The following is a 65,657-nucleotide window of genomic DNA, read 5'->3' as shown; positions in this document are numbered from 1 at the left end:
CTGGGACCCTGGAGCAAACTTTTTTTTTTTTTTTAATCCCAAAAAGTGTGTTCTTGAAAATGATGTAATACATGTTCGCCGAGCTTTCCATTTACCCAACCGTTTCCGAACAAATGATCCGGTTCTGCCAGCTTTGTAGCTTTTACTTTACAAAATATGTTGTAACTCACGAAATTCCGCCTGGTGGCACGTATAACTTTGGGATTCGTCTAGTTATAACATATCAAATGCAAGCACAATTGTCTCGTTCGGATCTCAGCGGAGCAACTTCATGACCCTCTCTTGTCAGAGAATCAATGCAACTGCGTATTGTCAGCTGTTGAACCATGTTCAAGAAAATCTCAGAACTTTGGAGCTAGCATTTCTGAATTGCAAAGGGGTCCTCCTGTTACAGGACAACACTAAATCCCATGTGGCTAGGATGATCCGGCACATCATTTTATGCCTTGAAAGGGAAACACTATTGCATCCGCCATAGTCCCCGGACATTGCACCTTCCGATTATTACCTGTTCCATTCCTTGGACAATCACCTTAGAGGACGCCAGTTCAAACGCCCGGTAGAGGTCCAAAATGCACTTGATACGTTCTTCGCTTCACGGCCCACCAAGTTCTACCGCGATGGAATCCATGGCCTTCCAGAACGTTGGCAGAAGGGCGTCGATGCTGCTGTTGACTATTTTTGATCTTCCAGAGGTCTTAGGTGACATATCGATGTTCGAAGATGGTGGGTGAAAAAGCGACATAACTTTCTTGGTTGCCTTTATAGTTCCCTCTAGCAGGCTAGTGAACAAATAAGTAGATCATTTGTTAGCTATTTCTATGTGAAACGGAGCTCTCAAATGAACTTAGGGCTATATCTCATTAACTATTCTTTGAGCTGTATCTCGTTAGCTATAGTTCGGGCTATATCTCATTAACTATACTTTGGGCTATATCTTATTGACTATTCTTTGGGCTATATCTCATTAACTATACTTTGGGCTCAGGCCCGAATCCACGGGGGGCCTTCCCCCCTAAAATTTTTACAGTAGACTTGCAAATGAACTATAATATGGTGAACTATAATACGGTAGACGTGCAAATGAACTATAATATAGTAAACTATGATATAGCCAGAAACTATAATATAGTGAACTATGATATAGCCACAAACTATAACATGGTTGGGTCAGCCCCCTAACTTCTACCGCCCCTCCCCTACATTCTTGGGCTGGCTACGGGCCTGTTTGGGCTATAATTTATTAACTATACTTTTGCTGTAACTCATCAACTATACTTTGAGCTATATCTCATTAACTATATTTTGGGCTATATCTTATTGACTATTCTTTGAGCTGTATCTCGTTAACTATAGTTTGGGCTATCTCATTAACTATACTTTGGACTGTATCTCAAACTATATTTTGGGCTATGATTCATTAACTATACTTTGGGCTATATCTCATAAATATACTTTGGACTATGTCTCATTATTAACTATACTTTGAGCTCTATCAAATTAACTATACTTTGGGCTATATCTTATTAACTATTCTTTGGGCTATATCTCATTAACTATACTTTGGGCTGTAACTCATTAACTATACTTTGGAGTATATCTTATTATTAACTATACTTTGAGCTATATCTCATTAGCTATACTTTGGGCTATATCTCATTAACTATACTTTGGACTATATCTCATTATTAACTATACTTTGAGCTATATCAAATTAACTATACTTTGGGCTATATCTTATTGACTATTCTTTGAGTTATATCTCATTAACTAAATTTTGGGCTATATCTTATTGACTATTCTTTGAGCTGTATCTCCTTAACTATAGTTTCGGCTGTATCTCAAACTATATTTTGGGCTATGATTCATTAACTATACTTTGGACTATGTCTCATTATTAACTATACTTTGAGCTCTATCAAATTAACTATACTTTGGGCTATATCTTATTAACTATTATTTGGGCTATATCTCATTAACTATGCTTTGGGCTGTAACTCAACTATACTTTAGAGTATATCTCATTATTTTCTATACTTTGAGCTATATCTCATTAGCTATACTTTGGGCTATATCTCATTAACTATACTTTGGACTATATCTCATTATTAACTATACTTTGAGCTATATCAAATTAACTATACTTTGGGCTATATCTAAACTATTCTTTGGGCTATATCTCAGTAACTATAGTTTGGGCTATATCTCATTAACTATACTTTGGGCTGTATCTCAAACTAAATTTGGGCTATGATTCATTAACTATACTTTGGGTTGTAACTCATTAACTATACCTTGAGCTATCTCATTAACTATACTTTGGACTATTTCTTATTGACTATTTTGAGCTATATCTCATTAACAATACTTTGGACTATAACTCATTATTAATTATACTTTGAGCTACATCTCATTAACTATACTTTGGGCTATATCTTATTAACTATTCTTTGGACATCTCATTAACTATACTTTGAGCTCTTATCAAATTAACTATACTTTGGGCTATATCTTATTAACTATTCTTTGGGCTATATCTCATTAACTATACTTTGGGCTATATCTTATTAACCATTCTTTGGGGTATATCTCATTAACTATACTTTGGGCTGTAACTCATTAACTATTCTTTGGGCTATATCTCATTAACTATACTTTGGGCTATAGGCCCACATTTACTATATTGTATACATTCATCTTGTTAGTGTCGTAATGAATAGTTTGAATAAAGTATATTTCAGTATTACTTTATCTTAATTTGTGGTGTACTTATTGTACATAATCAATTTTGATGTTTTTGCAAAAGAAATACCTTTTCTCAAAAACTACACATGAGGATTTGCATTTAGCTTGATGAGATTTATCGATTGGTACGTGTCTATTTTTTTGGACATTTCTTTTTAAAATTAAACGAACTTATTATTTATAGGTGATTAGTTAGCAATCTCGCTTCGTATTGAGAGAGATCCCAGGTTCGAATCCTGTCTTCACAAGTTTTTTTACCACATGCTTTCTTAAGTCCTTGAGGCTAATTTGGAATGATACCCTTTAGTACGTCTTGCTCCATATTTCGTTTCAAATTTCTGTTCCTTTGTTGCTGTTAACTATTTCCACTGTAAAAATTACTTCTCAACCATATTTGAAACTTTACCAAATATATATATATATATACGAGAGTCATTCGGAAAGTAAAGAACGTTTTGCGCTAGCGTGTGCGCGTGTTCCCCCACCCCCGCTGCCGCTGGGTTATTGACCTGGGCATGCTTTAGCCTCAGTCTGGCACCAGCTGCGATCCGCTACGGTCCGTTATTGCTTCGCTGTGCGACTGTAAAATGTGCGATACAATTACTGATCCCGCCAAGTGTGAGGTTCGTGGTGTGATAAGATTTTTGAATGCAAGAAAAGTGCGTCCGATAGAAATTTATAGACAAATCACTGAGGTGTATGGAAATGTAATGAATGAAGCATCAGTTCATAAGTGGTGCATTATGTTTAATGACGGACGGACGAATGTGCACGATGAGGAACGCTCGGGCCGGCCTTCTGTTGTGACTGACGAACTCAAAGGAAGAATTGAGCGGAAAATTCAAGAGGATAGGCGATTCACTATTGATGGGTTGCACGAATTCTTTCCTGAAATTTCAAGAACTGTGTTGTACGAAATTGTCAGTGGTGAACTTGGTTACAAAAAAATTAGTGCAAGGTGGGTGCCTCGACTATTATCGGAGGAACACAAAACCAAGCGAATGGGAGCCGCATTGACTTTTCTCAGCCTTTACCATAAGGATGGCGATGAACTTTTAAATCGTATTGTTACTGGAGATGAGACGTGGATTTCGCACATCACTCCAGAAACAAAGCGCCAATCGATGGAATGGCACCATTCAAATTCTCCGAAAAAGCCGAAAAAAGCCAAACAAATTTTGAGTACCAGAAAGGTTATGGCTACGGTCTTTTGGAATCGTAAGGGTGTTTTGCTCGTTGACTACATGCAGAGAGGTGAGACCATAAATGCAGCTGCCTACTGGCAGACGTTACGTCGACTTCGCCGTGCGATTCAAAACAAAAGGCGCGGATTGCTGACCAGCGGCGTCATCCTCCTCCACGACAATGCCCGTCCTCACTCCGCGGCATTGACGAGGGACTTGCTTCAGCAGTTTAAGTGGGAAGTTTGGGAGCATCCACCCTATAGATAGTCCAGACTTAGCCCCCAGTGACTTCCACCTATTCCCAAAGTTGAAAGACTTTTTGGGTGGAAGCCACCACGGCAGTGATGATGAACTTAAGGAAGCTGTTAGTGATTGGTTCAACAGTTTGGCGGCAACTGTGTATGCCGAAGGCATAGAAAAACTTGTACCACGGTATGCAAGTGTTTAAATCTACACGGCGACTATGTCGAAAAGTAACTTAAGTATCACATAGTATGTAACACAAATTTCGCCTTTGTATATCAGTTATTAAAGTGTTTATACAAAAACGTTCTTTACTTTCCGAATGACCCTCGTATATATATATATATTGACAACCCGGCTCAATTCGTGCCTAATTTGGGGATGCAAAATTGAATTGAGCTGAGCGCCTTCCACTCACCATCTAGAATGAGTGGGCAAGTTCTCAAATTCATATGCGAGAGGTTTATAAATTTAACACATACCAAATGGGGATTGAGTTCTAATAAAACATTAATTTCAATAATTAGGTAACAACTGTATTTCGTATTCAGTAAAATGTAATGAATGTGGATGTTGTGAATTTTAGTACGGATATTCGGAAACTTTGCCAGACGAGTATCGCTTATCGAGCATTGAGCAATTGAATCCTGAATAGGAGAAACACATACCTTTCAGTTCTCTTCCAAATGACGTTCGCTGATGACCTCGGTGTTGACGAGTTGAATCCAGTATCGCCAAGTTGATACTTCTATGGATAGGCGTTGCTGCTTAGCATTGAGTCTGGTCTCACTCCCAATGCTCTAGATGAATCGTAGAACTTCTTTAATAAAATACTGGAGCTTCTCTAAGAACTGAAGCTCTCATCCAAATCGCGATGACTTCTCTTTCAATCGAACTCACGGTTTTCTATCTCCATCGAACACACGGTTCTCTGTCTATCGAACCCCTCTGTCTCGAACTCCTGCTTCTCTATCTGACTGTCTGTCCCTCTCGAATCCCCGGTTCTCTGTCCAGAAGACCTCCTGTCTCTTGGTTTTGTTCAACTCCTTCCTTCTGGAATTCTCTGGCGTCGTCTGCTGCTAGGCACGTGTGACCTCCTTTCATTTGCAAGACTCAAAAACTGCAACACTCGACACACTCCGATTTCCCGATTCTAGGCAATTTCCTCATATCCGTGAATGTGTGAAATGTTCACAAACAGATTACAATTACTTTTCATGATTTACAGAATGTCGTTTATGTAGGAGTTAACGCATTACATACATTGTCTTCCTGCATTCGCAGACTCTCCATTGTGCATTTTTGTTTACTGAATCTTGCTGACAATTAAATAATACATTTGCATCAGCTTGCCTTAATCTCAATTCTTTAGTTTAGTTTTACGTCCCACAATCTCAATTCTTAATAGTTGTTTACCTTCACCTCATTATTTTATAAAACCCGATATCCATAAAATAAATAAAAATTGATCAATAAAATAAAATTATTATACATGAAATTCTGATTAAATTCAGGTACTGCCACAATATATATATATATATATATATATATATATATATATATATATATATATATATATATATATATATATATATATATATATATATATGATTTGTGAATTTATCTCTTCTGGAGTTATATAAATGACTTTTCAACATTGCCAATATTGTATCTGAATATGAAACTTTTTTCTCTTTTTATATATAGGAAAGAGTTCCTTTTTCTCTTTTTTCAAACTGCTCATTCAAGTTTTTCTCAAGTTCAAGTGACCTTTGAATGCAGGTTATCGAATCATCATTTTTGCAGTGTTGATTATCATCAATTTATCTTAATAGTGCTGCAAACTAACGACCTTTATATAATTATGTATGACCATCAGTTCTTAGTATTCTTGTGATAAATGTGTGTGGCAAAGTAAAATAACATTTCCAGTGTGGCTAAAAAGTATTAATGTAACAGCAGTGTGGTCAGCATTCGTTATTCTAAGAAAATATATATTATTATTTTTTCAAGAGATTTTTTATTTTCTCTCAGCCATTAATTGCGATCCATAAAACTGTTTCTCAAAACTTTGCTTCTTAATAACCGATTTGATTTTTTTTTAAATCGATGAATCAATAGATACAAAACAAAGTTATAGTGTCTTTTAGTTGTATTTGTTTAATATGTTAAGCCATGACTCAGTGGGAACAAAACGCGAATTTCCTACCAGAGTAAACCAACTGAAGTTCCCCTATTACATCTGAACTGAAACTTACAAGTACGTCTGTAAAGCTGTCCCGTCCCGTCAACTTCCCCTTCCCAGAATAGGTAGCAGGAGTATGCATATAGCTTGCAACAGCATAGTATTGAGTCATGTGAAAATGGTAAAGCAGTAGGTGCAGTTTGTGTGTTAAAAGTTTGAATACGAAACAAAATGCGGGGTCTTTTTGCAGAGAAGAGAAAATCTATCGTGGACAGATGGTGTACAACTAAATAACTAACCTACAGACAACTAGCCAAACTGGAAGGGCTAACTATTGGTGCAGTGCAAACGGCAATTTTATATATATATATATATATATATATATATATATATATATATATATATATATATGGTGAGGAGTATACCTTCAACGACAGATCCCTACATGGACGGAAACAAGGCCCAGTGAACCCGGAATTGGAAGGCGCTTGCCTCCAAAAGAAAGAACTCTCTGCCAGAGATGTTACCGAAAATTCGCGACATTAGTGGAATGGTGCAGCGTGTCAAACGGTGACATAACCTAAAAACTTACAAAAAGCAAAAAACACCTAAACGCAGTGCAGGACAGGAAGTAGCCGTAAAAACGCGCGTAAGAATGTTGTACGACTCTTAAGGCGGATTTTCATGCCCGCGTTAGAACGGAAGCATCACATGTAGCGTATTCACCGTAAATTATTTTCGTTTTCATACATCCGTGCGTGTATTGCGCCAAATTTCTACTCCCTAGCTAATGCGCATGCGTAAAATAGAAAGTTTGTGACTTCCGCCATGTTAGTCAGTGAATACAATAGTGTACGCGCGCTACTTCCGTCAGAATTGAACAAATTTCTACTCTGACGTGAGTGTAGCGCGCCATCTCCGATGCGTGATTTCATTGGCTGTTTAGCACAATCGCTCGCAACTCACGGAGGTAAAGGACACATGAAAATCCGCCTTTATTCTGTCCAATACAAATGTGTTATTATGGACGACGAAACGTACCTCAAATTGAACTATAAGTAAAATTGTCTGGTTCCCAATATTACACTGTTCGCAAAGATTCGGTTGTCAACAAAGCTGACAAACAATATGCGAATGTGGAATGAAATCACGTGCATTTTTTTAAAAACCGTTCAATGACAGGCGATGTATATGTCAACTAGTGCCTAAATAAGCGACTTCGACCAATACTAGTAAACACAGTCGTAAAACATTATTTTGCCTGAGTCGAGGACGTGTCATTATAGAACAGTAGCAATGCAATGGTATCGGAACCACGATGTCAATGTTGTGGGCAGAGAAATGAATCCACCAAATTGCCCAGACCTGCGTCCCGTAGAACAATTTTGGACTTCAATGAAAGCCAAACTGCAGAAAAGTGTTCGTCCTGCTACTTCGGAGGTGCAGTTTCGTTCCAACTGGAACAGAGTTGCCAGGACCTTTACTGACACCGCTGTCCGGTCCCTTATGAGAGGTTTCATAAAGAAGATACGCCAACTAGCCAGATCTGTTTAAGTTGTGTGTTCAGCATACGTGTATCGTTTGTGTAGATCACAAATTGTGTTTTGTTCTAGCTTTTATGTATCAATACCTTTAGGCAGTATATTACTTTTGCAGTATTTTGTATGTGTATTTATATTAAACAATAAAGCCTTTATTACTGTACTAAACTACTACCGTCCAAGTGTTGCAAACTATTAAGAAATAGCGTAAACAATGAATCCTTAATTTCCTCATGTTTGCAACCTAGCACTATAAACAACACTACGGTATGCAAATGGAGTATCTATCAAGTAAATGTTCCTGGGACATCACAAGATTACAAAACTCATACGAGAATTCATATTTCCTATAAGATTTCCACGACAATTTTATCATCATTTATTTAAACGTCTTAATATACTCTAAAATCACCTATCAGTTTCCTGAAGAGTATCATAATGCCCTCAGGAAGAGTACCATAAAATACCAGCCATCGCCTTACCGTGAACGATCTGAGTATTTTCGGAGTGTGAATGAAGTGTTTTTTCTACTGCTATGAGGCAGCCAGGTTCCGCGAAGAAAATGAAATGAAATTTTTGAGTTTTACGTCCCACGGTTATGCCGGTTAGGCTAAAGGAGACGGTGATGATGAGAGATGAATGAAATGGTGGAATGAAGAAAGTGGGAGGAAACGGGAGAACACCGAGAAAACCCACGCACACGCGAAGAAAATGAAATCTGGCCTGCACTGCCGTAAGCATGTTATACGCGAACATCTTTTTTTTTTTGGGGGGGGGTAAAATCGCCGATTTCGAGGCTCTGTAAAAACAATTCTATTAAGGTTAGAAACATGAGATTTAGAATTTACGGAGATATCGAAGATATGTGCTCATATACAGTGGCGAAGCGTAATCCCAGGAGTAGGGAAAGCTCAACAAACTAATGACAAATAGCATTTAATGTATCATAAAATGCTTAAAATTAGTCAGAATTCTATTTTCCTTATTGAGTTAAATAAACAAACAAACAAACAAACAAAACTACCAAGTCTATTTATTTTAAAGAACTTTCTTAGCTGTATTTCGAACACTGTTTAGAGTTGAGTTTATGTAGCCCTACATGTATTCATAGTAATTTTTTGTCATTTAATTTAACAAGAATGAATATACAAGAAAAGGCGGAAAGTTATTATTATTATTATTATTTGACAATAGCACATCAGGAAAACACGCAATATATATTAATGGAATATTCCCATTTAGCTCCACTACAAATATTTTGAAGCGCAGTTCAAGCTTTCTTGTTTGAGACTTGCAGTGGAGATGAGGGGAATTTTCTCCTCAGTTACTGTTTTCATTTCCTGCATACTTGAAAATGGAGGGAGAGAAAAATTACATTCTTACAGTTAGCTGTCGAATTTCTTGGATAAGTGTTTGTTATTTGCATCTCTCACTTTAAAGTAAGTACAGTACTGCATTTAGTTAATGCATCACGTGATAATGACTTCACTAGAAATGTTAATGCTCAGAAGGAACTTTATTTGAATCAATGCAAGATATTTAATATTGTATTCAATGGAGTGGCTTCCGGGCTTAAGCACTCACCGAAATTTTATCGCATACAAAATTTTCAATTTCCAGGAATGTCCCTCCCGAAACAAAATTGTAAACACCCCAATGATTCTATGAAATGGAAAACAACTAAAATTATACACAAATATTATTATTTTATCCTGTACTGTAGCGTTTGGTAAATTTATACATATGTTTAATACATATTTATAATCTACAAGCTGTTATGGACCAGGCCCATGTAGGGGAAAATACAGCTAGTCTGAATAAATCCTGAGAGTATAAACCTAAATTAAACAAGTTATCTTCAATACAAATACACTATTCTACATAGAATTTTCTTACTCTGTATCAAGGAAAGTATTTTTAACATATTAGCATAGAAGGATGTCTTCAACGCTAAAACTCCCAGAGGCGAGCCATCGCAGCTTCCCAACAATGCGTGCAGTCTCCAGTAATAATCCTTCGCTCCCTGAGCAGCATAGTCCGTAAACCTGTCTAGCGATCTGGTGAGGCTCGGACGGAAGGAACTCCACGTGTTTCCAACCTACTATTGTTACCGAAAAAACCGAAATGTTGAAGTATTGACTTCATTTTTTAAGAAACCAAAGATAAAGAAAATATACGGTAGAAAACAGGATAGACCTGGCCTCAACCTGAGTACGCTTCGCCACTGCTCATATACCAAATTTCACATTACTAGCATCAACCATATTCGAGTATTGGGCCCCAAAAATACGCAGTTTTCAGGCTCACTGATCAAATTGATCAGGTACTTTCCAATGAGATGGAGACGTGTAACTTTCCATAAAGGCATCATATGACTTGAGTATGGAAGAGGTCCGAAATGTGACGAATGTACTATGGAAATTTTTTATAGGCAAAAATACTCTTAGCCAAGCAGAAATCCGTTCATTCACTCATATCACATTGATTAGGTACTTCTCAATGAGATAAAGACGTGATATTCTGTATAAAGGTATTTTATATATAAAAAAAAGTCCGAAATGTGAGGAATGCATTATGGAAATTTTTTTGTGGGCGAAAAACTGTCCTTAGCCAAGCAGAAATCATTTCACTGACTCAGCACATTGATTACCTAGTTTCCAATGAGATAGAAACGTGACTCTTCATGAACTTACCTTATAATGATTTGATCATGGAAAATGTCCGAAATGTTAGGAATGTGCTATAGGAAATTTTTCACGGGCGAAAAACTGTCCTTAGCCAAGCAGAAATCGGTTCATTCACTTAGTCATTGCTTAGGTACTTCCTAATGAGATAGACGTGAAACTCTGCATAATGGTACCTACCTTATGTAATGACGAGTATGGAAAAAGTTTCGAATTTAAGGAAAATTTGGTACTTTTCAATAAGACGTAAAACTACATTATAAAGGTACCTTATAATGACCTGAGTATGGAAAAAGTCCGAAATTTAAGGAATGTGCTTTGGGAGATTTTTCACAGGCGAAAAATTGTCCGTAGCCATCAGGTACTTCCCAATGAGATAAAGATGTGAATGTCCACATAACGTTTGGACACGTCCCCAGCACCGATAATGCCGGAACCGGGGTTGCTTTGCTCATGCGGCCGACAAAACCCTGCAATGTCGGTGCCGAGTAGTAGTCCCGAGTTTGAACGTGATGGAGAGAACATGAGCAGCCTGTTGTGTTGATAATCATTAAATCAAATTATACTGCTATACAGGATACTCTTATGCTTTCCTTCCCCTCTTTCAACGAACACACCCACTTCCAAACTACGTACTATATGATCTTGCAGGAGCCAAGAAAGAATCCACGCAACAGGAAAATGCTTAGGAGAAACCTGATCGCTATCAATGACTGATAGAAGCAGCCTTGCAAACTTTTTTTATATATACTTTCCCCTCGGGAGAGGCAAAACAAGAGCGAAAAAACAAGATTATTTACTCTTTGTGTGCGCACGAGTTACAGTGGCTCAATAAGGAAGTCGGACATATACAGTACTGGACATAAGTATTCATACAGCACCTGTGCCAGAATTAACAATGCATTGACAGGCAAATGGTTAATGAGAGAGTTATGTCTCCAACACAGACATATCCCTGCAGTTGAAAGGGTAGACTCAACACGAATTCGTAGAAATATCCTTACTATGGAATGTACAAATAAAGGAAATGCGTGGGCAGAGCGATGTTTGCCTGGACATAAGTATTCGTACACCGCAGAATAATACTAGACAAGTACCATCAAATCACTAGTGCCAGCAGGCAGAGACTAGATAGTCATTACTGAGACGCTCGAAGTGTCAGGTGAAGTGTGAGGTGGTGTTCGCTGTAACCTAGAAAGAGATAATGGGGCGGAAAAGGAAAGAAACCACACCCGAGGAAAGGAAACTGATTCTATCACTATTTCAGAAGAACAAATCTTATTCACAAATCGCAGAAATAGTGGACAGAAGTCGTTCGACTGTGCAGTGTATAGTAGAACGATATAAAGGGAAAACAATATACATAAACAGTGAAAGGGTGGGTCGTCCACAAAAGCTCACTACGAGGGAAACACGGGTAGTGTTGAGAATTATGAAGAAAACGCCGAAAGTGTCATCGTCAGCGATAGCGGCATATGTACATGAACACTTCGGGAAACAAGTGTCCTCACGAACTATTCGGCGACTTTTCAATCGAGCTGGGTACAGAGCCCGGGTACCGAGACGAAAACCATTCATCAATAAGAAAAACAGGAAATGGCGCTTAACGTTTGCACAGGAGCATGTAAGTAAAAGTACAGGCTTTTGGGATAAGGTATTGTTTACAGATGAAAGTAAATTTAATATTTTCCACAATGATGGCAGAATTTTAGTGTGGAGAAGACCCAATACTGAGCTTGAGGTTCAGAATATACAAGAGACCGTTAAGCATGGTGGTGGAGGGGTGATGCTCTGGGGCTGTATGTCAACCGCGGGCGTTGGAGAGCTTGTATTTATTGACGGAACGATGGATAAATATGTCTATTTAGACATCCTAAAACGAAATTTGCAGAAGAGTGTGGATAAATTGGGTCTTGGACAAGATTATTACTTCCAACAGGACAACGACCCAAAACATACCGCCGAGCTTGTGCGTATGTGGTTACTATACCACACGCCTCATACCCTGAAAACCCCAGCGCAGTCCCCAGACCTGAACCCCATTGAACATTTGTGGAGTGAATTGGAAACGCGCATACGAAAACATGAAATAACTAATAAAACTAGACTGAAAGAGATACTTTTGGAAGAGTGGCAGAATATTACACGTGAAACCACTACGTCTCTTGTTCATTCAATGCCCAACAGATTGAGAGAGGTTATTCGAAAGCGAGGCATGCATACGAAGTATTAAGGCAAGATATTTATGGTTTGTCATTCATAACCAGAGAACTTTTCGTTTGCTGTACGAATACTTATGTCCAGCACACAGTGCATATTGTTTGTTTCTTTTCATTGTTGTAGCAAATCAATCTATGTTTTGTTTTCCGTTTATTTTGTGCATATTCTTTGCTGAATGAAGCATATATCTCGCACAACACATGCGTCTAATTATTTACCTAATGGCAGAAATATGTGTATTTTCTTCAACGTTTGCACTGTACGAATACTTATGACCATGACTGTACATATTCACACATTCAAGAGAGAAAATACATTCCAAGAGTACGCTTCAAAGAACAAAAAATATATTTTAAGTACTCTATATTCTTTACTTATGTAAAATAGAAACATCAATGACAAAGCTCAATTTCATGACTACAAAAAATACAAAAAATGAAAATACAGCTAAAATCCATGTCAAAAAAGAACTCGGACAGGTAGCACCACTCTCTATCTTTTTGGGCTTAATAGGGGAATTTCCAAGAGTTTATCTACTTAACAGTTTTAGGTGTCCAAATGAAGCGAGTTGAAGCCATACTGTGATTACGTGGATGAAACTGTGTTTAAAAGTTAAAATGGGAAGTCAACGTGGGCAAACATCTTTACCAGTAAGAGAACTTTTTCAAAAACATTATAAAGAGGAAAAATCAGTTTGTGATACTGTGGAAATAGTAGATAGGTCACTCCCTACAGTTCATGATATTATTAGACGTTTTAAATCAACAAAATCAGTGGAAAATATACCAAAAAGTGGTAGACTTAGACCGCCTTATGCAGAGTCGTTTGGACGTAAGATTAGCGTCATACTAAAGGCTTGACTACTGCAGGGAACTTATGTTAGTTGAATTCTTTAGTATGACCCTAATCACGCGTCAAAACGACTCTGCATAAGGCCCAGAGTGTTTTCAAAGTCAGACGAGCGATGGATTGTACTATTATGTTCATAAAAACCACAAAAGAAATGTCCTAAACTGACCAAAGAAGTATCAGAACATCTTAATAAAAGTTTGTATCCCGAAACGATAAGATTTGTTTTAAGAGAAGCAATTTACATGGAAGAGTAGCCAGTAAAAATACCGTTCGTGAGCAAGTGCAATAGACAAGAGACTTAGTTTTGCAAAAGCTTGTAAAAAAAAATTTTCGTTTAGGAGCACTGTGTTATTCGCGGACGAAAGCAGATTTAATTTGTTCCGCTCAGATGATCAATGTTACATCTGGCGAAAACCTAATGGAGAACTCAGAGCGAGTAATCTACGATCCATTGTGAAACATAGAGGTGTCTCGGTAATGGTTTGGGGCTGTATGTCCTCTGCTGGTTCAGGTAAACTTTGTGTAATCGATGGTATTATGGACCAAACAAAATATTTAAACATTCTGAAGCAAAATTTGATACAAAGTGCTTGAACATTGGGAATAATAGAGAATTTCCAGTACTACCAGGATAACGATTCCAAGCACAAAGCACTCAATATTGTGGCTCCTGTATAATTGTCCGCATGTGCTGAAAACACCTCCGCAATCTCCTGATATTAATGTTATTGAGCACTTATGGGCTTATTTGGAAAACCAGTTAAAATATCATACTATTAGAACAAATAGGACCTTATGCAGAGTCGTTTTGATGTATGATTAGCAAGATACTAAAGGACTGACTACTGCAGGAAACATATGTTAGTCGAAGTCTTTAGTATGGTACTAATCACCGTTCAGAACGACTCTGCATAAGGCACATAAAGACTTGGAATCAGCACTTCAGACTGAATGGACAAAAGGCGATTCTTTCTTCTGGAAAAAAAAATTGTAAAATTCATGCCAGAAAGATTGAAAGCGATTGTGAAAAATAAAGGATTGACTACAAAATATTAAAAATTTTGCCACAAATTAAGTGTTCGAGTTCTTTTTTGACATGGATTTACGCCATGTTTTCACTTTTTGTAATTTTTAGTCATGAAATTGAGTTTTGACATTGATGTTTCTATCTTTCATAAGTAAATAATAGAGTAATTAAAATATATTTTTTGTTCTCTGTAGAATACTCTTGGAATGAGTATGTATGTATATGTCCGATATCTTTATTGAGCCACTGTATATGGCCTTCTGTTGGCTTCTCTTTTGTTGCCAAAATTTTAACATTATAATTTCTCAAAATTGAAACAAGCTGAGATCACGTTATTTAAAATAATAATAATAGGTTCTGAAAAGGCAGCATTGCGGTTGCCTATTCACTCAGTCCACAATCGTTCTATGGAACAAATGCCAGACTAGACCCAGATTACATGAATATTTTCATGATCTATAGGGTAAAGCAGCATGCAATCACAAGACTGGAAATTTTCTTTGTGCTTTTTCAGCTCTTTCTGTAATGGTGTTTTAGTTTTTATTTACAACCTTTGTTATGCTTGGGAATGCCTACTTTTTCAATAATTTACAACCCTGTTTTATTATGAAGGTTCTTCATACCCTACATACAGAGTTGCATAATTAACAGGATAGACACTGGGCAACTATCCTATTCATGATTTCTTCATATCTCCATTTTGTTCACTTCCGCCATGTTGATTTTTTTTTTTTTATCACTTCATCCGGAATTACTGGCTGCGTGTGCATCCACGCATAAGAAAGCATTGCCGCCGACAAAACCGATGTCGGAGCCGACACCGACACTGTCAGCGGGTAGGCCGACTACATTAGCCGGTCCCGGGAGTTCCACCGGCTTTTTTGCCGGGTCGGAAGCGTGTGCAAGCTACCATTTGATTACATTGTCGTCGCAAACGCTGTAAAAGTACCTTATAATGGCTTGAATATGAAAAATATCCGAAATTTAAGGAACGTGCTATGAATTTTTCTTATGGGCGAAAAACTGTCCTTACCCAGAGACCGGTTTATTCGTAATGTCTCAAGAGGGCAAAGTGCTAAAATTGCTGCTTATGCCAGAAAGTAATTCTGTATGAATAAATTGTTGAAAATATATATATATATATATATATATATATATATATATATATATATATATATATATACATGGATCAACAATTTAGGACATGGCAATAATGCGAAGAAATGAAATTAAATCTTTTACGTCCCACGGTTATGCCGATTAGGCTAAAGGAGACTGATTATGAGAGATGAGTGAAATGGTGGAATGAAGAAAGTGGGAGGAAACTGGAGAACCCCGAGAAAACTCACGAGCACGGTGTCGTCCACCACAAAGTCCACACGGCGCGAGCTGGAATCGAACCAGGGACCCCAAGCACCGGAGGTGAACGCTCTACCACAGCCACCGCGCCTCCCTAATGCGAAGAAAGCACTTGCGTGACGATGGTCATAGCCCGGAAAAATTTAAATGTTTGGATCATGTTTCATGCTAGATCTCAAAAACTGCATGGTGCAGCAATTAGGCCCGCTTTTGTGTGTGTTCAGTTGTGTAAAAGCTTGCGAGTGGCGCTCATTTCGTTTTTGTAGTTACGTCTATATGGTAATGGGGTCAGCTCTCCCTTGCACCCACAACACACATCTAGCATAAAACATAATGCAAACATTTACTTTTCCGGGCTACGACCATCGTCACGCAAGTGCCTTCTTCGTATTTTTGCCATGTCCTAACTTTTTTAAATCCATGTAAATCAGTCTATTTCTTTTGCAATAGTTTATTCACATACAGAATTACTTTGTGGCATAAGCAGCTTTTTTTTTTTTAAAGCACTTCGCACTCCCGAGATATTACGCCCCAAAAATTGCATCAAAATCACAAAATTCAACTTTCGGACCCCCATAAATCTACGGTACCAGTAGCATCATAGCTGTGGATATTTCTGCCAACTCTTTACATGCAATAGTATTCAGCACAAAACATATACACCCCTCACTTTAAGCAATTTCAAAATACAGCCCCCTTAAAAGTGCAATTTTCTGTAGTTTTTCTGGTGATCTCATGCATTGGTTTGCGATTTACATATTTATTCAGACGCAAAAGTTTATATTCTCCGTGTACCTCACTCTCTCCTGTAAAAATTAGTTTTTATTTGGTGTTCGTCTGAATCGTACGTCCTGAGAAACTAATTTTTGTCAACACTTGCAAATGCAAAAATTGGCACTCCACCGACAACAATGATGGCCATCTTTTAGGAACACTTGCATATACGATAACGTAATTGATGGTATTAACCTTCTCATACACACGGTTCGTCACACTCAAATTTTTGTAATTTTCGGAGATGGTCGTGCAACCATTTTTACCATCTTTGGACCACTTCAGATGGATTGACCCCGTACGAAGATAATGAAAAACGAGATGCTAGCGATCGTGATTTTGTAGCTCGGGTAAGTGAATTAGAATCTCGTTTGGACATAACTGACATATTTAATAGAAGAAATCCTCCCCGCTGGTCTAGTGACTAGCATGTATAGTTTGTTGTAGAGTCCTGGGTTCGACTGCCGGTGGGAGAGCCCCTAAGAACTAATGTTTCATGTAACATTATTACTCCTTTAAAAACGTACAATTCTAAATTTAAATCTAACAAGATGCCACAATTAAGAATCCCAATATACGATATTGATATGGCGAACTACAAAAAGTGAAATCTGATCAAAAATACTACAGGTGCAAAAAACAAAGCCAAGTTCGTCAGCCTCAGAAAGTGTTGAAATGAGGATGGATGACCCAAGTTCCTAGGCCACTGTATCTGAAACAAACACGAATTTCGCGCCAGGTGTCAAGGAAAATGATGTAAAGGAGCCTTAGGGATAGTGGTGGTGGGTTTGGGGCCACCACCAACCTTAGGAATATAAACTTCGCTAAGGCGCATATACAGTATACTGGAGTAAGATTGTTTGGTTCGAAACCCAGACAAGGAATACTTATAACCCTCCACGAGGTGTAAAGGAAAATGATGTTGACGAGTCTTAGGGGTTGTGCTTGTGAGCGTGGAAGATTTGAGGGCCATCACCAGCTTGGAGCTGAGATGTCTCGGACGTGAAACTAGGAAGACATGTTGGTGTATTAGAATATGTTAGACACCTCGCGCCAAGATGCAACACCTTTTGAGGCTGACGTTTTGCACCTCTGGTGTTTTTGTTCAGATAATCTTTTCGTCCCAGGTTCAAATTAGTAGATGTAAGCCATATACTGATTAAATTTTTTACTAAAACTAGCTTTCATCCTGTTTTTAAAGGAAAATAATGCACTCAAAAGTTTGTCTGGGAAGAAATCAAAATGAGTTGGGACCACACCTGGACACACATTTTCGCTCCGGTGCAGGGTCATGTTTTCACTCCAGGTGGATGAAGTATACCTAGAAAGAACAACTCCCTCCACATTGTGTTCAACACTTCGTCAGTGTTGTAACTTCTTACACGAAATACCAATAGTTTGTTAAGTGATTCTGCAATACTATATGATGAAAGACTTCTGCGACAGACTTTCACATTGCGTTGTGTTGAAGGTGCACTAGGGCAAAATTTATCAATGAACGTATGGTACTTTTGGATTAATTTCTTATAGCCTTAAGTTTCAGTTTTACAATAAGCAACACAAGCCATCTGTTCACTAAAAGGAAAAGAAAAAAATTTCAGTTAACCCATGAAAGACTAAGGAGGGGGGGGGGGAAGCAAAATATTGCCCGCGAGTTTTCATTTAGTTTACATGCATTAATATGTATTCAGTATTTTTGGGGGGTCATTGTTCGTTTTGATAAAAGTTCATTTTCTTTTTTCAACTGGAATATATACTACATTGTTTGTGTGAAAAAAGTAATTAATGTTGCGCAGGCCGATTTGATCCCCCCTTGGTCATAAGTGCTACCCATCTTCTCTCCCCAAAGTACTTTTCATAAGAAATTTTGTATAATATGTAAGCCATTTTACGCACTGCAATTTTTTTTTTTTTTTTTTTTTTTAATAAGCACAATTCTTTGAAAAGTTTCTTTTTAAAATTTAGTTCAACACGTTAACTCGAACAAATATATTCTGAAAACTACTTAAAACCAGCGCGGGCAAATTCTACCCCCACCTCCGTTCTCTTTGGTCCTTCATGTAGCAAATGAAAGCACGGACTTTCTAGGGTTAATAGTATAGATAGGATTTGAAAATGCTGAAATATCAGTTAATAGTACTGATAGGATCTGAAAATTAAGTTTACACGTGTAACAAATTACTACATTCTCATTAGCACTATTACTGCTTTTATTATCACATTGTGTTAAGTATTTGCTATTGTTAACTGAAAAATTCAGGTGTGCAAATTATATTTCCTAAAGTGTACACAATGACACCTGTCCGTCATTGTACTTCATATTCCAGCCCTAAAGACTATGGGCCTTACGCAGAGTCGTTGACACGTGGTTAGTGCCATACAAAAGGTTCGACTAATGTCTGTTTGCTGTGTAAAAGGTGTTAAGTCCAAAATGTTCTAAATGTTTATACTTGCTAATCATACGTCAAAACTACTCTGCACATGGCCCTATTAGATTATGAAGTTTATAGGATCACAGAGTTTAAAAGAAATACAAACCCCAAAAAATCTGCGCACACCTATGTAAAAATTTTAGTCACTAGAATATTAATGCATTTCTTTTACGTCTTACTTATGGTCTATGATCTTCCAAGAACAATTAATGGCAATTATGAAAGTAATTGATGGAATAAATGTGGAAGAAAATGGGAGAACTCCGAGAAAAATCCATCGACACTGTCGACGACAAACTCTCATGCCCTGTGACAACCAGGAAGCTATTGTTCCAGAGGTGAACATTAGCACAGCCATCAAACGCCAATATAGTTCTATCAAAACCAATGCTAGACTTTCTCCTACATGCATACGTGCTACTTTCGACTTTTACTTTATTTTTAAGATCTGAATTGCCGAAGCTATTGCCACAATTAATGAATATGTGTAATAAGCTATCCCTATAATTCTGTTACCATTGTCCAGACCCAGTCATAACTACGCTGCAATGAGAAAGCAAAAATTCGCTGAAGCTGAAAGGAGTCTACTATTCCGAGATGAAAAAAAAAAAAAAAAAAAAAATTAAAAGAGAAAAAAAGCGAAACAAGATTTTCCAACGTCTCCAATTTTATTCTTCGGAGCTATACAACAACATTAAGCTTTTTCTTCCTCCTTGATACGATCCTTCTTGAGCGGACCCATGAAGGCAAACTTGTCGGCAGCAGTCTGGAAACGTCCATGGCCAAACTTGGAGGAAGTATCGATGAATTTCAGGTTTATTTTCTCCAAGGCTGCTCGCTTCGTGTGTACAAGCAATGACTGCAAAAAGAAAGAACCAAGAGTCATTTCATGAAAACTTCGCTGGGACAACCACAGTTGCATATTTGAACTAGCCTCAGTTCTATCATTTAGTATCACGAATTATTCAAACTTAAAAGGCTCTTTAGATTTTCATCATTGGCATACATTGTCAAATATCTTCAAAATTTATCAATGGCCGTTATCTTAACTCGGCAACAATTTTACCAGTAGTGTATATATCAATGTCAGATACAACCTGTTCCACTAAAATAAAATTTATTATTGGCAATTAATAACAAAATTATTTACAACTATGCAATAGAATTCACTTTCAGCATCATATTTTGATTGCTTTGTCTATTCATGTGAATCGCATCTATAGACAATGTTTTAGTTTTGAAAGTTAATTATAAAGAATGCAGCCAACAAAGCATTAGCCTGGAGCCCCAATTTCATCTCCCCAGGAATTTGTCCGAACCTGAGTACAAGCGATAGCTTCAGATGCGTAGAACACACCTGTAAAGGGACCAGAGTGGTCAGATGCACCGTTTCTGCGAGATCGCCTCTTCACGCCCCGAGGGGTACTGTATAAAGTGTGCTATAATGGTCACAGGCACTCCGTATCGTATTAAACTTGTTTCTATCTCTTCTCTCAACTGATTGTATTCGTGTTTGGTGCTTATAGTTGCTGCAAAACAAAACTGACACTGCAGTCATTTCATTGCTTTATTACACTTATTTCATAAGAACAATGCTGGTCGATTTTATTGGATGCAAAACGCGAGAACGGAAGGACTTATTCGGCGTCGATCTTAACCTCGACGTTGGCGTCATCTCATGGCACCCCACACCGTTGAAACGTGATCTCTCAGGAACAGTGCAACTGACCACTTTGGTTACTTCACAGGCGTGTTCTACGCATTGAAAACTATCGATTGCAATCGCGTTCGGGCAAATTCATAAGAAGATGAAGTTGGGGCTAAACTTGGTCGCACTCTTTGGGTTATATCTCAGCTATACTACGAGGCGCACCCAGAAACTTCAGAAAGCCTGAAAATGACGCGTGTGATCACAGCGGTACGCGTTACACAGGAGTGACGAAGGGACACGCAGCCATGATCTGGTGCGAGCGCAGTTATGTAGAATCTGTGGAGAGACTGGTGGTACGGTAAATATAGCTGTGTGCATACAATCTTCGCCGAATGCAAGGTACACACGGTAAATTAAGTTTTCCCATGCTAAGAAGCCGTCGGCGTCCAAGAGTCACTGGCCGCTGTGTGAAGTTATGATCAGACGTTTTGAGTGGAGAAGATGCCACAGACAATTCAAAGCACACCGCACCAATATACACAACCGCAGATCAAGGCTGCTACCTCTCTCCCACCATCTCCCTAGTCCTGACTTCTTACCCAGTGACTTCCACCCCACCCGCTTCTACACCTGAAGATATTTCTCGCATGAAGTTTCAACAGCGCAGCTGAGTGAGACTTCCTATCTTTGGCAACGGAATTCTTTGTCAGGCATGCAAAAACTTGTGCCGCGTTACGGCAAATGAATAAACAAGGATGGTGTATATTATACAGTAAGTACTAAAAATCTGTCAGATATAAGAGAACCCCTTGTATTCCTAAATTGGTAAGCAACTGCATCTAATCTCCAGCTCTTGGTCTATTGATTTAATTCTTCAAGGTTCTGAATTCTATTTTGACACTTTTTGTTGATTTATTAGAAATTCACAATTTTTATCAATCGCCTATTTTACTTAATTCTAAAACTATATAAAAAAAATTAAAAAATTAGACAATATCCTTAAAAATCAGAAATACCTTCGAGAGAACATCGAAAAGTCAAAATTAAATACATCACGATGCTAAAAAAAATGTGAAGATCGAGCATTACGTTAAAAAAAAAAAATCTCCACAATCAACTTTTTACTACTCATAGGCTGATTTACGTGTAACAATTCGTGAGTGATAAAATATGCTAGCACTAGGTATTTTAAGGGAACTACCTGAATATATTAGAACCATTCACAAGTTGCACAACATTTTTTAAATAAGACAAGAAAACACTACCAATCACGTTACTTTATACTAGGGATTTTGTTCTTACATTCTGCCAGATTGACTATCAATAGAAGAAATATTAAATTTGTAACATTGAATTAATCTTGGAATATTTGTTTTGATTTGCAAATTGCTTGCAACTACAGCCGCTGCATATAGAATCAGGGAACTTGTTTCCACCCGGTATATCTACAATAAATCGACTAATAATGCCAAATAATTACCTTTCTAAGAGTAATCACTCTCTTCTTGGAGCCCATGCAACAACCTTTAATCATTACAAAGTCATTATTCACTTCACCATAATGGGGGAAGCCTCCCATGGGAGTAATAGTCTTCTCCGTCAAATCATATTCCGTTGAGGCATTGTTCTTCACAATCTGCAATGAAGACAAGAAATTAACAAATGTAGAAAACAGTCTTACTGAAAATGGAAAATTACTCGAGCATTGTGTTAAGGACTGTACCTGGCATGGTTTTTCTTCCTGTCACGGCTCAATGAGCTACAGGAAGCTGATGGAATATGCCATGTTATCGCTCACACCCGTAGGGGGCAATATTAATCTTTGATGATGTGACTAAGAACACACTGCACGAGATCAAACAGCTCCTGGGTCACGCTTGGCCTTGGTTCTACTCATACAAGCAGATCCAGGCCAATCATCATACCTTCCGCTTAAAATATAGACAAAAGACAAGAACTAAGAGAAACCAGAAACTCGCAATTTCGCTACTAGATTGAGAGACATCCTTGTTCTCCAGCTTAAAAAATTACGCTTTCAATATAACTGACAACTGATTTAATACAGAAAAAGCTGACCAATCTCATTCGTAGTATTAAACTGCTATCCTTTTCTCTATTTTATACGTAAAGTTTGATGACCAATTTCATCTCAGCCGTATCGTAGTTTTCACGTAATCCAGAACTAAAGTTTTAAAATTCTACTGCTTTATATAAAGAACTTTGGCTAAGTTAAAGGTTGATTCATTTCATAGAAAGTATCAAAGGGAAACGCCACAAAATTATATGAGAACCAGACGAAACAATTTATTCCGAAAAAACACTGATACATACGCTTTCCAAGAAAATTTATCACAAACGCACTTCGATCACCTATATTTTTTTTTTTTCTAACCTTAAAAGATCAGTCACGCAAAGAGGAACAAAGGCATTAATTTCACTGAATTTCGTCAGCATTTCAATGGTACAGATTAATTTCATGCCTTTTATTTAGATCAGATTGGTGTAATTGATTGCTCAAATTCAGCACTAATATACGCAATGCTGTAATGGATGAAATGGATCCATTATAACAACATGTAAAATAATTCGAAACACCTTTAGGAGTATATTGGACGCCCATTTAAACAAGCCACATATAGTATCCTATAATATGGTGTACAGCATACAGCAACATACTATTCCTGAGAACCACCGTAGTTTTCATCAACGCAGAACCTTACTGAGAACAAACTGAGGTCGAAATACTATTTTTTGTTTTCAAAATATACTGACGAAGACTATTGTGGCTCGTTCAAAATAGTTTGTCGCTCCTAACGGTATTCCAAATGGTTACAGAAGCCCACTGACTAATTCGAAAATTCAAATATCCAGAATTCCTTACCTTTCCATCCTTCGTGTGAATACCCTGTCCAATACGATAGATTTTCTTATTCATCTCCGTCCGATGGTGGAAACCCTTTTGTCCTGCTCTAGCAACAGTGAACTGGACTCTACTTGGATGCCAAGCACCGATACAAGCTACCTTTCTTAGACCTTTGTGAGTCTTACGAGGCAGTTTCTTCGTATGCCATCTGGACGTTACACCTGAAACAAGATTATTCTTAACCACAACGTACAGCAATATTAAAAGTTATCTTAAGCAGACGACATATTGAATCTACCAACATATCCTTAAAGACAATCCTACAACTTTTGTTAAAGTATTATTGAGTAACTTAATGGTTATCCCAATCTTCAGGCAAAAATGAACTGTTTGTTTTACAAGTAATTTTTTACATTTATCCTTCTACTCTCCCTAATTTAGATACGTAATTGCTATAGCATGGTTCTTGAACAAACCTTTGTAAGCTATGCTTTTCAATTCGGAGGGTTAAAAAAAAATGAAAAAAAAATATATATATTTATAGAAAAATATACATTTCACATTAATAGATTTTCACGAAGGATACCAACAGGTTGTCAACTCATTCGCAACACGATCCGCAAATAAGAGTATGCTTAGGCTTACCATTCAACCTTTTAAAATTTAACAGACAGCATTTTGCAGCTTTACGCGACATAGGACTCATGAAAGGAAACAACTTTTAACTCATGAAAGGAAGCTACTGTAGTAAGATGTTTAGTATTATATTGAAGCACCTTCCCATGAGTGCACGAGTGCTCTCCCACTTCTGGCTGCTCCGTGAATACATGTAACAACGCTGTGTAAGAAAATGCCTAGCAAAATTCATAGGATTAACATTAACTCTTTTAAGTTTTTTCGTTCGTTTTCGACCGATATTGTAGTGTCTTAAAGATTCGATTAAAAGAGAACTACGAATGCTATTTAGTTCCGTTTTTTCTATTTTCCAAGAGAGGAGGCATTCAAGAAAGCCTTGGAAGGGTCTATACGCTTCCGAGCGTTAGAACATAGGTGGTATGACGTAATCAATTTACAAATTCCCTTTTTTTACTGAGGTCTAACTTCAACATTTTTTGGTGAGCTTCTCTTTAATCCTAGAATCCTAACATTTTCCCTAAACAATCAGTGGACCAATTAGTTTTTAAGAGATTTTTTTCGGATCTTTTCGTCAACATAGAAGGGGGGTTCAGAGGGACAAAAGGGCCAAATATCACACTTTCGCGATTCTTGCTCCGCTCGGCTACATGATAGGGACATTTGAGTGGTACTTTCTGAAAGCCTACTCGATTCGGAAGAGAACGACGTATGAATCATCATCTTACGATAATTAGGGACGTATCAGGAAATTTTTGAAGTTTGTATAGTATCCTTGGGAAATTTCGGAAATATTCGCAGAAGAGGAAAATATTATTCCCACCCTTAGTATTGAAGATAGGAGATTGCTATTTGGCACAAGTAATTAGTACCATAAGGAATATTTTTTAAAGTGATTTCCAGATCTCTCTGTTAACCCTGGGCAGCGCCAGAGGACCCCAAAACGAAAAAAAGGGATTTTTTTTCTGCAAAAATCCCTATTTTCCTCACTTGTAACATCCATAGGGACATGCGGGTGATACCATCTATAAGCTTACTCAATTCTAAAGAGAATCACGTATGTATCGCCATCCTACGAAAATTAGGGACGTGTCGGAAATTTTCCCTATTTTCCTCAATTTTTCCCTTCTTAGAGATGTCCGAGGGACATGCGGGTGATACCATCTGAAAGGCTACTCCGTTCTGAACAAAACTACGTATGAACCATAATTTTACGATCATTAGGGGCGGGTCAGAATTTTTTTAAAATTTGTAGGGTGTATGTTAGGGAAATTTTGGGCGTTTTTTGAAGCTCTCTCAACATGGGTAAAAAATTTTCCCGTTCTTACTATTCAAGACAGGAAATTCGAATTTGTCACAAGTAATTAGTACACTACGTAGTATTTTTCCAAATTTTTGGAGGTTTGTGCGCAGACCCGGTAGAGCCTCAAACTTTGAAGTTTTTCTTGGTAAAAAAAAAAAAATCCCGATTCTTCCTTAAATAATTCCCTTCTGGCACATAGGGACATGTAAGTGGTACCGTTTGAAAGGCTGTTCCATTCTGAGAAAAACGAGGTATAAACCATGATCCTAGGATAAATAGGGATGACACTGTCGCTGCTTATCCGAGACTCAAGAAAAACGCCGAAAAAGGGAAGAATTTAAAAGGGTTAATGATTCATTTGTGAACGAATTCGCCAAATGGAAAATCCCAAATGCTGATAGAAGCATCCGGTGTTAAATGTATGTCCCCAGTCCTTGAATGTACAATTCCTCGGATGGAGGACGGGATGTTAAGACCATAAAATAGGTCACTATCTACATATATCGACAAGAGTGCACGAGGCGACTAGACGTGACCGAAAAATGTGATTGCACTGGTTGAACTGAACTGACGGACGGATTATAGATGAAGTTAAGTACGAGGAAAATTGTGTTAAGATTGTGCCGAAAAATGTCTCGCAGTAAGTGTAGTCAAGAATTTTGTGAAGCCATGTTACAGCACATCGAAACTGAACTACACCTGTTGGAATTAATTACCTTCGACGAAACCCGGACTTTACCTACGACATGAAAGATGGCAGCAATTCATGCAGTGGACGTTACCTGGTTCTCCCAGACCGAAAGAGGCATGCATATCAATTACAAAGACAATACCAGTGTTTTGTGATATTCATTGATGATGCAACGTTTGAGTGTCTCCGTAGTAAGAACTCAATCAGCAATAGTAACGTGTGGTCAAAAAAACAGTTTAATGGGTGGCAACACTGGTATATGGAACAGAATGGTGGGTGTCGCCACGCCTATGTGTACAGTGATATCTTGAAAGGGAAACAGGGAAGACTCAGAAGGAAACAGACACGTGCAGAGCCATGGCTGCGTCGGAACAAGAGGAAAGGCGAAAAAAAGTTGAATTGTTCCTTGAACTGCACCCTGATGTTCCAGTTGCGGAAGTGAAGAAGAAGTTCGTAGGGCTTGAATATGCCAGGTCGTGGGTTTATAAAACAATAGGAAGGGTCAAAAAGAAATGCGGGAAGTGGACGCCCAAGGATTACTTTGGATAAAAATCAAAGGCGGTCCCTTGCACGCAGAATTTCATGAAGGCCTGGTGTATCGCACAGGTGGATGGGACGGAAGTATGGCCATCACCATGCAACGATGAAAAAACTAGTGCAGAGCATGGGGTACATACAAAGGAAGCAGCGAAATGCCCCCAAAGTCGACGAGGGCCAAGCAAAGAGAATGACAAAGGTTCGTCACTCTTTTCAAAGGAACCAGAGAACGTCCATTTGCACTTGATATCGTCGATGATGAGAGTTACTATCCGTTCAAATGCAACAGGCCGTTGAAGTACTTCAAGAAGGGAAAGGATACAAATCCGGACATCAAATATAACAGGAAGGCAAATTTTGCCCCAAAACTGATGGCATGGCTCGCTGCTGGACCCAACGGGGCTTTGGAGCCATTTTTCATGACCTCTGGGGGTGCCATCAACTCGAATACATACATAACGGAGTGTATCGAGGCCCGACCGGTACCATACATACAGGAACATTACCCAAATAATGATGGATACGGGTTTTGGCCTGATTTGGCATCAGCTCATTATGCGAGGGCAACTGTCGCAAAACTTGACGAGTTGGGAATTCGGTACGTTCGCAAAGAAAACAACCCCCCAAATGTGCCGCAACTGCGCCCTATTGAGGATTACTGGGCAACTCTCAAAGCTTTGGTCTACGCCAATGGATGGGAAGCAAACTCCAAGGAATCCCTGATCAACAGGTGGAAGAAAACCTTCTCTGAACTTCCTTCCCAGTATTGGCAAAACTCTTCCTCAGGCATACATAGGAAGGTGCGCTCAGCTGCTAAACATGGACCGGTCTATGCAGTTCACGTCCAGCATTTACGTGCTTTCACTGACATTATTGTAAGTGTATAATAGTTACTTGCTGAAACTTTTTGACCACACGTTACATTGAGGTCTTCCTGGGAAAGTGATGAGATGAGGGCTCAATTGTGGGAAAATTTATCAATTCTGCACCATAAGGTTGTCAGGCAAGTTTGTGCATCAAAATACCACTACTATGGATCAACCTACTCACCTATGGCACCACGTTACTTTGAGAGAAATCTGAGCCCAGGGGGATCACACCAAAAATTCCAACAAACCAAGTTTGACTCAATCTGTGCACACGATTATTGCAAACAAAAAAAAATTCTGGTAAACATTCCTATACAGTATTTTACATGCCAAGATTACTTCTTATTGGCAAACACTCAAATCTCGTGCACATCCATTCCTCAAATCATCTGACTTGATCCACATAATACTGAGCACTGAAATGATTCGCTTGATAAAACTACTACATAACAATCGAAAAATCTCGTTGCATTATCCAAATTACTGTGTACTCAATCATTTCCCTACATGCACATTTGATGTGCACTACAAAATTTAAAACATGCCGGGGTCACGATTCAGTATTACTCGTAATGGAAAAGAATTAGTAATTGTATGAGGATATCAGAAGGAAGGCAACATTTCAAATATCCACAGTACTCTTCAGTACAGCGCAAATGATTCATCACACATCCTCATGCCATGCTACAGGGTTCAAAATACACAGGCCAGGTTTTCGAACGGAATCAATCCTGTTTTTAAACCATTATTCCAAGTGACAACGTACGAGAAAATTTATTTGGGTAGATTGTACGACTACTATCTTCTTAGAGTTAAAACTAGTAACTGCGACTAAGATTTCTTTAGTTAGTAAATACTTAAATAAATAGCGGAAAGGAAAAAAAATCTCTGGGACACTATAAACTGACCTTTTTAACACTTCTCTACTACCCTTCAAAACGAACCACCCGTCGTAATGGTACCATTTTCTCGCATGATGTCACTTCGGATCTGAATTATGAACTTTCATGTTCAGAATTATTTTTACGAACATAAAAAAACGCATACCTTTGTAACCCTTTCCTTTGGTCACACCAATTACATCAATCATTTCGTCCTGGGCAAATACACTGGAAACTGGAACTGGCTTCTCCAAATGCTCTCTGGCCCAATCAACCTTCTCTTCAATGGTGCCTCCATTCACCTGGATTTCCATTATGTGAGCCTTCTTTTGACGCTTCTTCAACAATTTCATCTATGAACAACAATATTTAGGTTAATAACAAAAACAGGACTGTTACATTTAAGTCAAACTTATGACTACAATTTATGAGTATGAATTACAAAAAAGGAAAAAAAAAAAAAAACTATTTACTCGTCTGTGTGTGTGTGTTCGAGACAAAATCAAGAACTAGTCGATGGAACTGATGCATCATCATTGATCACCAGGATGCAAAAGGTCAAAAAAGTCAGGAAATGTTCAGGAATTCTTCGTTGATGGAGGTAGAACCGGAAGTGAAAAAAATCACCCATTTCGGTTTTAACGTTTATCGCTATAGGGTAAAAACTAATAGATACAAGCTGCCCTCCAAGAATATACCTTCATTCTAATAGGAATATATCACTTCCGGCTTCAATTTGAAAATATGAAGCCATTAAAAAATGTAATAATTGGTTGCCATGGTAAGTATTTGGATGGGGTTGAGGGGAAATTTATTGCTGATGAGACTGGAGAATGCCTGCAACTTAAAAACTTGTACTGCGCTGTAGATCAGTTTCTGCACGGGAAGATATGGGTAAGGGAAAATTCAGATGTTGACGAGGAGATTATGCCACTGGAAATTTCACTGTTGAGCCGTCAAATAATTCAAACTTCAATTTCCACGTTGGGTACACCAGCAAACCAAACTCTTTCCCGTGATGTACACTGATACTGCTACTTGCTATTTAGAAAATAACCAAAAAACGAAATCACATACAGTCACCTAACATTAATACATACGATGAAACCAACTGTCAAACACCCAGATAATTTTACTGCATAATTCGACTCAGTCCTATCAAGTAACTGACAAGCGATGAAAATTAACTTCCATTACAAGCATGGACTAATATTTAATAGAGGGTAATTCTGAAAGTGATATCCGTTTTGCTATAAACAAACCCGCGTGGGTAAAAAAAAAAAAAAAAAAAAAAAAAAAAAAAAAAAAAAAAAAATAATCTTATTACACATGAAACGTACAGCTGTATTTTCTTTCAACATAGTTGCCCTAAATGAAACACCATCCGGGAATTCCAACACTAATTTGAAGATACTCGTAGTCAGCAAAGCGCTGATCCAATTCTTCATGTGAGTGAAAAGATTAAAATCAAAACTAGTGAAGTCCAGGTTGTACAGGGAATGATCAACTACGTCCGACTGAATTGGCGCAGGAGGTCTTCCGTTGGCCGAGCACTACGAGGGCGAACGTTGTCAAGCAACCCACCACCCCAGATGTCAGCAGACTGCGATGTTGAAAGAAATTTTAAAGCGTCCAGTAAATTTTAGAATTACTGCACCATGTTCTATTGATTAAGATTCTCTTAGCATCTCAACACTGGTCACAACCTTCCTCTGTATATTTGGAGATGCGGTAATGACCCCATGTCATTTGGCTGTTTTTCCCCAGCGTTCAACATAAGCCACCCTGGTCTCGTCCTCCTATTACCAGTCTGTTCAAAAACTCCAGCCCTTCCGTATTTAAAAGTTTAATGAGAACCTCGTTAATAGTTAACTATTTTGTGGATCTCAATTTTCGGTACCCACAGAGAAAAGAATTTACTGTGGCAACCCCGTACAAACCAGTCCGAGAAATATACGGTCTTGTTCATGAAGTTCAGATTGTAAAATCGACGGTTCTCACGAACTTTGTCGTCAATTTTCACAATCACAAACTACAGAAAGCCTACTACTACTACTAATACTACTACTACTACTACTACTACTTGGTTCATCATGAATGCATGCTCTTGAAAAATCTGAACCTCTGGCGCAAGACTTCCAGTGTGTCGGTCGTATACAAAAAACAATTCAAGATGAATGTCCAGCTGACATCTTTTGTCCAAAAAATCTCATCCTTCCGCGTATCTCGCACTTGCTTGGATTATCTTCCAAGTTTTGGGACGCTCACACTTACGAAACTACGATGCATCGCTAGCAGTTCGAAGCTGATAATCACAGATTGGGTGATGTAATAACGTTGGCATTCTGCCCATCACTATTAGCGCAACGCCACAATAGCTTGTCGCTACTTTCCGAATTACCCTTGTATTAGTTACTTCGCTTTTCATTTAAAAATTAAGAAACCACTTATTACACTTAGCTGCTTTAATCACACTATTTGTACCAAAAAATCAATTATTCTTACCCCACATGTAATTTATCAACCAAAAGTTGCACATCAATATGCAACCACACCGTTATCTAGAACCCTTGTCTCTTAAGGATCAATATTGTACGAGATCAATAGCAAAACAAAATTGTACCTGGCATGGCTTTTCTCCCTGTCACGGCTCAATGAGCTACAGGAAGCTGATGGAATATGCCATGTTATCGCTCACACCCGTAGGGGGCAATATTAATCTTTGATGATGTGACTAAGAACACACTGCACGAGATCAAACAGCTCCTGAGTCACGCTTGGCCTTGGTTCCACTCATACAAGCAGATCCAGGCCAATCATCAGATACAATTAAGCAAATTCTAGTCATGGAAGTTGACCACCTCTTAATATCCACACACTGCCTATCAGGTAGAAATGCTCGTTCGTGAACTAATAACTGTCCAAGATAAAAATTCTATTCTTTTCGTAGTATTAGTAGCTGAATAATTTTAGACATTTTAGCGAGTATCCATTTCCAACCATCACGGAGACAAATTACTACGCAATGAGATATTTACGGTATTTTAGCTCCAAAATCATTTTTTTTTTTAATTTATATATGAATTAAGTTTTAGAAGAAATATTACGTGAAGTCTTCACACTCCTACATTCCCCTATAAATTTACGTTAGTATATATATATATATATATATATATATATATATATATATATATATATATATATATAAGAAGTGCAATTAGCATGACAAGTCCTATATTTTTATCCTGCAAGCATCTGCGAGTATATCCATTTTAAAATTTTACTGATCTATATTCAAACACCTAAGAAACCAATGCAAAATTGACTGTAGGTCAAGTGTATTCCATACGCTAAGTTACCTAATATTAGAACTCAGTTCGAATGCCCTTCGCATTAACTAACACGCAAAATACTTAATTTTGGTAGTCAGAAGTTAACTGCTCTATCTATTGCAAAGAACAGCATTCAAGAGTTATTGTAAGCCTCACTTCCATGGTGCTGAAAGAGGACTCCATTGCAAGGCAGTTCTACCCATTCTGACTTTTCTTCATTTTATGTGAACAATGTACAGCCAAGTGTGCCCCTGCTGGAGCTGCTGTCGACATGTACTTATTCCTACGTAAACTACACAATTCGCAAAAAATTACAGTACTAATATATAAATAGAATTAATATACTAACCTGTGTGTGAGCAATCACACGAATAACTTTGCAGTATCGCTTCATTTTCTTCAACTGTTTGTCGATGTCCTTTCGACCCAGGTCATCTTGCCATTTTCTGGAGGCCTTGGTGAAAGCCTTCTTCTTGGACTTGTACCTGTTTCATACAAACAGGGGGCATGGACAGGTGGAAAGGATTCAGGGAAACGGAACAGAAGAAGAGAATAATTAGGGAACAGCCTCATCGTAATGAGCGGAGACCAATTCCCCTCGTTCGGTCACAATTATCAATTGATTTCCGAACTTAAAATATTTAGCTCTCATCAGGGAAGGTGGCCCTGAGAGGAGAGTTGTACATTAATTAGTAAAATCGTTTAAGTTAGGAACATAATTACTACTGAAACTATAATGGAAAATTTATGACTAAACAAGAAATTTTACTGTGTACTAGACAACACAACATGCACGAGAACTAAAAATCATCTAACGAATAGTTAAATTTAAATACCACTCAATACTAGACACTTTCAACCTATCTGAAAATTCTTTTGCACTAGTTACATACAGCTCAATACTAGAACCTTTCTATTCCAAGCGTGCTCCTTCTGGTAGTGTTGTCGATGTGTCTTTTCCTGTACCTCCCTTGAAAAAGGGGCAAGTTCCTGTGGTCGAGATCTTTCAATTGTCGATGCAAAAACGTTGCCACAATGAATTATGGGGCGCGGTGGCTCAGTGGTAGAGCGTTCACCTCCGGTGTTTGAGGTCCCTGGTTCGATCCCACCTCGCGCGGTGTGGACTTTGTGGTAAACACCGTGCTCGTGGGTTTTCTCGGGGTTCTCCCGTTTCCTCCCACTTTCATTCATATCACCGTCTCCTTTAGCCTAACTGGCATAACCGCGGGACGTTAAAGATTTCATTTCATTTCACAATGAATTATTTCACGGACTTCGCAGTGTTCTGTCTTGTTAGCCATTCTAAGTAACCTACGATCTTCACTCGTCAAGAGCAAACGACCGAATGACAAATTGACAACACATCTGAGGTCATTCACTTCTTTTCCGTGAGCAAAGGGAGTAGAGGGTGGGACAAACTTTTCGCATATTTTCAGGGAGCACACCTGAAATAGGCATGCTCTAGTATACTTTCAGGCTAGTATTAGAAAATTTTGCTGCATTTTATTTAGAATTAAAAATTCTGAACATGCCTCAGTCCGCCCTAGAATAAATCTGCAATACAAATTAAGACATCTAAATCATCATTGGCATGTCGAGTATACCTAAATTTAAAAACCTATCAACGTTTCTAAATAATGGATAGAGCTGAAAGTTACAAATTAAACTACCTCCATAAATGAGATACGTTCATAAGTCTGAACTAATTATGCTGATCATATGATAGCAATATATAAAATAACCCCAGAAACTACACTTAATATGGTAATCATAAAACCGTCAACAGTAAAAATAAGATGATCTGCTTTTACTTCAACATAAATCTAGCATCAATTAGTGACCGGATGCTGGGCAAAATGCCTATTTGTTGAAGATAAAAATGAATCCGCTTTAGTTCATTTGGATGTTGAAATTACAGAACTTACATCCAGGTAAAATTAAGCTCCAGAACGAGCTATCGTAATAATACCACTGCGAGAAATCTGAGCGAGTCATTGAGGCTTATTAAATGCTCCCCCAAACTTAAAAACTGGATTCAAGGGTTCTTGCGTGCCTCGATTACATCCCAGTAAAACTTGAATTTTGAAAATAAGATTACAATTATAAACTTGAAGAAAAACCTTGTGGAATTGCAATGAACGACCTCTTTTCACGGACTGCCAAAAGCATTAAAATATATTTAGACTGTTGTGGTGATACGGTAGGAATAATCAGATGCATATGGAAAGAATTTGTTCTCTACGAAGAACGAGTAGATGTTTCTAGAACATTTGAAAAACATGACAATCTCAATATTTATATGTTCTTGACAGTTTATAAATTATTTCGATGGTATTCCACGTCTTATGCTCCTAACCATTATAACCAACAAAGTAAAATAGTTACCAGTTCTTATAAAATCTTCGTTTGCAGTCTTCACTCAAGTGCTCAGCCCAGACGGTGACAAAACTACGCAAGCCATGAGGAGTCTCAAGGTATCCAACAATGCCAACAATAACCATGGGAGGAGTTTCCAAGACAGTTACCGCTTCTACGATTTCCTTCTTATTCACCTCTGAAAAAAGAATAGGAAAAAAAAAAACTTATAGACTAACAATAATCGGGCTTATCGTAATACCTATTAAAATAAACATTTTATAATGGGAAATTAAATCCACTTAATTTCCAAACACGTCTGTACTTTTTTTTAAAAAAAATCTATTATCAGGTAATCTAAAGTAGAGCTTTTTGCGCACGAGACTGTGTTAGTGTCCCAAATCTGTCGCAGCGGGCCTAATATCATGGCATCTGACATCTGAAGCTACTAAATGTTAAGTAAAAATAAGAACTTTCAGCAAAACAGTTACATTTTGGAATTTTATTTCGATAAAGGCACAAAAGCTGCGTAAGTCCGTGAAGAAAATTGTGCTGCTTATGGGAAAGACACGTCACATTAGTTCCGGAAATTTCCATGTCCAACATGTTCTCGTAGTGAGTCACCGATCACTTATTCCGGCAAAAGGCGGGCAAGATCAGTGTATAAAGTCATAACCACGACAACGATCTAAACATTATTACCAAACTACGGAGAAAACTGGCTAGAAAAAGGAGCTCGACGTTAGGGTGCCAAATGTTCTGACAAACATTCACTCGAATTTCTATCTGCAAATCTACTGCAGCCATTTCTGAAACTATTCATGACAATTGAAACTCGATAACCTACAACAAAAATCTTGATCGAAGCTAGGACATGCTCCACAGTCTCATACTCATGCTTAGGTAGTTTCGGTTATGTGATTGTACTGGAAGGTCATGGTGGATCACGAACTCTACCGCCGGGACCCTGTAATGTCAACAAGTGCGTGTGCACCTAGAATGTCAAAAGAGTAGACCGTAACTAGTCAACAGAATTGGTATAATATACCACGCAGACAATACCAGAATTTTATTGTCTTGCAATACTTGAAATAATACATCCACCGTACAATCCGGAATTAGCACCGTCAGGCATTTGCGTAACTGAATGGTGATATGTTAATTTCAACGGAGGATTGACAACTACTGTGTGTCTTTTGTGACCAGAAACCACAGGAGTTCTATAGCGACGGGATCAGAGAGTTGCCGGAAAAACTGCATTTATCGAACGAAATAGGTATATGTTGTTTAATTACGTTATTTTCAAATCATAGCGTACTCTCAACTTTAACCTCCAAAAGCTCAGCCCTTTTAGATAACTTGATATATAAGAAATGGACAAGGAACTTCTATGCATAATCTACAAATGAGTAACAAATTTACATACATACAACAGTATTAGTACACACTCAGGCTATTTGAAAATTCCCCTGTGTTACATTTGGAATTAAAATTTTACAATAAACATGCCTCAGTCCGCCCTAGAATACATCTGCAATACAAATTAAGACATCTAAATCATCACTGGCATGTCGAGAACACAGAAGCAAAGTAGTGATGGTATTAAAATTGCAAATCATGCGCAAGGATCATTTACTATATACAGTAAGGACACTTCTGGATGGTACAGTTTTGCCGTAAATTTCCATATTGGTGCACCATCCAGAAGTGTCCCTTATTGTGCATGTTCACCAAATAATGTAAGGTTTTTATAATTAAGACAAAAAAAAGACCTAACCTCATATTCATGGAGAAAAACTTGTTATTCTATTGCTCGTTGACAATTTTATCCCTTACCTAATGCACTGTTAAACCGGGGACATCTAGATAGGTTCCTTCCTATCTGTGAAATCCGTTTAAAAATTAATCCTCCCTTCAAAATAGTGTAAACGTGGCACCTACTGGAAATACTTTATAAGGTGGAGATATGTTTCCCTTATTTTGAGGAATTGGTCGTACTATATTCTTGTCGGAAAGAGATGCGTAATGTTTAATGAATTACAAGAAATTCTTCTAGCAGAGTGAACTGGGAATTCTTGATGGGCGCTCTTAAGAAGGTTGGGTTACAATACAAAGATCAAAGACACTTATGAAACAAACCAACTAGTACGTGTTAGAACAGGGGAAGAAATAACAGAGTGCAACTGATAATATAGGGAGTTCGATAGATGCCTCCCGGAGACGTTGTTTAACGTTAACATGAAACGATAGTGGAGGAGGACCTGGATAATGAATACTGTATTTCAGTAGGAGGTAGAATGATTAACTGTATACGATTTGTAAACTGACGTCATAGAAGGTACGGTGCGAAAGTCTGCAGTTGGTGGATAGTATTAATCTCTCCATCGTTAGCTGAAGACGTATGGGTGCATGGAAGCCCTTCAGTTTGCAGTTAAGTGACCTGCCAACAATCTCAAAACTATTTTGAGAATGCGAACCTACCTTCCAGTTTGGCAGCATAGATGTCTGAGAAAGTTCCCAGCACGCAACGCAAGATCAAGTTTTGTAATGTATACCTAATTAAAATTGCCCCAGGAGTTCCCGAGTTATGCTGGAATAGACACACATCCATTTATACATAATAAAATACAAGAAGAATTTACTAGTTATATACATCGAATCTTCAATGCACGATACTAATGCATTTTATATATATATATATATATATATATACAACAGTATACAGTGTAGACTACAAATATAGCACCCCTCTTTTCCATGAGATTAAACTCTTCAGAACTCCACAAGACAGTCTACCCCCAATATAATTATACACCTATAAGTAATACTGAAGATAATATTCTCCATACAACAGTTACAGGAAAAAATAAACACATTTAAGTTATACATTCAACTTTTAAATAAACTTACTTGATCCAGGCCTGTCAGCTTCTCTTACAACGTGCGTCATTCCTGCTTTATAACCAATGAAGGCTGTCAAATGAACTGGTTTGGATGGATCGTCCTTGGGGAACGCCTTCACCTTACCACGATGACGTCGAGAACGCTTCTTTGGGTAGAACCCCATAGAGCCATGACGAGGCGCACTAAACTTACGATGAGACTGAAAATATAAAAAAAGCTTCGTAATTATCTTACATAATTCTACACTTATCCTAGTCTAGTGCACTTTAACCATTCCAGGACTAACTTCATAGGAATCAACTAATATTTCCATACCCCCAAACGGCAAGAATGAATTTTTATTGGTTCGTATACGTAAGTTTACGTGCTCTTTCCAGTGGTCTGAACGGAAAAAGTATATTACGTCACAGCAGCAATCGGTTTAAGAGTGCATCAGATATTGTAGCCTATCTACCGCACAATATACAGGATTTCAACCACAAAGTGATGTTGACCACCAAGTAGAGACAAGTTTATTCCACTTACGACGTATGATAGCTGTTTGTTACAGGCTGATACAAGTCATAGGTTACCTTCTGTAATACCTCAACTTTCTCATTCATCTGATGAATACAAGCCAATAGTAACAAACGCAAACCAATACTTAAAAGTCAGTAGTTCCAGAAAGTAACAAATTCAAATAACTGAAACATGAAGACTACAGAAACAGCCCAACTACATGACAACAGTATTGTCGGAATTTCAATGGCTGTCAATCTCCCCTATGTAATGGCTTTAACAGTGGATCAGTCATACTGTTAAATGTTTAAAAAAATAGATTCAAAATTGTACAGAAAAAAAAAAAAAAAAAAAAGCTCGCACTGACCTGACCGTTGCCACATAACCTGTTCTTCAACCTCAACAAAATTGTACCTGGCATGGTTTTTCTTCCTGTCACGGCTCAATGAGCTACAGGAAGCTGATGGAATATGCCATGTTATCGCTCACACCCGTAGGGGGCAATATTAATCTTTGATGATGTGACTAAGAACACACTGCACGAGATCAAACAGCTCCTGGGTCACGCTTGGCCCTGGTTCCACTCATACAAGCAGATCCAGGCCAATCATCAAATTTTCTGCTACTACATTAGTAAAACATTAACGCTACCTTTGCTTGATATCCATTCCCTTTATATGGTGCTGTATAAAGGTTAAGCATACCTCATCCTGTACAACCCTAAAAATTATTCATTCTGACCGTTAAGCAGACCTGCCGTGTCGTGCCAAAACGCTGTAACTTTGGCGGAGAAGTTTTGCGAAAATGAGCCTAAAAGTTTACATTCGAAAATGTGATCTTTATCGTGTAGAACCAGTGTATCTTGACTTTGGAAACACGTGGTTACATGTAATGTTACGTAAATGCATGTTGTGTGATTAAATTTGGTGAAAACCGATTGGTTGACCATTATTGCCTAGTTACACTGGTTCTACACGCAACGATACAGATCACATTTTCGAATGAAAACTTTACGGCTCATTTTCGCAAAACTTCTCCGCCAAAGTTACAGCGTTTTGTCACGACACGGCAGAGACTCAACCAGGCAATTCAAGTATGGGAGAACTGTTCCGCTGGTGTACCCAATTTCTAAAGACTTTCATGTTGTATGATATTGAGATCCTGCTCTGAGGCGAGTGTATGGTGGGAACTTCCTATACTGCGAATGTTGACACTGCATGTCAACTGCACAGAATACCAACCCCGGACCTGGATGGGAGCCTACGTTAATAGCAGGTCTTGTTAGAGAGAGACGAGGGCAGGACAGCTTCTAGTTTCCTTTTTACCGCGTTCTTTTCTTTTTCCACTCTAATCTTAAAAAAAGGAAACTAAGGACAAGAAAAAAAAGGAAAAATAAATTCTTTTTCCCTTCCCTCTCTTGCCGCCTTTCTGTAGTCCACGAAGGAGAGGATGAAGGTCCTTTCGTCTTGATCTTTCTTTGGAGGAGGGGCCCTGGCACCTTTCAAATCTTTCTAATGAAAAGAAATTATGTTTCATCTTTCACCATGTTTTCCTTTTAGTTTATGATCATTATTATAACGAAAATGGAAAAGGAAAAGCCAGATTCCAGTTTCTTCAATTTTTATTTACCTGTCTCACAGATATTTGTAGGTTGACGTTGGATTGGCACATACCTTTTCACCATCGAGTCAGGCTGTAATACAATTCAAGGAATTCCGAAGTTTAAATTTCAAAGCTTTCCTCTAGAAATCGAACATAGGACTTCGCGCAATAAAAGTTCTGCCATGCTATCCACAAAAGTTAAAAGTAACCAATCATATAGGTGCGCCAACAACGTCTATTCGCACCAGGGTTTGAAAAAACCCGGGTATTTTTGAAAAAACCCAACCCACCTGGGCCCATGTGGGTTTTTTCGGGTATTTTCGGGTTTTATTGGGTTTTTTCGGGTTTAATTGGGTTTTTTCGAAATATTTCAATCTCTTTGGGGTAAAAATGTTAAAATATGATTTACATTTCATGAGTGTCATTGTCACAACTTGCAACAACTTTCTATTCACTGCTGTTTTGAAAACAATGCCGCCATTTTGAAATTTTATATTGGATCGCCGAAAAAATCTATACAGCAAATTTAGAATGTCTTGTGCTCCTACCCTCAAAATATCAACTTAAAAAGTCCGAAAATTGCACCTTGTAGCATGGATACCCGCTATATTGAAAATTGGCCGCCATTTTGAAATTTTATGCCGCCAAAATATATACAGCTAATTTAGTCTCTCGTGCTTCTACTTTGAAAATTTCAACTTGAAAGACCCAAAATTGCGCTTTGTAGCGTGGATATCAGCAGCGGCGCAAATTTGTCTTCAAATTGGGGGGACGAGTAAGACGGTATATTATATATATATATGCGATGTACAAAATATTTATGAAGGCGAAAAACAATGCTGAGGAGGATTACCCATGTCGGTCCCGGTGTCCTCCATAGGGGACATAAAATATGGCGACATTATTATAATTGCTTTATAACTTTAAAATCCGACCGGCAACATTGAAAACAGTTTACAAGGGATGATCCAAATATGATCATTCCCTGTAAACAGTTTTCAATGTAGCCAGTCTGAATTTAAAGTTGTAAAGCAATAATAATATCATCATATTTTATGTCCCCTGTGTGGGACAACATGTGTAGGGGAGCAGAGTTGTCTTCAACATTGGGAGGCGGTCAGACTTGAGGCTTATTCTGGGAGGTATCAATTTCATCTCACTTTCCTTTGTGGCAGTTGGACACAAATCATCACATTTCTTCCTAAAAGACACATTTCCAATCGGATTATTGAGGGGGACAGTTGCAAGAATGTAGGGGATATGTCCCCATCATCCCCCCGGGATTTTCGCCAGTGGATATCAGCTATTTGGGTTTAAAAAAGCGCACCATTTTGTAATTTTACGTTGGTATGCTGCCAAAATCTAAACAGAAAATTTAGAGTGTCTCTGGTTTGTATCCTGAAAATTTAAAAAACCGAAAGTCGAACACTGTGTGGTAAAGGCAGACAAACTAACAAATGTAGATCGAGTTATCCTAGGAGCCTCAGTGACGTTCGCCAAATACGAGTACCAAATAGCTATATTAATTTAAAACAAAGACATAATTCATCAAAATGTCTCAAATATTTCTCAACGTAAAATAAATGGTCTTATAGTTGAAGTTCACTTTCGATGCTTTGTGCATACAATTACGGGAATTACCCGAGCACTTGTTGCAAGACCGTTCTTTTCCGAAAATTAATTTAAAACAATTAACAAAGATAGGCCTATAATTCATATTTTATAAAGTAAATGTTTGAAAATTTCTAAAATGAAATATCCTCCAGCGTAAAATAAATAGATTTATTGTTGAAGTATTTACTTTCGACGCTTTATGGGTTCAATTTCGGGAATTTCCCGTACACTTCTTTCACGACGGGTTTTCCCTGAAAATGCAGCTTGCTTTACTATAGATCGAAACTTCCATTAATACTGAAGTTTGAATGCAGCACTTGAAATAGTAAGCGTTACGTAGTCTTGGGAGCTCCGAGCATTAAGCTTCTTAATTTTGACAAGAATTTTTTACGTCACTGCTAGTGTTGATTCTACAGAATGCTTATTTGAAGGTTAGCAACAAATAACTGAACTTAACTGTTGTTGGAAAATCAAATTTTACTGAATACTTTTGTTACCATCAGAGGTTAGAAATAATACTAATAGATTTACTAATGTATTTACATATTTACTGTTAGTATCGGCACCTATGACCTTAAACCCGTCAACGTATGAGGGATAACGTCCCTCGGCGGCGCCGTGTCAGGTAACACACTATTCACGGAAAGTATTTTCTAAAATATACAATCGCTTACTTTACTTCAAATAGGCTATAAGCATAATTCGCACATTAATTTGTTCTACAATAATCTCAAGCTAAGGCGAGGTTTTTTATTTATTTATTTATTCATTCATTCATTCAGTGCATTTAGAGCTTTATAAAGGTCTTATGTTGAATATTGTTGTCTATCTTAACATGAAAGCACATAATTCGCCCAAAGAAAGTTTAAAATCTGATAAAAATAACTTTCAATGTTATCACCTTAGTTGTACCAATAATACACTAACAAAAAAGTCAAAAACCCAGGTGGGTTTTAAGATGGGTTTTTTCAGGTGGGTCCAACCCGAAAAAACCCGGTGGGTTTTTTCGGGCTGGGCCCACTTGGGCAAACCCTGATTCGCACACGATCAGAAAATTGAAAACTCAAACGAACACAACGAAATAAGTACAAAAATGAGTTGAGTTGATTTTAGTTTAGCGTCCCTTTCAGCAGCGAGGCTATATGAGACGTGGACCTACTGATTAACGTGGAATCCGAACCACATGAGCTCCCGCCGGGAAAGTACAAAAATGAAGGACAAATGTCACAGTACATACGCAGAGACCACATACACACACTAAGTTAATTAAAACAACGACAGGTTAATCTTTGCCGCAACCGTTCGGTGAAGGGCGCTAGCCACAAATCACGACTAGACACCGATATTTAGAATAATTTAAATTTAAGCAGAATATTACATTAGTACCGGAGAATACGTATATAAGTACCTGGTATACAAACTAAATTTTCAAATGGAAACTAGCAACAGATGAAGAGAAAAAAAGCCCTCCAAAGAATTACAAGTTCTTGTTTCCCTTGAGCTGTCGCTGGTTATATCAATCCAGGTTTACTCATTTGCAATGTAATGAATTTCAAATGGAAGTCTCTTGACACTTGAAACAGATACTATTGGCCAACCGCTCACAGGACACCATTCCATCGTAGACGGAAACCCATTGCAGATACGTCATACAAGCCACATAATACTATGTTCATACTTGGGCCATTCAAGCCACGCCAACGGACAGGAGTCACATATATGCACTTGCGCGAGACTTTCATGTAGGCCGCAATTGGTGGAGATCAGTTATTTAGCAGAGATGACTGGGAATTTAATATCATGCAACATTCGAAAACTCTCTTTACAAAAGTTTCCAAAAAATCCGCTTGCTGGGCAACTTAAAAACAAAGTGAATATCCATCAAAAATATTCCATGCATTGCGCCGATATATCCATCCGAAATAACACATGCATTGAAGATTTAAGGAATGGATTAGACGATAGACGCACTGCCTAGAAGCAAATGCCCAAGTTCAACTCCACGAAACCGCGCTGATCTTGTAGCCAGCGCATGCCCTCTGTGCACGTGACACCGGATTCGAGAGAAAAAAAAAATCTACAATTTACTTTCATTAATCATTCTATCTTGAATGACCGCTAAACCACAAAAAAATTTTCACTTCAACTTTGGATAAACTAGTCTCCATAATCATTTCTGTCTCCTTGTTAATTATACTATCAAAAAAGCTATCCAACAAATAACCAAAAACTAATCATCGAAATAAAAAATAAAATAAAAATAAAACGCAAAATTCTGATTTGCGAACAATAATTATGCACAAACGTACAAGCTTATAAGATTTAGCGCATCTTAACTGACGCAGATGGCGGGTCCAGACAAAATGTCATCGTGAAGTTTTTAAGTCATCAGTGCAAGTTGATTAGTAAGAGGGAAAAACCTATTTTAAAATCTGGACTACATTAATTCGGGGATTGACGCAATACGAGGTGTTCAGGCATTAGAGCATAATATAATTGCTTCAAACCCACTGTTATTAACGTAGGATCTGTATACTGCTGTAAAAGAGGGAATACATATAGTAAAACGGGGCAAAATTTTGGGCGATGTCATGGTATCAAACATGTAAAATCTACGATAGAAATTTGTTGGCCCTATTTGATTTTGCAATAGGATTGTAAATACAAAAATATCGGGATGTTAATAAGGTAGTACCATGAAATGGAAATTTCTCTGGACCACATAATACTCAATTACAAAAAGATTAAGAAAGGAAGTGCTATGTCAAGGCCATGTGCAACGTAATAATGCAAATGACAAAAACGACAAGTAATGCATATGTTGTATGCCGCCTGAAGTACTTACTCACTATCCCTTCGTGCGTATTCCCACCATCACTGACGCGCCTGCTCCCCATGGACGCACCGTTTAAACGCCGCTTGGAACCCCTGCTGCGATTATTAGTATTCGTTCTTATTAGTGATGGGCTAACGTAAGTTGTTTCGTGCTTAATGTACTGCAGTTTGTACACCATAAAACCACACAAATACACTGTATTTATACTCAGCGTTCGTTAAGAAACATTTTCTAAGGCAGTAAGAGTATATGTGATGCTGAAAACAACTCATCTTTCATAAATAAATTCCACCATTGAATGGGTATAACACACAGGAAAGATTTAGGCGTTACTGCTGTATCGCCGGACCACACGAAATATATACTCAGAAAAATACTAGGATGTAATCCTGGGTCACTTGGTAGTAATTGTGTGAAATATAATGTGGACGTATGGCGTAACCAACTTGTGCTAGGTGACCAGAACAATCGGGAAAGGAGCGCAGCCGGGGGGGGGGGGGGCAGCGTGTGGGCACGTCCGTAGAGCAGGCGCGGCAGCGGCGGTGAGTATACATTTAAACGAGGATAGTGGAAAAACACTCATAGAACGCACGGCTTACAGCTTTGGGTGAGACTAAATGCCATCCAGAAAAAATACTAAATCAGGTTGGATGTTTCTCTTTTCTGTAATTTCAATTCGATTCCACACTTAAGGTTCGCTTGCTTAGTAGATCATACTTTTCACACAACTTCAATAACTGACACTCATTTTCGTGTACCTCAAATACTATATGACAATCTTGTAATTAACACACTATTTCCACACTGCCTCTCCCATACGTATATCGTAAGTCTACCTTTCAGGCAAATAGTCCCTTCAGTCTGCACATATAGAGCCGTTTACATGAAAATCAACTACTTTCTAAACTTCAATTATTCCCCACATCTTACTTATTCTTCCTCACAAACTAAAATTATCGAATTCATCTAGTAAACTTTCTAAAACTAGTCCCGTGATACAGCAGTCCACCCAACAAGTATTGCTTTTCGTAACTTTTAATGAGCTACGAACATGTCTTTGATATAGGTACTGCACACCCAAACGCCCCTCAAACACGCAACATGTAACTGTAGGCGAACAGACACTCCATTGGTATCCTCACGCAGAGACGAGTACACTATTAATAAAAAAAGTCAATGTTCCGTTAAGGGCGTCCAGTAATTTCTTCCACACAAAATTTGCAATTTCTCATCCTCTTTCCATTGATTTTCGTATGATTACATAATACAATGTTATATTAGGTTTGGTTACGTTAGGCTAGCTTTGGACCCCTTAACGGAACATGGACAAAAAAAAAAAAAAATTCAAACTCCCGCAGCCATAAGCTAACACGACCCTATCCTACACTGCTTATCCATATCTTACCCTACCCTGTTATACGCATTTAAATCATCTCCTTTAGCCTAGGTGGCATAATCGTGGGACGTAAAACTTTATTAACGCTGCGCTAAAAATTTACGTTTATTTTTTTATTGTTCATAGTTATTACGATTTCTGTCGAAAACCAAGCGGATGACCAATTTCGGAATAATGCCCATGAAAGTAACAACATACTTCCTGTGGGTTTAATCCGGAGCAGCAACGTGCGCCAGTTCAGAAGTACGACTTTGAAGCTCCATGTGGGGCCACGCCGGCTCAATGGTAAGGCGGAGACTGTCATACGTCCCGTAAAATACGGGACAGTCCCGATTTTGAAAATGAAATATTTGAGTTTTACGTCCCACGATTATGCCGGTTAGGCTAAAGGAGACGGTGATGATGAGAAATGAATGAAATGGTGGAATGAAGAAAGTGGGAGGAAACGGGAGAACCCCGAGAAAACCCACGCACGCGGTTTGTCCAAAGTTCACTTGGCGGGGGCTGGGATCGAACCCGACCCCAAGCACCAGAGGTGAACGCTCTACCACTGAGCCACCGCGGCCCCCAGTCCCGATTTTGAATCCGTGTCCCAGTCAATTTAGTCGAAACAGAATGTCCCATATTTTAGTCCCGTCCCATTTCTGCCCTCAATATCAGCACGATGTAATGTTTAGCGTTCAAGAAACGAAAATTATATTTCGTACAATGAGTAAAATTTCATGTACTAATCTCGTGTGACAATCTCGCTATTATTATAATTATTATTTTTTGACGATCAGTGTCTCGTATTCTCATGAAGAAAATAAGGTAGACTTACGTATGTGGAGTTCTTAATTCGGCAAATCTTTAGTTTAGGCAAGGCAGTGACAGGAACTGATTGCATTAAGTACAAGGGCAATATTGTAGTAATGGTTTTGCCGGTGGGTAATGCCCGGTGGGTTTTTTCGGGCTGGGCCCACTTGGGCAAACCCTGATTCGCACACGATCAGAAAATTGAAAACTCAAACGAACACAACGAAATAAGTACAAAAATGAGTTGAGTTGATTTTAGTTTAGCGTCCCTTTCAGCAGCGAGGCTATATGAGACGTGGACCTACTGATTAACGTGGAATCCGAACCACATGAGCTCCCGCCGGGAAAGTACAAAAATGAAGGACAAATGTCACAGTACATACGCAGAGACCACATACACACACTAAGTTAATTAAAACAACGACAGGTTAATCTTTGCCGCAACCGTTCGGTGAAGGGCGCTAGCCACAAATCACGACTAGACACCGATATTTAGAATAATTTAAATTTAAGCAGAATATTACATTAGTACCGGAGAATACGTATATAAGTACCTGGTATACAAACTAAATTTTCAAATGGAAACTAGCAACAGATGAAGAGAAAAAAAGCCCTCCAAAGAATTACAAGTTCTTGTTTCCCTTGAGCTGTCGCTGGTTATATCAATCCAGGTTTACTCATTTGCAATGTAATGAATTTCAAATGGAAGTCTCTTGACACTTGAAACAGATACTATTGGCCAACCGCTCACAGGACACCATTCCATCGTAGACGGAAACCCATTGCAGATACGTCATACAAGCCACATAATACTATGTTCATACTTGGGCCATTCAAGCCACGCCAACGGACAGGAGTCACATATATGCACTTGCGCGAGACTTTCATGTAGGCCGCAATTGGTGGAGATCAGTTATTTAGCAGAGATGACTGGGAATTTAATATCATGCAACATTCGAAAACTCTCTTTACAAAAGTTTCCAAAAAATCCGCTTGCTGGGCAACTTAAAAACAAAGTGAATATCCATCAAAAATATTCCATGCATTGCGCCGATATATCCATCCGAAATAACACATGCATTGAAGATTTAAGGAATGGATTAGACGATAGACGCACTGCCTAGAAGCAAATGCCCAAGTTCAACTCCACGAAACCGCGCTGATCTTGTAGCCAGCGCATGCCCTCTGTGCACGTGACACCGGATTCGAGAGAAAAAAAAAATCTACAATTTACTTTCATTAATCATTCTATCTTGAATGACCGCTAAACCACAAAAAAATTTTCACTTCAACTTTGGATAAACTAGTCTCCATAATCATTTCTGTCTCCTTGTTAATTATACTATCAAAAAAGCTATCCAACAAATAACCAAAAACTAATCATCGAAATAAAAAATAAAATAAAAATAAAACGCAAAATTCTGATTTGCGAACAATAATTATGCACAAACGTACAAGCTTATAAGATTTAGCGCATCTTAACTGACGCAGATGGCGGGTCCAGACAAAATGTCATCGTGAAGTTTTTAAGTCATCAGTGCAAGTTGATTAGTAAGAGGGAAAAACCTATTTTAAAATCTGGACTACATTAATTCGGGGATTGACGCAATACGAGGTGTTCAGGCATTAGAGCATAATATAATTGCTTCAAACCCACTGTTATTAACGTAGGATCTGTATACTGCTGTAAAAGAGGGAATACATATAGTAAAACGGGGCAAAATTTTGGGCGATGTCATGGTATCCAACATGTAAAATCTACGATAGAAATTTGTTGGCCCTATTTGATTTTGCAATAGGATTGTAAATACAAAAATATCGGGATGTTAATAAGGTAGTACCATGAAATGGAAATTTCTCTGGACCACATAATACTCAATTACAAAAAGATTAAGAAAGGAAGTGCTATGTCAAGGCCATGTGCAACGTAATAATGCAAATGACAAAAACGACAAGTAATGCATATGTTGTATGCCGCCTGAAGTACTTACTCACTATCCCTTCGTGCGTATTCCCACCATCACTGACGCGCCTGCTCCCCATGGACGCACCGTTTAAACGCCGCTTGGAACCCCTGCTGCGATTATTAGTATTCGTTCTTATTAGTGATGGGCTAACGTAAGTTGTTTCGTGCTTAATGTACTGCAGTTTGTACACCATAAAACCACACAAATACACTGTATTTATACTCAGCGTTCGTTAAGAAACATTTTCTAAGGCAGTAAGAGTATATGTGATGCTGAAAACAACTCATCTTTCATAAATAAATTCCACCATTGAATGGGTATAACACACAGGAAAGATTTAGGCGTTACTGCTGTATCGCCGGACCACACGAAATATATACTCAGAAAAATACTAGGATGTAATCCTGGGTCACTTGGTAGTAATTGTGTGAAATATAATGTGGACGTATGGCGTAACCAACTTGTGCTAGGTGACCAGAACAATCGGGAAAGGAGCGCAGCCGGGGGGGGGGGCAGCGTGTGGGCACGTCCGTAGAGCAGGCGCGGCAGCGGCGGTGAGTATACATTTAAACGAGGATAGTGGAAAAACACTCATAGAACGCACGGCTTACAGCTTTGGGTGAGACTAAATGCCATCCAGAAAAAATACTAAATCAGGTTGGATGTTTCTCTTTTCTGTAATTTCAATTCGATTCCACACTTAAGGTTCGCTTGCTTAGTAGATCATACTTTTCACACAACTTCAATAACTGACACTCATTTTCGTGTACCTCAAATACTATATGACAATCTTGTAATTAACACACTATTTCCACACTGCCTCTCCCATACGTATATCGTAAGTCTACCTTTCAGGCAAATAGTCCCTTCAGTCTGCACATATAGAGCCGTTTACATGAAAATCAACTACTTTCTAAACTTCAATTATTCCCCACATCTTACTTATTCTTCCTCACAAACTAAAATTATCGAATTCATCTAGTAAACTTTCTAAAACTAGTCCCGTGATACAGCAGTCCACCCAACAAGTATTGCTTTTCGTAACTTTTAATGAGCTACGAACATGTCTTTGATATAGGTACTGCACACCCAAACGCCCCTCAAACACGCAACATGTAACTGTAGGCGAACAGACACTCCATTGGTATCCTCACGCAGAGACGAGTACACTATTAATAAAAAAAGTCAATGTTCCGTTAAGGGCGTCCAGTAATTTCTTCCACACAAAATTTGCAATTTCTCATCCTCTTTCCATTGATTTTCGTATGATTACATAATACAATGTTATATTAGGTTTGGTTACGTTAGGCTAGCTTTGGACCCCTTAACGGAACATGGACAAAAAAAAAAAAAAAATTCAAACTCCCGCAGCCATAAGCTAACACGACCCTATCCTACACTGCTTATCCATATCTTACCCTACCCTGTTATACGCATTTAAATCATCTCCTTTAGCCTAGGTGGCATAATCGTGGGACGTAAAACTTTATTAACGCTGCGCTAAAAATTTACGTTTATTTTTTTATTGTTCATAGTTATTACGATTTCTGTCGAAAACCAAGCGGATGACCAATTTCGGAATAATGCCCATGAAAGTAACAACATACTTCCTGTGGGTGTAATCCGGAGCAGCAACGTGCGCCAGTTCAGAAGTACGACTTTGAAGCTCCATGTGGGGCCACGCCGGCTCAATGGTAAGGCGGAGACTGTCATACGTCCCGTAAAATACGGGACAGTCCCGATTTTGAAAATGAAATATTTGAGTTTTACGTCCCACGATTATGCCGGTTAGGCTAAAGGAGACGGTGATGATGAGAAATGAATGAAATGGTGGAATGAAGAAAGTGGGAGGAAACGGGAGAACCCCGAGAAAACCCACGCACGCGGTTTGTCCAAAGTTCACTTGGCGGGGGCTGGGATCGAACCCGACCCCAAGCACCAGAGGTGAACGCTCTACCACTGAGCCACCGCGGCCCCCAGTCCCGATTTTGAATCCGTGTCCCAGTCAATTTAGTCGAAACAGAATGTCCCATATTTTAGTCCCGTCCCATTTCTGCCCTCAATATCAGCAAGATGTAATGTTTAGCGTTCAAGAAACGAAAATTATATTTCGTACAATGAGTAAAATTTCATGTACTAATCTCGTGTGACAATCTCGCTATTATTATAATTATTATTTTTTGACGATCAGTGTCTCGTATTCTCATGAAGAAAATAAGGTAGACTTACGTATGTGGAGTTCTTAATTCGGCAAATCTTTAGTTTAGGCAAGGCAGTGACAGGAACTGATTGCATTAAGTACAAGGGCAATATTGTAGTAATGGTTTTGCCGGTGGGTAATGCCCGGTGGGTTTTTTCGGGCTGGGCCCACTTGGGCAAACCCTGATTCGCACACGATCAGAAAATTGAAAACTCAAACGAACACAACGAAATAAGTACAAAAATGAGTTGAGTTGATTTTAGTTTAGCGTCCCTTTCAGCAGCGAGGCTATATGAGACGTGGACCTACTGATTAACGTGGAATCCGAACCACATGAGCTCCCGCCGGGAAAGTACAAAAATGAAGGACAAATGTCACAGTACATACGCAGAGACCACATACACACACTAAGTTAATTAAAACAACGACAGGTTAATCTTTGCCGCAACCGTTCGGTGAAGGGCGCTAGCCACAAATCACGACTAGACACCGATATTTAGAATAATTTAAATTTAAGCAGAATATTACATTAGTACCGGAGAATACGTATATAAGTACCTGGTATACAAACTAAATTTTCAAATGGAAACTAGCAACAGATGAAGAGAAAAAAAGCCCTCCAAAGAATTACAAGTTCTTGTTTCCCTTGAGCTGTCGCTGGTTATATCAATCCAGGTTTACTCATTTGCAATGTAATGAATTTCAAATGGAAGTCTCTTGACACTTGAAACAGATACTATTGGCCAACCGCTCACAGGACACCATTCCATCGTAGACGGAAACCCATTGCAGATACGTCATACAAGCCACATAATACTATGTTCATACTTGGGCCATTCAAGCCACGCCAACGGACAGGAGTCACATATATGCACTTGCGCGAGACTTTCATGTAGGCCGCAATTGGTGGAGATCAGTTATTTAGCAGAGATGACTGGGAATTTAATATCATGCAACATTCGAAAACTCTCTTTACAAAAGTTTCCAAAAAATCCGCTTGCTGGGCAACTTAAAAACAAAGTGAATATCCATCAAAAATATTCCATGCATTGCGCCGATATATCCATCCGAAATAACACATGCATTGAAGATTTAAGGAATGGATTAGACGATAGACGCACTGCCTAGAAGCAAATGCCCAAGTTCAACTCCACGAAACCGCGCTGATCTTGTAGCCAGCGCATGCCCTCTGTGCACGTGACACCGGATTCGAGAGAAAAAAAAAATCTACAATTTACTTTCATTAATCATTCTATCTTGAATGACCGCTAAACCACAAAAAAATTTTCACTTCAACTTTGGATAAACTAGTCTCCATAATCATTTCTGTCTCCTTGTTAATTATACTATCAAAAAAGCTATCCAACAAATAACCAAAAACTAATCATCGAAATAAAAAATAAAATAAAAATAAAACGCAAAATTCTGATTTGCGAACAATAATTATGCACAAACGTACAAGCTTATAAGATTTAGCGCATCTTAACTGACGCAGATGGCGGGTCCAGACAAAATGTCATCGTGAAGTTTTTAAGTCATCAGTGCAAGTTGATTAGTAAGAGGGAAAAACCTATTTTAAAATCTGGACTACATTAATTCGGGGATTGACGCAATACGAGGTGTTCAGGCATTAGAGCATAATATAATTGCTTCAAACCCACTGTTATTAACGTAGGATCTGTATACTGCTGTAAAAGAGGGAATACATATAGTAAAACGGGGCAAAATTTTGGGCGATGTCATGGTATCCAACATGTAAAATCTACGATAGAAATTTGTTGGCCCTATTTGATTTTGCAATAGGATTGTAAATACAAAAATATCGGGATGTTAATAAGGTAGTACCATGAAATGGAAATTTCTCTGGACCACATAATACTCAATTACAAAAAAATTAAGAAAGGAAGTGCTATGTCAAGGCCATGTGCAACGTAATAATGCAAATGACAAAAACGACAAGTAATGCATATGTTGTATGCCGCCTGAAGTACTTACTCACTATCCCTTCGTGCGTATTCCCACCATCACTGACGCGCCTGCTCCCCATGGACGCACCGTTTAAACGCCGCTTGGAACCCCTGCTGCGATTATTAGTATTCGTTCTTATTAGTGATGGGCTAACGTAAGTTGTTTCGTGCTTAATGTACTGCAGTTTGTACACCATAAAACCACACAAATACACTGTATTTATACTCAGCGTTCGTTAAGAAACATTTTCTAAGGCAGTAAGAGTATATGTGATGCTGAAAACAACTCATCTTTCATAAATAAATTCCACCATTGAATGGGTATAACACACAGGAAAGATTTAGGCGTTACTGCTGTATCGCCGGACCACACGAAATATATACTCAGAAAAATACTAGGATGTAATCCTGGGTCACTTGGTAGTAATTGTGTGAAATATAATGTGGACGTATGGCGTAACCAACTTGTGCTAGGTGACCAGAACAATCGGGAAAGGAGCGCAGCCGGGGGGGGGCAGCGTGTGGGCACGTCCGTAGAGCAGGCGCGGCAGCGGCGGTGAGTATACATTTAAACGAGGATAGTGGAAAAACACTCATAGAACGCACGGCTTACAGCTTTGGGTGAGACTAAATGCCATCCAGAAAAAATACTAAATCAGGTTGGATGTTTCTCTTTTCTGTAATTTCAATTCGATTCCACACTTAAGGTTCGCTTGCTTAGTAGATCATACTTTTCACACAACTTCAATAACTGACACTCATTTTCGTGTACCTCAAATACTATATGACAATCTTGTAATTAACACACTATTTCCACACTGCCTCTCCCATACGTATATCGTAAGTCTACCTTTCAGGCAAATAGTCCCTTCAGTCTGCACATATAGAGCCGTTTACATGAAAATCAACTACTTTCTAAACTTCAATTATTCCCCACATCTTACTTATTCTTCCTCACAAACTAAAATTATCGAATTCATCTAGTAAACTTTCTAAAACTAGTCCCGTGATACAGCAGTCCACCCAACAAGTATTGCTTTTCGTAACTTTTAATGAGCTACGAACATGTCTTTGATATAGGTACTGCACACCCAAACGCCCCTCAAACACGCAACATGTAACTGTAGGCGAACAGACACTCCATTGGTATCCTCACGCAGAGACGAGTACACTATTAATAAAAAAAGTCAATGTTCCGTTAAGGGCGTCCAGTAATTTCTTCCACACAAAATTTGCAATTTCTCATCCTCTTTCCATTGATTTTCGTATGATTACATAATACAATGTTATATTAGGTTTGGTTACGTTAGGCTAGCTTTGGACCCCTTAACGGAACATGGACAAAAAAAAAAAAATTCAAACTCCCGCAGCCATAAGCTAACACGACCCTATCCTACACTGCTTATCCATATCTTACCCTACCCTGTTATACGCATTTAAATCATCTCCTTTAGCCTAGGTGGCATAATCGTGGGACGTAAAACTTTATTAACGCTGCGCTAAAAATTTACGTTTATTTTTTTATTGTTCATAGTTATTACGATTTCTGTCGAAAACCAAGCGGATGACCAATTTCGGAATAATGCCCATGAAAGTAACAACATACTTCCTGTGGGTGTAATCCGGAGCAGCAACGTGCGCCAGTTCAGAAGTACGACTTTGAAGCTCCATGTGGGGCCACGCCGGCTCAATGGTAAGGCGGAGACTGTCATACGTCCCGTAAAATACGGGACAGTCCCGATTTTGAAAATGAAATATTTGAGTTTTACGTCCCACGATTATGCCGGTTAGGCTAAAGGAGACGGTGATGATGAGAAATGAATGAAATGGTGGAATGAAGAAAGTGGGAGGAAACGGGAGAACCCCGAGAAAACCCACGCACGCGGTTTGTCCAAAGTTCACTTGGCGGGGGCTGGGATCGAACCCGACCCCAAGCACCAGAGGTGAACGCTCTACCACTGAGCCACCGCGGCCCCCAGTCCCGATTTTGAATCCGTGTCCCAGTCAATTTAGTCGAAACAGAATGTCCCATATTTTAGTCCCGTCCCATTTCTGCCCTCAATATCAGCAAGATGTAATGTTTAGCGTTCAAGAAACGAAAATTATATTTCGTACAATGAGTAAAATTTCATGTACTAATCTCGTGTGACAATCTCGCTATTATTATAATTATTATTTTTTGACGATCAGTGTCTCGTATTCTCATGAAGAAAATAAGGTAGACTTACGTATGTGGAGTTCTTAATTCGGCAAATCTTTAGTTTAGGCAAGGCAGTGACAGGAACTGATTGCATTAAGTACAAGGGCAATATTGTAGTAAATTAAAGTCCCCTTATTACTGCCTTTTTAAGGTCGTACATAGTCTATGAATAATCCCTAGCAACAGAAAGGAACCAATGACACCTGTGAATAATACTAACAGTGACGGGATATCACTGCCTTGCCCAAAGTAAAGAGTTACCCTTAATTCGATTCCAACAACTCTAGGAGCTTTTACCCGTGATTTCAGTTTCTATCTTCCGAAACCGTTCATTAAATGTTCCTCTTGAGAAGTACCATCAGGTCGTCTAAATTCCTGTATGTCGTCTGAGTATTGTGCCTAATATTAAATAGAATGAATCACGTCACTTTTCATATATTCATGGTTCCGTAATACAATACTTTAAAGATTACTCATTACCGCCGATTCCCTTGAATAATTTCGACTGACTATACTAACTTCCATCTACACCCACTAAATGCATAAATTTGAGGAATTCAATATACGCACATCATACATACTCCGTAAGTTTTCCACGTACATAGCATACAGTAACAAGAACTTCAAATACCCGGACACGTGTGCCTCCATATTACCAAACCTTCGTTATTTACCCAATATAATATCTACATCGAATCTTTCAAAAAGGCTACACTATTTACAAGATCTTAATTAAAATAAATTGCAAACAATTTGGACATACAGTTAAACAACATATAAACAGGGATTCCACTACTTTTGTTGGATTTTAAAATAGAACAACCCCACATCTCCACTTACCATGTTCACTTCACGCCAACAAGAAAGAAGATGACGAGAAAGGGATTGTGGGTCTATAACGTCACTTCCGTCGCCTTTCTCTCACTCACTCACTCTCTCTCTCTCACTCACTCTCTCTCTCTCTCTCATTCTTTCTCCCCTTTCTTTTTGTGCTCCAACTGATGTTCGTTGAGCAACCCAAGTGGTAAAACGTGTACCTACCTATATAGTTTGAAAAAATTAAGAATCGAGGAACGAAGTGATAATTCCAATAACCGAGACACAAGACGGCAATGACTAGGACGAAGACACTATATATATCACGTGATGCTATAAATAACGAGGTAACTTCATTAATGCTAACTTAGACATATTCCGCCTTATGCAGAGTCGTTTTGACGTATTATTAGCATCATACTAAAAGTCTGACTACTGCAGGAAACATTTGTTAGTCGAACTCTTTAGTATATCACTAATCACGCGTCAAAACGACTCTGCATAAGGCCCATTATAAATTGTAATTATTCACTTCATTATGTAATATCCGATAATAGGAAATATATATTTTTTAAATTTTATTTTTCAGTTGTATATTTTCAATAATAAATTAAGACACAGGATTTCATAAACATTCAATAAGTCAGGGGTGCCCACAAGGGGGGGCTATGACGCAAACTGCGTCATTGAAATTTTGAGGGGGGGTTAAAAATCTATATAAATATGTTTGATGGGGGGGGTAAAATTAATCGAAAAGAAGATTTTTTCATGGAAGACCACCTACGGATAGACAATTGGGGGGGTGCGTCATGGACATAAGGGGGGGTGGGCACCACTGCAATAAGTATACATTTACATGGGTCAATTCATATACGATATTGCATAATAGTAATGTAGTAGTATATACACCTATATTTATATTAATAGACATGCTCAAAAGAAAAAGGAAATCAATTTAGTTAATCAAAAGGTTACAAAAATATATTTTATATATTATTAATTAGCAGAAATTGCGTGAGTTTGGTGAGAGGAGGGTGGTTACAGAAAGAAGATTTCTTCCAGTGCCTTTCCCGGTGGAAGCGTTCCTAGCATCGCTGCTACGTTCCCTCTTTGCACAGCCATACTTAATCTCTGTATAAGAAAGGCTGAAGCTCGAGTGTCGCCTGTTTTGAGAGTTATTCGGCGCCCAACTTCTTTAATAAAAGTTAGTCCTTCATGACCCCAGGACCCACAAGTTTCGATGACGATGCTGATGAAGTGGTATTTGTCCAGGAGGTTGTTATATTTTCGTCTCTTTTCAGATTCTCTATGAGTTGCGACCATCCCAGCTTTTGTGCAAGAAGTAGGAAGATTAGAGGGGGCTAGAGTATCGGCACAAGTGAAATCCCATATTAAAGCCTTCCCTCGTTTCCATGGCACCAAAGACATTCCATCAGGTCTCTTGCCGTCAGAACGACTACACCCCATTGGCTCTCTCACGGAAGGCGTTCCAGAAGAGATGAGGGCTCTCATGATGAGGTCATTAACCTCTGAGTGGCGAGAGTATCTGCCAGCACTGTGGAGACATGAGAGGCCATGTATACCCTTCTTATCCACTAAACTTCCGCAACCAAGGCACCGGTGTTGTTCGCAGGCATCTACTCCCAAACGTAACGCACAAGCGATTCGATAACTTTCGTCGGGAAGATGCAGCCCTAGGGATGGAGATGGAATAGCCTGTACCCAGGCACCTGCTTCAGGGGATGAAGTAGCTAGAAGACGTGCCTTATCTTCAGGATTGGCGGAGGACTGAAGAAGAGAAGAAAATCTGGAGTTTATAAGAGAAGCGTCCCGTGAAGATTGTAAACTTCTCTTCAAGATCAGGTAGAGCAAGTCCGCCGCACGATCTCCACTGGGAGATACAATCATTAATCTCAGCTTCAGAATCTTGATGAATATCCTGGCGAAGAAGAGAAGTGATCAATGGCATAGAGCTATGAATGGAAGAAAGGAAAGATGGAGTGGCCAAATCAAGGGCTCGACGAATACCTAGACCTCCGTGATCCACTGATAGAGATGCTTGTAGCCATGACATATCTGTAAGAGAGCAGTTGAGAAGAGATTCTAGGCCAAGTCGGATGGGATTATCGTATTGATTCAGAAGATCTGTCTCGCGCCAGGATGGAGAACTACGAAGGAAACATATCAGTCTAGGTATTGCTAATGAGGCCCGTAAGAGATAGACAGCTGAGTGTGCAGAAATCTTAGATAGGCGAGTAAAAAAGAAATCTAATTTGGATATTTTGTCTAGTAATACGATGCGTCGAGTGTCAGTGTTTAGTGCTGCACCTAAAAGGGAGTCTCTGTCTGGTGATATAAGTTGAATTCCAGGTGCGACTTCGTTGAGAAGAGTGTACAGTGTGTTAGCCTGTTCGTTTGAGACTCCCAGGAAACCAACTTCACACTTGCTGAAATTGAGATTTAATCCAATCTCGCGAGATTGATTATGGATCTTTGTCAAAGCTCCCAGGACATCTTCCTTATCTCCAGCTATAGTTCAATCGTCGAGATACCAAATGTTTAACTCAGTATTGATGTTGCTGACAATAGATTGAAGTGTCAACGCAAATAATGTAGGTCCTAGGGGGTCGCCTTGTTGAACACCTCACTGGGAGAGGATAATGTTTTCACCAAAGAATAGGTGACTAGGGTGTAAATAGCACTGATGTATGAAAACGTATATATAAGGAAAGTGCGTTTTTACAGCTGTAAGCATTGAGTCTCTGTTGATTTCGTTGAATGCATTCCGGAAATCAAGTTTCAAGAAAATTTTTTCTTGGTTGTGGGGATGAGAATAATATAGTCGGGCTACATTGGCTGCAACCTCTGAGTCATGTGGAATGCACACTCCCAACTGATGTGGTGACAAAAAGTTAGATAACGGTTCCCTAATTCTTTGACATATTATTTTAGCTGATAACCGTCTCCAAACGTTACCGACAGCGATGGGGCGTATATCACCACATTTCTTCCTCAATGCTATAAGCGACGCCCCGAAAAATATTGGCCTGATTTCTTTAGGTACGTTTCCAGTGAGGATTATTTGAAGAAAATCACTGATAGTGTTCAACAGACGGTCTCTAGAGTCAATGTTCTGGTATAGCAGAAGATCCTTGAGGATGGAAGGCCGTAAACTGTCTATACCTCCTGCGGAGCCGGAAGGAAAGGATCGAAGAGCTCTCTGGACTTCCTTGACAGACACACTAGGGACAGCTGGAGCGTTTTCGATGAGTGCAGGAGGTGTGAAGGTGTGACTGTGTGTAGCATGTTTGTTGCGTAAAGCTTCTAGCACTGTAGCATTCGGAAGCGCCAAAGTGTCTTCAGATATGAGGAGTCTGACTGCTCCATGGACATCGCCGTCGGAAAGTTTGTTCTCTATACTCTTCGTGTTGAAGGTGATTGCATCTGTTGATTGGCGAGGATTGGAGGGTCGTTGCTGACGATAAAGAAGGGCATCGCAGCGAGAATTAGTCCAACTAGTGATTCTTTGTTTCACCCATGTACTGATATTAGACACTTTGTTAGTTCTTGTTGGTGAACAAAGAGTTACGTATGGGAAGAAGAAGAGCTCCTTCCACGATTGCAGGCTATTAGAAGATACAATATTCTGTAGAACTTGACAGAGGGAGTCAGCCATCGCCGGTCTAGCTCCTCGAGGTACTCTACGTAGAATAGGAGTAATGGATTTGAGTTTTCCGAGGAGCGTGTTGCATTCTTCGATCGACATCTCGCTGGGACTATCAACGCAGTTGCGCAAGATAGAACTATAAGAAGAAGGTGAGGAAATGGAAGTGAGAGTGGACGATGTATGTTTGGCTTTATTACTAGTACGATGGCACCTACAGTTGTGGATTGCTAGACCTCTTGCATTAAGTAACTGTTTGTTGCAATGGGAACACACTGAATCATGATTAATAGATGCACCGGCAGTATTTAAAATGTTAATTCTCGGATCATCACTATCGTTCAACAACACAGAGTCATCCACGTTTGTGGACATTCCACTAGTGTCGTGTCCGGTCGACATATTTAGCAAATGGTTGGTAAGGTAAACAAACATTCATGTTTGAAATTGTTCAACAATTCATAAATAAATTTTAAATTTAAAAATTGATATCCAACTAATTCACTATCATTGTTGGAAGTGACGTGTTTGAACCGATGTAACGAGTAGAAAAAACATCAAATAAGAGTTAAATCTGTTTCCGAAAATTATTAGAGACGCGGATTTCACTATCGCAATCCTGAGATGTTCACGTACATCTTAACACCACACTCGTGCAATTAAACAATGTTTTTCCCGCACTAAACTATGAATCTTTACGGACAAACTCAAATTTTGAACTGGTAGGTTCAACAATTAACAACAACAACAAAAATGAAAATATTGTTACAAGTAGTAAAGAACGAAATAAATCTCAATATTTCAACTCAATGATGTATATAAACGACATGAATAAAATTACAAATATTAGGATTAGGATTTAGATTTCTGGGCTTTCAGCATCTAAGGCCATTTAGCCCTTCACGGTTGAGGGATGACGTCCCTCGGCGAGCACACAATCCGGGGAAAGGGAAGGAAGAAGGATGGGGGAAGGAAGGAAGCGGCCTGGGACCTATAAGTTAGGTACCACCCCAGCATTTGCCTGGTGTGAATGAGGAAAACCCAGGAAAACCTCATTCAGGGTGGCTGGCCTGAAAAAGCGTTTTACACTTTTTTGACCGAGTGCCCCCACCGGGAATCGAACCCGGGACCGCTCGCACCGAAGGCGAGAGCGTTAGCGACTACGCTACGCGGGGCCACAAAATTACAAATATTGTCTATGAAACTTATCATTAATAAATAAACTCAACAGTGAAAAAGTACACGTCTTACAAAATTACATTCACCTTCTTTCATAAACACAACAATTTTATTCTATTCGTTTTGTTGAAAGAGTTTTGAACACTACACAGGGGAGCTAATATTTCCATACATGTGCTTCCTAATCCGTCACAAAATTCAATTGGCCTTAAGCGTAATCGTTTCGATGTACGTTTAGCGCCATAGTAAAGGATCGTCTAACACATAGTTATCAAATGTGTATTCAGAATCGCAGACTAGTTCGTTGCAAGTAATAGTTGACTAAGTTAATCAAATGTGACTAATTAATTTAAAGCAGAGAGTACCGTGGTTTAGCTACAAGAAACTTACATTATGTTAATCTCGTACAAATGCATAATTAATTACCTTTGTTTTTTCTGTACTTTTATCTCATCGGATGAATTAACTATGAAGCAGTTATTAAGTCAAGTCCTCTATAATAGCATGACTGTTTCTCAAGTGAATTGTGAGAGTTGAGTAAAAAAATTCCAGTTTCTAAGGGTACATACAACTGTTCGATCCCGGTGCAGTTTTACCATACGGATCTAAAGATTCAAAAATTTACGGAAAAATTTGTATGAGTCATTAATTTGCCCATTTTATGTCGAAAACAGAACCAACAAACCCCTGCGGGCTTCTAAGCCGTTCCTACTATTACTGCTGCTCCTACTCCTATTACTACTTATACTAGGCCTATGAATTCGTATAGTAAAACTGCACGATCTTCCCTTATAATTATAACATAATTCTTCTATTGTAATTAATATTAATTGACTTCTACTTACAACCCCGTATATACATCCCACAAAAATAAATAGGTTCATTCTAATCAGGGGTAAAAGTGGATCTGAAAAGGTGGGGGGACGGTAGCGAACAGCATGACGTTACGCCGTTCCCCATGCCTATCTTTGCCCATTGTAATTTTTTTAAGAACTGGGGAGACGTAGTACTTATTCTTTCGAGGTGCGAGGACGAAGTTCCTCGTGTTCGCCCCCAATTTTACCCCTGGTTATAATTCGATTTCGTAATCATTTATAAGTTATTTTGATGTCAAACCACTAAGAAAATATTTTGTATTTTATATGTTTTCATTTTTCATAATACACACGCGCACATCTAGTTTTCCGTAGTTGCCACGTTTATTTCTCACACCCGATTTATTGGGGTTATATAAGTTAATCCTAACCAAATCAACGCATTAGCGTAACACCAAGCACACTCTGAATACCAAAAAGCACACCCTCCATACTAGATGGTTATTACGAACTAACTATCAGCTTGATTAACGCTTGGTTAAGGAATTCCCTCTGGGGGACGCGTCTCTAGTCCTAAATGGCACAAGACCTAAAAATCTTTTCGCGGCACAAGTCCTAAATGGCACAAAACCTAAAAATCTTTTCGCGGCACAAGTCCTAAACGGCACAAGACGTAAAAATTATTTCGCGCCACAAGTCCTAAACGGCACTAATCCTAAATGGCACTGGACCTAGAAATCACTTGTGTCACTGCCATCACGACCGTGCCAAAAATACTGTTAATCTGTTAGTCAAAGTTTTAGATATACTATTTATCATATTGCAGAACCATATACTATCTGGTCATATTGCAGAACCAGATTCTAACTGAGTTCTTAAAAGTAATTTGTATAAAAACATATTCTTTCGTTCTGAAATAATAAATAAATAAGGCCTATTGTTCTTTCTTGCTGTTTGCATGATAGCATTTGTGTGGTGACAAAATATTAACAACCTATCAAATGTGATTCCCAGATCTTTCATAATGTCTTTTTTTTCTATTCCCACACCATTGATCTCGCATTAGTAACATAGTAACATAGGGCCTTATACAGAGTCGTTTTGACGTCTGATTAACACCATACTACGGAGTTGACCAACGTATGTTTATCAAAACTGTATTCAGAGACCCTGATTAGGACGTAGTATTGGACGAAGTTAATCACATGTGACTAATGAATCTACAGCAGAGACTAATCTTTTACCCACGGTTTAGCGTGCGACACAACATTTCGTATTTCGTAATTCATGTATTTTCATTTTCACAGACTACGCATGCGCTCATCTACTTTTCCGTAGTTGCCACATTTATTTTACTCACCGATGCATTGGGGTTATATAAGTTAATCATACCCAAATCAACATTTTAGTTGTACTCAAAGTATTCTGGTATTCTGAATACCAAAAAGTGCACCTTCCTTATTTAAAAGTTAGTATACTTACTAACTAGTCTATGACTAACCTTCGATTAACGAATTCTCTCTGAATACCGCCCATTATGTTGTGTTTTAATTATATACGTCATAGGTTTTGCTTTCTTTGTGCTGATTTGAAGTAAGTTATTTTTACTCATATTTTTATCATATTCAACTCTTTCCATAGCAAATAGTTGTCATACTCGTAATTAACTATTCTATACTCGATACCATTATTAAAAATAGTTTTATTATTACTAACATAGCTGTTACCGTTGGAATTAACTATTAATAATAATAAACATAATAATAATAATAATAATAATAATAATAATAATAATAATAATAATAATAATAATAATAATAATAATAATATATTTCAGATAAACTACATTTTTTAGACCTGAGCCTTTATTGTACGTGAAGTTAAAATCAAAGGTTATATCACGCACGGCAAATGATGGCTTAAGACCCAAACCAAACTCTTGGCCCCCCAAGTGGGGGTTAGTTTGTGTTTAATAATTACAGCAAATTAATAATGGTTATAATAGATTGTGAAAGAAACACTTTTTTTAAAAAAAATAATCCTAGTCAACATGTTAAAATGTTTAACAGAACCCAATTAATCATCCGCTTTGTACTCTCATTTGCTTAACTGGACGAACCCAGACCTAAAAGGAAAGAGCTTTCTGCGCAAATCTCATAAGCAGTGGGAAATTTTAATACTATAGAAATTGGCCCTCCTTTTCTCTTAGAAATGTAATTTTCCAGATGCTGAAACATTTATTTTATTACTTTTAGTTAAAAGTTGAAATACCGAGTTTCATGCATCCAGCTTAAGTGTTCTTTCCTTTTATATGTTGCATTTTCAGTTTTCTGTTTTGTTTTATACCAAGTTTCATTTTACTAGCTTCAGAGATTTACGAAATACACTACTCTTTTTTTAAAAAAAAAAATCTTACCAAACCCTTTTCACGATAGGTATTTCCAAAAATTCTTTCTTATATCCTGCTTTCGTAAGAAAATCATTTTTTAAAATTAAAATTTAACGACTCTATTTGTAGTAGTGTGCCCAGAAAGTCACTTATCTTAACTGTTATATACAAGAGTACAACGATAAACACAGTCAAACTCATTGACTTTCATGAACAGTTTCCGATTTCTTTTGACTTAATTTATTCGTACATTTCCCACAAGCTGTAGTTTTAAATTTACACACTGTCAAGACCCAGGTTTCATAAAGGTAATAATCTGAAAATATAATAATAACATATGTATTTATGTACTCCCATGCGCAAAAAAAATTGCGCGTATACTGTAACTCACGATTTTCCGTATTTATTCCTTTTTTCTTACGTTTATGGATAAAATTGAGTTATTAGTATGTGGAGATAGTAGAGAGCAATCCATCTAAGGAGATATTTCCAAAAAATATAATAAAATAATAAAAATATAAACAAAAAACAAAATTATGCTCGGTTTTGTGTATACTGGCAACGATGATTTCTAGGGATTTTTTCAGTAGTACAGCACGATTGCGGAGGGAATTCAGTAGGGAAGTCGAGAAGATGGATGAAGGAACTGGATACTGAACTAAAATGTTGCATTTATTGGTTAAAACCTAGTGTGTAGATTGCCTGCCAAATATAAATTAGCTTCTGTAACTAAGATGTCGTACGAAAATATAGAATTAAACAGAAAAACTCTTATGTTAAGGTTCGAAGCGATACGCACCATGGTTATGAAGATTATTTCTTAAGAAAAAAGAAAAACACAATGTAGCCTCTGTGGTTAGGTGGATAGAGTGGCGGACTCGTGGATATTTTATTATTTTGACACCACATCGAATCCCATCCTATCCCATCCCATTTTTTTTAACAAAACATTATTGGAAGTGTATAACTTTGATGTTAATAAGAACCGAAACAGTATAATGAGGAAATAACTTATTGATAGTATCCTTTAATCGACGTATTTATTCAGTATTAGAATACGTGTACTATGCAAACAGTTATTGTTTTCAGTTTATGGTCTTGTATGTTACCTGCCCGTTCTTGAACAGCAGACAACTTACTTCGGATTTGTGTGTCAAGAACAGGAAAAATAACATACGCGACCCTGACAGTCTTCCCAAGTTTACCCCTTGTTATATCGACATGACGTTACATCGAATGATGCTTGTTGTCGTGAAAAAAGGAAGAAAGGAAAAAGCTGATGTCAAATTATCGTTTGTTTGTGTGTGTGTGTGTGCTTGTGTTTTTTTTTTTCTTTTTAGAGTATTGACTTTCTCCCCCTCTCTCTTTTTTTTTCATATCAACAATTGCAAGAAATTATGACCGACCTTTGTGGGTTTATTGGGAATAGGACGATTTATTTTGGATTGCTAACAGACGACATTTTTTTAACCATTTGCTTTAAACTTTGGCTTTGTGGCTCTTAGCACCCACGAAAGGTCATTATAAACTATATAAGCAATTCCCGTTTTCACCGGCCGCTGAAAAGATATTGGGGAAGAGAAAAGTGCTTGCCGTAAAGATAATGAATTAAAAAAAAACAAATTAAAACAAATAATTTATAGATCTTTATAATACACTGTAAAGTTACGAGCGATTACGGCTAAGAATTTAACGTGAGATTAAAATTACGAGTATTATGTATTATGATTAAACAAATAATATACAATACGTAAACTACAAGCAAATTATATATTTAACAACCTGAGTGCTTAAAAACAATTACTTTATTTTTAATTTTTATTTTTTTTTAAATTATTTACTTTGATTAGATGGCCTTTTTGATTTATAGGAATGATTTTTTTTTATTTTATTTATAATTTGCGCTAGCGGCAACGAATGAGAGTAGGGGATAATTTATATAACACTTGCGTTTTATTATGCACTGCACAAGGAGGGTGGGGATTAAGTCAGCCGCAGTTTTTTTTCTTTTGTGCTTTTTTTTTACAAAAATTTGGTTTTCTGTAAAAGTCAAAAACTAATTTGAATGTTATGCTTATATTTACTAAATTCTAACGACGACAAAAACACGATTTCAAAATGCAATCGTAAGTCTGTGTAAGGAATGGGTTTTCGTTGAACGAAGCGAAATTATACAGATCTATGTATGCGGAACAAGAATATTTCCAAAAGATAGCATGAATATGAACGATAATCATACCATATTTCTACATTATATAGTAGCGTGAAAAACTTATATTAAAATGATATAACAAACAGGCATAAGGTTTTTTTCTAGCACGGCAACACATTAAACTTAACTAATTAAATTTTGGGAATTACAAATTATCACCTTATGTGTCCTTATATTCCTATTCGTTTTCACGTTCGAGCGACGAAAGAAGAAATTGTAGTAATAGTGATAAAAATCGAATT

General features: G+C 38.2%; 1 protein-coding gene and 2 non-coding genes across 7 annotated transcripts; all 3 read right to left on the bottom strand.

The window, feature by feature from the left end:
- Window positions 1–19,895: 19,895 nt before the first annotated feature.
- Window positions 19,896–55,329, bottom strand: RpL3 (ribosomal protein L3). 5 transcript variants are annotated; one of them, XM_081732004.1, is made up of 8 exons: window positions 55,181–55,329; window positions 37,272–37,464; window positions 34,392–34,560; window positions 32,356–32,491; window positions 28,841–29,027; window positions 23,779–23,981; window positions 22,378–22,533; window positions 19,896–20,105 (listed from the first exon to the last, which is right to left on the bottom strand). In XM_081732004.1, exons 1-8 carry the CDS (start codon window positions 55,181–55,183, stop codon window positions 19,941–19,943), a joined length of 1,212 nt encoding a protein of 403 aa, XP_081588130.1. In that variant the 5' UTR covers window positions 55,184–55,329; the 3' UTR covers window positions 19,896–19,940. The 5 variants fall into 5 exon arrangements, with proteins under 5 accessions (XP_081588130.1, XP_081588126.1, XP_081588129.1 ...); XM_081732000.1 differs by lacking the exon at window positions 55,181–55,329 and adding an exon at window positions 54,911–55,006; XM_081732003.1 differs by lacking the exon at window positions 55,181–55,329 and adding an exon at window positions 54,922–54,963.
- LOC145665567 (small nucleolar RNA U83B) lies at window positions 28,390–28,469 on the bottom strand. Its single transcript, XR_014127586.1, has one exon. It is a non-coding gene; the product is annotated as a small nucleolar RNA U83B (small nucleolar RNA).
- A 4,593-nt stretch (window positions 55,330–59,922) lies between the features above and the next one.
- Window positions 59,923–59,996, bottom strand: TRNAR-UCG (transfer RNA arginine (anticodon UCG)). Its single transcript has one exon. It is a non-coding gene; the product is annotated as a tRNA-Arg (tRNA).
- Between the last annotated feature and the right edge of the window lie 5,661 nt (window positions 59,997–65,657).

Source organism: Thermobia domestica, chromosome 11, assembly GCF_964235325.1.
Source record: "Thermobia domestica chromosome 11, izTheDome1.hap1.1, whole genome shotgun sequence".
In the NCBI taxonomy this organism is placed as follows: Eukaryota; Metazoa; Arthropoda; class Insecta; order Zygentoma; family Lepismatidae; genus Thermobia; species Thermobia domestica.
Note: the sequence above shows the minus strand (reverse complement) of the source record. Positions and strands in the feature narration are given on the sequence as shown.

Coding starts and splice junctions, on each gene's coding strand:
- RpL3 (XM_081732000.1), bottom strand. CDS start 54,991: ATGGAGGCACACGTGTCCGGGTATTTGAAGTTCTTGTTACTGTATGCT. Junction 37,465..54,910: donor ACTTACGGAGTATGTATGAT/GTGCGTATATTG, acceptor TTATATTTTCAG/TCTCATCGTAAGTTTAGTGC. Junction 23,982..28,840: donor CAAAGGAAAGGGTTACAAAG/GTATGCGTTTTT, acceptor ATCTTGTTTCAG/GTGTAACGTCCAGATGGCAT.